Here is a 72089-nt window from a genome sequence, read left to right on the forward strand (position 1 = left end):
GAGCGCTCGTACAGTGGAAGGGGAGCTCGTACAGTGGTGGGGGTGCTCGTACAGTGGAAGGGGAGCTCGTACAGTGGTGGGGGTGTTCGTACAGTGGAAGGGCGCTTATGAGAAGTCTATTGCAGCCATAAGTGAGGGAAGGATGTACTGTAAGGTGGTATAGTGTTCGAGTGTAAGGTTATACATAAGGATGCAAGTTTAGAATGCAAGAAGTTTTGGAGTAAATGTTGTATATTGGCTAATTAAGATTGCTCTAAATTCAAAATCCTATTGCAGACGGCTAGTGTGCAAGATAGATGGACCAGACACGACAACAGGGCAGTCAAATGACCGCAGTGACTGTACTGTAAGAATAATGTAGTGTAAAAGCTTGTTTAATTATTATTGAAACATTTTTATAACACTTTATATATAATTTTAGCAAAATTTGATAAATTATTTAAAGTATTGCATTCAAGAATGAATAAGTAAACCTCAATGTTGTGTATTGGTTGTGATATATATAATGGGTTCAGATGTATCTACAATCCAAATTATGTTGTAGATGATTGTTGTATGTGGTTAATGGACCAGACATTACAACAAGGCAGCAAGATGACTGCAATGACTGTTTTCACTACTGTCCCACAGCCCACACCTTGATGACCACCACCTTACTAAGGAAGCACAGAATTGGTATAGTACTGTACTGTAAGAATGTGATGTTAAAGTTTATGGAGAACTCAAACATTTTTGAGATAATTTAGGGAAACTGGAAAAATTTAAAGTAAATCATTCAAGAACGTATAAGTAAACCTGAACGGGTTAAAAACAGCTAGGTACCTTGTACAGGTATAGCATTATTAAATATCACGGCAGCCACAGTATTGTAGTGGTTTAACAAAAACATTCTATAATGTGAGTTTTTGTCCACAGGTGAAGTATCAACAAGGTGTAGAACAAGAGATATGAGGTCTTCAATCAGACGGATCCAGTTCTAGTAGTGGTTTGTAAAATTAAGTGTAAAATATACTGTAATTGGGAGGCCTCTGGTGGTTTGTGCTGTGGGGAGGCACTTGTGCTGTGGGGAGGCGTTGTACTGTGGGGAGGCGCTTGTACTGTGGGGAGGCGCTTGTGTTGTGGGGAGGCGGTTGTACTGTTGGGTGGCATTTGTACTGTGGGGAGGCCGTTGTACTGTGGGGAGGCCGTTGTACTGTGGGGTGGCATTTGTACTGTGGGGAGGCATTTGTGCTGTGGGGAGGCATTTGTACTGTGGGGAGGCGGTTGTAATGGTTGGCGCTCTTACACAATATCTGTATATAATCAAACAAATAAACACTGAGTATACTTGATAAGTTTTATACTCCAAAGTTGAATGATAATGATCTTGAAAACCGTAAAGTTCATTACTACTGTAAATTGAAGTTATATTGTCAATGAATCTCAAGTGATGAACTGATCAACTTGGATACGCCCACATGATGGCTTGGACTGTATATCACTAATACAGTAGATGCCCACATGAATACTGTGTAACTTAATTAATGCCCATATGATCCCTGTATAATTATAACTATTGTACTGCAATTGATCTATATATTCTTATCACTAATTGACATCCAAGTGCCAGCCTATGTATAACTGTTACAAACTAATGCCCATGTGATGACCTATTGAGTATGTACAATTAAAACTAAAAGATACCTAAAGTTAGCATTGTAATAGTGTATCTCAATTTGGTGCAGTTATTACAAGGTGTACAATCAAAGACAAACGTCGTGTCTTGGTTTTGTTCAAAGATTATATATATATAACTCGTGAAACATTATGAGAGCCCCTGACCACAAGGCAGAGCGCACCAAAAGTTTAGACCTTCGACTTATGTTTTCACCAAATTTCACGACACGATTTTCGTCTTTCATTGTACACGCAATTAAAAAGAATTTTGTCGAGTGTAAATAAACGTAAAGTACAGAAGGGTTTGTACTTACTCGATGTTGTGACAATCTGGCCACTGCTCACCAGCTGCTGAATGTAAGTCAATTTTACCTAAAAATTTAGAAAAGAAATCCTTGTAAAATTATAGTAAACAAATTAAAAATTTTCTATGTACAATAAACAAAATTAAAATTGATTGTTATACAAAGCTTGAAACATTGAAAACCAATGGTCATGTTTACTGTAAATGGCCATGTTTAAAAGTAAGGTTTTGAAATAAAGGAATAGGAATTTGATACTTGACCTAAAGTAAAGGACCTAAAGTAAAGAGGGTGTTAGAGGTAACGTGTGTATCTCACAACACTGTCCTGGGACAGATGTGAGAAGGATGTTGAGTGTAAACCCAGCAAAGATCACAGATTTCCTCTGTACCAGCACTGGCCAATTAAGGTTGAGACCAACCATCTAAACACTGCCTGAATGGCTAGTAAGATGGCAAGTGGTGGAATAATAAATAAAAGAGTACAGTGTATTCTTGCCTAACACTTGTTTAAAAAACAATCGCCCCCTTAGACCCCTCGAGTATTCACTAAACAAAGGTGGTAACCCTGGACTGCCCAAAAGGTTAGTAAGCTGACAAGTGGTGGAAGTGATAAATGGACTTGCTCACTGGATAAAATTAGAAATACCCCTCCCCCCTCCCCTTATACCTGGCCAAAAGTATTCACAAAGGGTAAAATATCCTTCCATTATTAGATAAAACAATCATCTGTAGAACCAAGATCTGACGAAACATGCATACAAAATCATTAAGATTTCTACTGTATTACACACCCCACCTGTGGAGTCCACAATATAAACGTTTAATTGGGAAATACTTGATAGATGACAAACATTGATGACCCTCCATTGATGTATCGGCCAAGGAGACATGATAGCAGTGTTAATGTGCTCTCGGACATGTAAGAAAGGGGTTATCCAGTATGTCTTTACCAATCGATGCAAGTCCTGATTTCCTCTTGCACTAACGCTAGATAATGTAGGTGTTAATTGAGAACCTAAGACTACCCCAATGGCTGGTGAGAAGGACCTACAGTAGACTGCAGGTGTAACGAACAAAATCACAGTATAATGAGATTTTGTAATATTCATGTATCAAACTTCTAGACTTATTGTATAATGTAATAGATGTGTAGTGTATACAAATGAAAATAAATATATTTATATAATTCCTTATATTTTTCGATATTACTCTACAAAAATCCAATATACTGTACTACAAGGCCAGTGTTTGAGAAATCTAAACAGGGTCTGACAAACTGAAGGTGATATAAAGTGGTATTAGTGTACTTAGTAAATACTGGATCTTTTTCTTTAGTAGTTATCAATAAAAAACTGAAATACTACAATGTTGGTCTTGGGAAAATATAAACCTGGTCATGAAACAAAAATAAGTTACTGTACCTCGTATTATTATAAACACGTCTGAAAAAGAATTGTTTATGAAGAGGTTGATCATGCAACATGCAGCAGTCTCTCCTTTATCAGGCTGGGGACTGGCATGTTCAGTTGAACAAGGCGAGTTACTACTGTGAATCTACGTCTAACTACTGTGCTGTACTGTACTGTGTATAGCACAAGTAAAGCACAGTACAGTACAGTACAGTACAGGAGGCAGTAGCGCAGCGCAGTACAGCACAGGCAGTACAGTACAGCATTGTAATGTATAGATCATCAACGAGCGGTGGAATAAGAATAACAACTGCGAGATATAACCCACACCAAGTCCTTCCCTCACTCCACCCAAGTCCTTCCCCACCCCTACACCAAGTCCTTCCCCACCCCTCTACACCACCACACCAAGTCCTTCCCCCACTCCTACACCAAGTCCTTCCTTTACTCCTACACCACACACAAAGTCCTTCCCACTCCCACACCACACACCAAGTCCTTCCCTCCTTACACCAAGTCCTCCTCCCCACTCCCCACACCACACACCAAGTCCTTCCCTCACTCCCTACACCAAGTCACTTACACCACACTCCCCACACTCCTCACGTCCCTTCCCCCACCCTACACCAAGTCCTTCCTTCCTCACCCTCTACACTCACACACACCAAGTCCTTCCTCACTCCCCACACCAAGTCCTTCCCTCACCCCTACACCCCACACCAAGTCCTTCTCTCCAAGTCCTTCCCCACCCTACACCACACACCAAGTCCTTCCCTCACCCCTACACACACACACCAAGTCTTCCCCACTACACCACACAAATCCTTCCCTCATCCCAGCACACACCAAGTCATTCCCCACCCCACACCACACACCAAGTCCTTCCCTTCACCCCACACCAAGTCCTTCCTTCCCTCACCCTATACCAAGTCCTTCCTTCACTCAAGTCCTTCCCTCTACACCACACACCAAGTCCTCCTACACACACACCAAGTCATTCCTCACCCTACACCACACACCAAGTCCCTTCCCCTTAGTCCTTCCCTACACCACACACAAGTCCTTCCTCTACACCAAGTCCTTGCCTCCTACACCACAGACCAAGTCCTTCCTTACCTACACCACACACCGTCCTTCCCCACTCTACACCACACATCAAGTCCTTTCCCACTCCTACACCAAGTCATCTCCCCTACACCACAGACCAAGTCCTACACCCACACACCAAGTCCCACCACACCAACCGTCCTCCCCACCCCACACCACACACCAATCCTCCCTACACTACACCACACCAAGTCCTTCCCTTACACCCCACTCCTCTCACCACCTACACACCACACACCAAGTCCTCCCCTCAATCCTACACCCCACAATTTCCTTCCCTCACTCCTGTACAACTCAGCAAGATCTTCCCTCACTGTAAGCAACACAATAAGGCTTTCCCTCACTCCTACTCAATACAGAAAGACCTTCCTTCACTCCAACACTCTTCCTTCAGTAGTTCGTAGATAAACTTTTAATACACTGTTATAATCTGCTTCAGTAACAGTATGGATGTATCTAACCAACACTTACTTCTACACAATGCAACTTCTTCCTGCCACGTCTGGTAGGGTGACTTGTTTAGGTCAAATTCAACTTCTTCAGTAGTCTTGGTTGTTTGTCTTGTCCAGCTTGATGGTGCTTCGTTATCTGGTCACCAAGTTGTGGTTCTCATCCTTCCTGGGCAAGAATCTTTTCTTTCTCTCTGTAACTTGAATATTTAATTAGACAAAAATAATGATGTTTTTATCTGGTATATGGCAGAGGCAAGAATTAAAATCACCCATTCATTCACCACTAATAGACTGGGTCAAAAAGGGGCTTCACAAATCTAAGGAGAGATTTTAAATTTGCAATACAATAGTTCAGATAAGTTGTTCCTATATAAAGTTCAACAAACTCTAAAATATTAACTTCTATCACTTCAGTAAAATGTGGCACCTATTAGCAGCTCTGAGCTAACATAGGTGGCCTTCCCAGCCACCCTTCACTAATATGAGCAAGTCTTCCACTGCTTTAAAACTATTAATGGATTTTAATTGAGGCATAGTATTCCTGCAGTTAATGTGTCTTATATAGCCACCTCTGAGTCTGGTTCATTTAATACAACAACATTCTCCTCAGTTTTGTTTACTTGATCAACACACTTCACAGTTTTTATCCTGTATTTCCTCTACAACCAAAGTCTTATTCTTTTTTTTCATCAAACTACAACAAAATGAATTCTTCTTTACCTTTGTTTAGAAGCTGCTCATAGTAATAATCTTTAGCTGTGTTTACGGTGTTTTGTATTTTGAATAATTGGTGGAGGTCAACTCCACAATTCTCGTTAAGTGAACACAAGGATCTAATACAAGTGATCCAACAGAAACTTTATCAGTAACTTCTTTAAGACAACAAATACATCCTGGGTCAGTTCACTTCTTGTGTCATTGAGTAACTTTTAACATCTGTTCACCAGAAAACTTGGTTATATCAGCCATTTCCAGGATAAACTTAAATATTTTACAATAAACAAGCCTCACCATCCAGTACTCACACGTGGGGACTTGTGTACTGCTTGTGTACAGGAGAAAATTGACTGACCAGGCGTCACCTCTTAATTTAAATATCAGAAACAAAGGTAGAATAATTTGTGATAATAAACTATTCGTCGTTATTTAAGATCATGAGAAGTCAGATGTTCGTATATTAAACAGAAAGTACTTATTTTGATATTTGGTACCAATGAAAGCAACTTTGTTGAAGCGCTTTGGGTAATTTTACATTTTTAATGGACTTAAGAAAGACTATGCAAGAATGTTGAAAGGTAACGTAACCTCCATCTAAAGTGCAAACAACAAAATATTAACTCTTTCTATAGAAACTGCCGGGGACGTTAAAACCAATCTTAACTTACCCATTTACTACCTAGGTTATTAATTATATATAAACTTACTGAAATATTTAAATTTGACTCCATCACCAAGAGTAGGCCCAGAGTCTGGCAGGTACAGGTCCACCATCTTGTCCACATATGACCCCGAGTCTGGCAGGTACAGGTCCACCATCTTGTCCACATATGACCCCGAGTCTGGCAGGTACAGGTCCACCATCTTGTCCACATATGACCCCGAGTCTGGCAGGTACAGGTCCACCATCTTGTCCACATATGACCCCGAGTCTGGCGGTACGACTGTTAGATTAGCAATACCATAATCACTTCTCCAGCACCATTACCACCGCAATCACTTCCCCAGCACCACTACCACATAATCACTTCCGCTTCAGCGTTGTCAGGTGTATTTAACTGCGACGGACAGTTAGTAGGCCCCAGGAGCGAGGTGGTTCAGCCCGGCAGGACGTCAAGTATGTTGTGAACTGGCGGGACCGCTCCTACCAACACCGCTCTCAGTCTCAAGTTTACTGAAGCTTCGAAGCCCCTCACTATCTCACTCACAATAAACTGAAGCACTTCCATTTGAATTATCACTCGCAAAATACGATCATTTACGTCAGGGAAGAAATATTACAACTTGCAGATCACGAACTAGACAATAACACTGAGTTGTATTGACTAAAGCAAATATATACAAGTTTCTTACACATATAAGGATTGTCAAAAACTGGATTCACAGCTGCATGACTCATGCTTCGGAGCCTCGTTCAAGCTGGGTGTCTAATCTTTACGTGATACAAATCGTTTACCATGTTGCGCCACCCCTGCTAGAGGAGGAAGGTAGTGTCAACATCACCGTGATATACGCCAGTTACGTCTCACTCCCTAACATCAACTTGGCGGTAACATCTGTATTTTTAGACGCCGTTTTTCTGCTTTGTTTACTTTGGCTGAACTTAAAACGCCAATGGAAAACGGAAACTACATTAATATGGATCATTTTAAAATTATATGGCGATTTTACCCTGAATAAAAGAGACGAGAATATGAGTGTGTACTTATGTGGTGAATATGTTGAGATGTTTTATTTTGACCAAGAGGAACACCTGTGATGTGGATGTAAACACAGTGGTCATGTTTGTCTTGAAGTCTTAGGGACTAGCGAGGGATAGCAACATATTTTGACGATAAGAAGTGTCTTCAATGCATTAGGCTGGTAACATTGTTCACTTTTTACGAGAGACAGATGGAGAAACGGAAGTATTAGCTTTCTTAAGCAAGGCGGATGAAAGGATTAACCTTCTGAAGAGAATGAACGAACGTGTGTGTGTGTGTGTGGTGGAGAGGGTGGGTGTGGTTCTGTGTGTGACTGGCAGGACGGCTGCTCCCATTTGCCCTTTACCCCCTCGCTCTCCACCTCCTTCCCTCCATCACATCCACTCTCACTCACCTACCTCTTACGAACCGGCGAGGAAAGGTGAGGGAGTCTACGGGTATATAACAAAATGTAGAGCTTAGTCACGTGCTGAACCCTTCTGCCTGCCGCCCTTACCTCCGCTACCTTCCCCAGGCAGGTCTTCCCCTCTGCCAGTCTTCCTGACCTTTTCTTCATCACCAATCTCCCCATCTCTCCCCCCAGGTGAATCCTCACCACTAACATTCGCCCAAGCGTAATCCCCTTATCACGTTCCAAGGATTATCTTTAGACATCAGCGTTCTCCTGTTCGAGTGACGCTCAAGGCAACACAGTGTTTACCAGTGCTCAGAATATGGAGAACTGTCACGTATCAGTCCAGGTAGCTGTGGTATTTCCTATACCCGGGGGAGAGAGGTCATGGGACGCAGAGTAACCCAGTCCGTCGCGGCTAACTCACACTCCGATAACTACGATTTATTTTATATTTTTTTCAGGACAGGCGGTGACTTAACACAATAATAACTAATTCCAACAGTGTTTAGCCTCCACGATGAAGGGTCAGGGTGTTGCACATTGCGTTATACCTGGTTACCAGCGTTTATAACAGTGTTAGATAATAACACATATCCATCAGAAGTTTGTGGCCAGATGAAGAAAGATTCATTCTGGAGCTAACACAGTGACCTTCAAGAAGACAATATCATAACAGTAACACAATATCTGCACAGTACAGTAGTCCTTAGTATTAATATTATACAATGTAACAATTTCCTACACCAATCTGTCCACATGACGTGGCGATGTGTATACAGTAACATCACCTGTGCCGTTAATGGCCGAACATACTGACCTAAGGTTCACTATTCTTATCGGAAGATTGTCTATTTTCAGTTTGTCTATATGACCACAAGCAGAGGAAGAGGAAGAACTATTATATTTCACTATGCTCAAGTCACTTCTTACACAACTATGACTAGAGAAACGTAAGGTTTTTAATCGTTTTTACCATCCATGCGATGGGTCAGAAGTCCTGCAGGTGTGGGCGAGGTGTCTTGACCCTTGATAAGGGAGACAAGGGTGGGCACAGCCCTTTTTGGCCAGCTGGGGTAGCTGCAGTACGTGCAGATGAAGACCAAACAAGGTGAGGCAGCAGTTGCAACAGGTGCAGCTCGTCCTGCCTTGGGGCTTTGCTTTGTTTGGTGGATCCAGCTGGTGGTGTGGCGTCAATTCCTCGTCTGGCCTCCACCACCTGCTGTATGTGTCAGGGCCCGGATGTGTGGCGGCCAAGTGGATACAGCGCTCGTCTCCTGTCCTTAGGGTTCGATCACGGGGCGCTCCAAGTCCACCCAGCTGTAATTGGGTACCTCACTGTGCAGGTTGGAGGAAGTGAAGGCGATTGAGTACAGTGACATGAGCCACGTTGCTTCCTTGAGTTGTGTGTTGTATCCACACTGACCCTGACAGGCCGTCATGCCAACTACGTATCTCTAACATGGCTGTTATAAGTATTAGTATCTCTAAATCTCAAAAAGAAGTAGCTGCTGTATCCCTCATGGCTGAATTAAGAAATTAATTATTGTCACTTTAACTCAGCTCACTACTCTGACTCCCAACTAGAGACAAAAAGGTAAGCGTGAGACTTTAGCATCATCTTGCGATAATAATAAATAAATTAATATCTAATAATAAAAAACACATCACTGCCACCACCACAACAACAACGACAACAACAACTACTACTAAAGATAATAATAAGTATCAACAATCATTTCAGGACACCATAAATTTGTACAAACATGTTCCTTCAAATTCCTGTCCCCTGACTCGTAAAGCTGTGATAACGTTACATCACTTGGCGGAACAGGTGGCTAGTGTTCTCACCGCGTCACAATGAAGAGAAACATTTCGGCCAAAACAACTTAGACAGAATCACCCCAAAACATCCTACACCAATTAATAAGAAAGCACATGAACGTTGAAATATACGATAAATGCCACAGTAAATGACAAACTAGAACACTATTTTTTTTTTTACAATTTAGCTAAATGGGGATAAACAAACGCCATTTATGTGTGTGTGTGTGTGTGTGTGTGTGTGTGTGTGTGTGTGTGCGTGTGTGTGTGTGTCTATGTGTGTGTGTGTGTGTTTGGTGGCGGGGGGTCGCAGGAGAGACAGCTTGCTATATCTGGACACGAAGTCAATACCTCGCCAACGCTTCAAGGAATTCCCGACGCCAGTAAAAAGAAATTGAGGATAAGAATCTCTTTTATTGATGCTCTGTTTTTGGAGCCATTTTTCTTGTTGTTAAGGAATGGGGTTGAGACTTAAGTGCTAATGGTGTCTGGTTATTACGTCTGATTTATTTATTTATTTATTTATTTATTTATTTATTTATAATCTTAACAGCAAATATTTATACTGTCAGGGGAGGGTTCATCAGTGTGTGTGTGTGTGTGTGTGTGTGTGTGTGTGTGTGTGTGTGTGTGTGTGTAAAGTGACGCCCCGGACGATGATAAATTTACACTCACACACAATGGACTCATAACAACAACAAGACCATATTTCAAAGCAAGAATAAACATGATGAAGATTCACCTCCATTACCTTATCACACGTGTTGTCTTGGACACCTAGAGGCTCTGTTACGCCCTCGGGACATCATAGGTTCAGCACAAACATATCTGTAAGCCAAAATATAATAATCAGATAAAGACGTATTTTTCTGAATACTTTTTACGGCTTTATACACAAATTCGGACCATCCACATTTAATGCGACACTCGGAGACGGAATGGGAATGTGGTGTACAATACGAGTAGAAAGTGTTATATGCACTTTCCTCGGTGCCTGGAGACCAAGAGAACGTCTTCAACTCTATCATGAGGTGCGACATTGATATCAGGAAGGACCTGTTCGCCAACAAAGTTCTTTCTGGTGGTACCACCATGTTCCTTGGTATTGCTGACCGCCTGCAGAAAGAAATCACTGCTCTGGCTCCCTCCACCACCAAGATCAAGATCATTGCTCCTCCCGAGCGCAAGTACTCCGTCTGGATCGGTGGCTCCATCCTGGCCTCTTTGTCCACTTTCCAGACCATGTGGATCACCAAGGAGGGGTAGGACGAGTCCGGCCCCGGCAATGTCCACCGCAAGTGCTTCTAAATTAATGTGTGAAAGTAATTGTTACTCTTAATTTCAGGTTTTTGAAAAATGCCGTAACTTCCAAATTAGTCTATGAATTTGCATTCATACAATACATCAAAGATTAATTCATATTCACTGGCTTTTAAGTTTGTATTTTTTTTATTTGTAACCCAATATCCATACAGTAAACAAGATGAATCATCATCAGTCGTAATTACTCAACTACTCATTAAGTTCAATGCTTATCCTCCATAGTGATTCTTTGATGGCGACGATCAATGATTTGACTTTGATCTCAAAAACTATTTACTGGATGCAAACTTTTACACCTGTAATGGACTATGGGACATTTCTACAAGTGCTGTCAGGTCCTGAAAGCTTAATTTTGAAACGTTTATCTTTAACCAGAGTTGAGTATATACAAGACAGACAGATGTGATCACCAGAAATCTAAACCTAAACGTATTGGTCCAAATTTTATGACATTCGACAGTTTGAAGAATGGCAAGTGGTAAACATAACATCAGAACATGAAGGATAAACATATTAAAAAAAAATAGAAAAAAAAAACATACATATTATAAAAAAGCGGAATGAAAAAAAGGTAAACTACTGTGTCTGTTGAGAAAGTATTCATAAACACTGAAGATGACTTAACAGGTGGAGGTACCAGAGCGTGTAGAAAATTCACGGCTCGACGTACTGTACATAGCAAAGGAAGAAATCAGAGGTATTCATGTGTGCGACAATGGTGGGGAGCGTAATGCTGAAACCTCGACACAATCTGGCAAGGGTTAAAGCACTACCGCGTCCCAGTACCAGCTCTCCCTCCTCCTCCTCACCTACCTTCCCTCCCAGCAACCAACCAGCGCAGCATCACCATGTAAGGGCACTTGAGAGAGAGAGAGAGAGAGAGAGAGAGAGAGAGAGAGAGAGAGAGAGAGTATTAATTATCAATCATCTAACACTCACTACCAGCGTCACTATAACATGGGGTGACAAATTGGCGTCAGGTACAGGTATCGTATATAACAACCGGTACGGGTGTATATACTACCACTGATGACCCCTGGATGATCCTAGCTACAGATGTGTGAATATAGTGACACACACACACACACACGAACGATTACAGTACCCTCGCCCTCTCCCCCTCGCCAAAAGTTCAGAGACTGTTTACGTGTGATGCAAGGCGGTGAATGCGGAGACACTGAGCAAGGTCACCAAAGGGATGGTTGCTTGAGTAAATGTTAGGTCACTCCACCGCCTGTTTCCTGTGCCCTCCTGTAAGGTGTAATTGTTTATGTGTTGAGTTTTTTTTGGTTTTCTAAACACGGTTAGGAAAGGACAAAGTTTCTACTAGTTTTCTTAGTGTTAAAATTATGTAAGAAATGAAGAATGTTGGTTGGACAGTGTTAACACGTATGCTCTTCACTAATGCGGCCAGGGGTGGATGTGAGAACGGTGTTTTTCTGTGTGACTTCGACTAATTATCTCAGATTTTCTCGGGGACTCTGTACTACCACGAGATTATGAAAGACAAACTCACTAGGAACAATGGCGAGGGAAAGGGGAGGGGAGGGGGGGACAAGCCACCGACTTCCTCCCCGCCGACAACACAACAAACTTAGAAAACCAAATTTAATGAGCAAGTGTGGGTTTAGCTTGTTTTCCTTCCCGTGTTTGCCACCCACGAACACAGTTGCCAGCTACCAGTATTAACTACGACCTGGGGTGGGGTGGCGGGGGCTGGCAGAGAAGCCGCGGTATCATTTTACATGACTCTAGGATTCTGAGATGCACAACATGCGCATTACCAGATGGCTGACTGTCAACAGATGCATAAGATACACCAAGTAAATATTTAATAAGCACACGAAATTATTTGGAAGATAATGCTATGAATCACGAAAAAAGTAAGTAGCTCAAAGTCCACTTGGAAACTACGCAGAATCCCTCATAATGACAACAAGGACCAACTGGGGTCACGAGTGCGCCCAGCAGTGGGGGAATCTTGGCCCCAAAGCGTGTCTGACGAAATCCTTAAAAGACCAATAAAATTCTATTTCACTCACTGCTCCTTTGTTGCCTACATCACGTCCCTGGCCACGTAATCCTTGAGAAATTTTTATATTTCTCTGGCAAGTTTTCACCAACAAGGTATTTGGATACACCCACCCAAGGGCTGTTTCGGGAATATATATAAATGAGCGAACTAAGTCCAACGACCAGTGTGTTTACGACGCACCTCTGGGCCAGGAGCTGTAAGTGTGGGTGTGGGTGACCGCTGTTTAAGACGCTGTGTGAACTAGTGAACCACGTTGAGGCTCATGTCGTACGTGATTGTATTAATTACTTTCGTTATTGTACAATACACGAGAACAATTATACCACTCTGATAATGTACGTGGTGGATGGGTAGTGTGCTCGTTAGTGAGTTGTGTGCTGTCATAAGTTGTTAAACAGATGTATTCCCCAGCAAAGTATAGTGAGTAAACAGTATTATACTACCACGCTATAGACATCTTGGACGAGGACTGATAAGAGTTGTCGGTAATTTAATTTACTGTAGGTCGAGTGGGCCTAAGTCGGGATATGCCTCTATTTGAAGATGGGTCCTATAGGCCTGACGGCTCTTTTGGGGCACTGTGGTCTGCATGAAGGCAGTGTGTCCGGCACCGCAGTCGACCGCCTTCACTTTTTCAACTGGGTGAACTGTGGGTCCCTTATCAGCGCCACACTTACGCTCTACGAAGTCATATGAATATAACTTTTCACTTTTAGTAGCAGATGCAGTAAAGTTATCTCGTCGTTGAGAGGAGGAAAGAATAACTGATTTAGATAAGTTAGAAATCACTGCGAAATTTAATGAAATCATGCGACCAAATTTCTGTGAAGAAGTAAGGGAATGAACGACCAATATTTTGTTGTCGTAGATGTACAGTTGTGGACTAAAAGAATTCTCGGTCAAGGAAAGAAGTGATGTAGGGTAAGGGTGTAAGTGGAGGCATGGCACTTTTAATTGCCACCTCTATGGTACGTGCCAAGTCTCCACCTACCCCTACCCTCCTATAAACCACCTACCCCTACCCTCCCATGCACCACCCTACCCCTACCCTTCCATAAACCACCTACCCCTACCCTCCATAAACCACCTACCCCTACCCTCCCACCACCTACCCTCTACCCTACCCCTACCCTCCTCCATAAACCACCTACCCCTACCCTCCCATGCACCACCCTACCCCTACCCTTCCATAAACCACCTACCCCTACCCTCCCATAAACCACCTACCCCTACCCTCCCATATTCCTCCTCCCCCCTCCCTCCCTGACGAATTCTTTTTGTTCACGAGTGCACATTACCACATGTAAGGAGGAGATGCCTCTTCTATTCATCTGTTATCAAAAAAATTAATCTCAGAAGAAAATTACGCAGCCAATGAAACAAAAACAAGCGCTGTAATGGTCCTGTGTAGACTGTAAGAAATTCAAGCTTTATTAAATGAAATGGGTAATATTTATAAATTAATTAAATAATTGCATATAAGTATCTCTACGTACACTAAAAAATGTTTGAAGAGGCATGGGAGTATCTTATGAAGCTTGTAGAACATTTAATTGATAATAAGAATTATGAGTCTGATAGCCAACGGGTAGTACGGGTAGTATCTGGACAGCAGAACTAAATCTGGGCAAATCTACTCAGCGCAGAGCGACCATATTGTCCTTTGATTCATCATTATCTGACAGAATAAATAATCACTCAAATAATCCAGGATTTGGGTAAAGATTTTGAATTTTTCATCTGTACTGTATAAGAAGTAAATCCACACTGACAGTTAATTACTTTAGTAACTAGTAGCTAAGTTGTGACAGCTCGACCGTTCACCCTGAGCGGCGCCAGCAGCCTGGTGCTTGTTACTGAGCGAGGACTGGGCTACACCGCGGGATCACCAGAACACGGCGAGGGTGCAGGTGGACGTGTACAATGCTACTTAGATATCATTAACTCTCGTGAAGTTAAGAACCTGACTCGAATATTGTCATGGTTTAGGCGGCTACTACACTGTAAGAGTAATTAACTACTTTACGTGAATGAAAGTAACTTTATATAATTTTTAAGACTTTGATTTAATATATATATATATATATATATATATATATATATATATATATATATATATATATATATATATATATATATATATATATATATATATATAGTTCAAGTATTGCTTACACCAGGAGTCATATTCAACAGATAAAAGGTAGACAGGAAATCCCTAATGTTTTCTAAATAATGACTGATTTATAAAAAAAAATATTCTTAAGTTCGTAGTAGTTGTTATCTAGTATTGAAGTCACGTATATTGTGTTCACTTCAAGCTTGCAACTGGGTTAGATAAATGGAAGCTCGTGGCTGGGAGTCCTGCAGTTGAATTTGTGCGTAGGTGGTGTAATATCAGCAATCGCCACTGATCGTTTGTAACATTTTCTTTTTCGCTTTAAGGTTTCTATTTTTCAGTGAGTTTCCCATGCTAATTTTCTTACTTCTCTAGCTTCAGGTATCATTCTAGGTCAAATCTTCATTATTATTAATCTTACAATTGCAGAATATAAAGAAAATAGATTAAATTGTAGAGAGCTCTAGATTAACCGAACGCACCTCATACCGTCAGGCAATCAGTTGCAGTGATAAACTCTGCCCTAAATTGTAATGACAAAATATACACAAAAACTTACGTAAATTTTGTATCGAGAAACTTACACATTTTCTTTGCAGTGATTCGTCTAGGAGACACCATACACCACAACAATGTGTGACGAAGAGGAATTAGCTGCCCTTGTTGTGGACAATGGCTCCGGCATGGTCAAGGCTGGCTTCGCCGGTGACGACGCTCCTCGCAGTGTATTCCCCTCCATCGTCGGCCGCGCCCGTCACCAGGGTGTGATGGTCGGTATGGGTCAGAAGGACGCCTACATCGGTGACGAGGCCCAGAGCAAGCGAGGTATCCTCACTCTCAAGTACCCTGTAGAACACGGCATCATCACCAACTGGGACGACATGGAAAAGATCTGGTACCACACCTTCTACAATGAGCTCCGCATTGCCCCTGAGGAGTCCCCCACAATGTTGACTGAGGCTCCCCTCAACCCTAAGGCCAACCGCGAGAAGATGGCACAGATCATGTTTGAAAATTTTAACTGCCCAGCCACTTATGTTGCCATCCAGGCCGTGCTGTCCCTGTACGCCTCTGGTCGTACCACTGGTCTAGTGTGTGACTCTGGTGATGGTGTAACTCACACTGTGCCCGTTTACGAAGGCTTTGCTCTCCCTCATGCCATCCTTCGTCTTGACCTGGCTGGTCGTGACTTGACTAACTACCTGATGAAGATCATGACTGAGCGTGGCTACTCTTTCACCACCACCGCTGAGCGTGAGATCGTCCGTGACATCAAAGAGAAACTTGGGTATGTAGCTCTGGATTACGACAGTGAGATGAATGTTGCTGCTGCTTCCTCCTCCCTAGACAAGTCCTACGAACTTCCCGACGGTCAGGTCATCACCATCGGCAATGAACGTTTCCGTGCTCCCGAGGCTCTCTTCCAGCCTTCCTTCCTGGGTATGGAGTCACATGGTATTCACGAGACTGTTTATCAATCCATCATGAGGTGCGACATTGATATCAGGAAGGACCTGTTCGCCAACAACGTCATGTCTGGTGGTACCACCATGTACCCTGGTATTGCTGACCGCATGCAGAAGGAAATCACTGCATTGGCTCCTTCTTCCATCAAGATCAAGATCATTGCTCCTCCCGAGCGTAAGTACTCCGTCTGGATCGGTGGCTCCATCTTGGGCTCTCTGTCCACCTTCCAGACCATGTGGATCACCAAGGAGGAGTACGACGAGTCCGGCCCCGGCATTGTCCACCGCAAGTGCTTCTAATGGCTATTTACTTTATTTGCTCAATTATATGATGTATGCTCATGTGTTCATTAGAATATTGTAATCTGGATTAAATAAAGATATATTTTATATTACTGTATAATATAATGTTTCACCCTAAGAGTGACATAACTTAAAAAGGAAATGAAAAACTACAGTATACTGCAATTCATTTTACTCAGACTCATTATAAATATTCACTGAGTAGAATAATGGGATACTTCAATATAATATTATCTACAGGTAATATTAGTCATATTCAAGAGGGCTTGTAATAATATCTCTCGAAACTTTAGAGAGAAGGCATGGCCATATATATTATGTATATATAAGTATAAATAATAACCCTTCGGAAATAAGAAGACAATTAAGCACCAGATCCCCACTTACAGCAGCATAGATTGGCAGTTCCCTGGGATCATGTCAGAAACTTTTTGGATGGAAGGAGAGCGCTGTATCCACTTGACCTTGACGTCCCCCGAGAATTTCAGTGCTCTTTCTGTACTTAATGTGGTTCTTCCATGATTTTGGTCAGATTTATTACAGATATGGTCGAGATATACTTCATTATATTATTGGCGATGGTTTGGAAACACACAGACACACAGACACACACACACCAATCATGTGTCTGGAATGCCATATCATACCGGAGTTATCGTCTAAGTATACTGATAATTTGTAAATAAACATTACACCCAATCCTCCTTATACGGTAGTTACAGCACCTTCATCACAAATACTTATACTTCTATCTTCTAATAACACGAAGCGGTATGTCTCTTCGCAGTACAGTATGCTCGAGGCTTCAATTACACCCTAACACACCGTGAGGCAGCCTTAAATGTCTGATCCCAAGGTTTCGAGTGTTTCTATTCTTGTTATGTTATAAACTCATGTGTGAGAAAAACCTGTCCGCGGTGCCCTCTTTGGCTTAATCCCAGTTGTTGAGTTCACACACACTACCAAACACTCACTGTTATTTGAAATGTCATGAGGAATGTGTCTTTTTAAAATGGGTAAAATCAATACTACCATGGCTTTGTTTTTCCTGTCACTGTTTTGTTTTCCGTCTGGGGTGGTCGGGAATGGGATATATCTCGAGCAATAAACAGCTGGACATAACGCTCTGGTAAGTGGAAGTTTCTTGAAGGGAATATTTGGCTCAAGTTCTATATTGTGTTGCCACGGGTTAGTGTATATAAAGAACGGCTTCCCACTACTTCTCTTAGTCTTCCTGTAGATTCAGGACGGGGCAGTGGTCTTGTAAGCTTTATCATAATTTTATCAAAACCTCATAAAACATTTACAAGCTTTATGGAACATTCGTGGTGTGTTAGTACAAAAACAAAGTCTTAACGCTTTTGTTTTTCGCTCTGTTGAAATTGAGGTTGAGAACTAGTGTTACTGACTTTGATCAATGTGAGGATTACGTATTTTTCTCTGTATTCAAAGCATTTGTATTCTTTCATTTCGGATGATGTACAAATTTCAAAGGAATTTTCATGTGGATACCAATCGTAAGCAACCGTGAGATGCTGAAACACTAATTTGTAGTTTAAAAGAAGTGCAGAATGAGAAAATTGCAAATAACGATAATTAATCTCTTTTACGTCATTCTAGCTTCTTTAAAGATTGTAATCTGTTTACATCAGGGGGTAATCTGCCTAAAGTGATCTAACAAACATAATTCCGGGTGCTGGCAAGTTCACAGCAAGTATAAACAGACGCGGTCAAGGTTAAAAAAAAGCTCGAGCAATGCGAGTACTTTTAGTTTACTTACAGAAGAACCATTCCAAGACGAAACACTGAGAAATGAGAAAATGTGAATTATAAATTACTACACAGTTATTGTCGCAACCATACGTAAAAATAAAACCAGAACGTAACCCGAGTTTAAGATGTCACTAACAAAGAGACTGTGCAGAGCTGAAACTGTCAGTAAGGATCTTCAAGTATGGCGATAGGGGTTTTAACAGATGCGTAGTAAATGTCAGAGACCCGACATTTTTTTAACATTATGATTTTTAATATATAGTGAAAATAGAACAATTTCTTAATATATATATATATATATACGTATACTGTATGTAATATATAGCCTTTTATATCGTTAGAAGACACAATTTAAAGCAAATAATATTATCCTACCGTGTTACCGCTTTGTGATGATTTAAAGATTTTAGTTACCGGAGGAAATTTAATTAGACTCGTGTAAAATTATTAGCTAATATAAATGGGTGATTGTTTAGTGGATGAAATTGCACGATTGATCTTGGTGTAATTTACGTTACATGTTAACAGTGTGCTTCTTTATAAAAAAATATCAATCCACAAATATATATGGAGGTCAGGTATCATTTAAAAATGTTTTCTTCCATGTTGGTGACTGAACTATCATAATTCTAAATAATAAACATTTGATATGTAACTGGTGTCATGAGGACAGAGCTTCAGGGTATATCACCTACAGCTACTGGTTGAGGGAAAATGGCTTATATATGTATTCTATTTCAAGATCATATGTCTTATAGTGGAACATTTCTTTCAGAACACAGGTCGGTTGGCTGTAAACCACCATCATGTGTGACGACGAGGATCAGACAGCTCTGGTTGTGGACAATGGCTCCGGCATGGTCAAGGCTGGCTTCGCCGGCGACGATGCTCCTCGATCTGTCTTCCCCTCCATCGTCGGCCGCGCCCGTCACCAGGGTGTGATGGTTGGTATGGGTCAGAAGGACGCCTACGTTGGCGATGAGGCCCAGAGCAAGCGAGGTATCCTGACTCTCAAGTATCCTGTAGAACACGGCATCATCACCAACTGGGACGACATGGAGAAGATCTGGCATCACACCTTCTACAATGAGCTCCGAGTTGCCCCTGAGGAGTCTCCCACAATGTTGACTGAGGCTCCCCTCAACCCCAAGGCCAACCGTGAGAAGATGACCCAGATCATGTTTGAGACCTTCGCAATGCCTGCCATGTACGTTGCCATCCAGGCCGTGCTGTCCCTGTACGCCTCTGGTCGTACCACTGGTCTGGTGTGTGACTCTGGTGATGGTGTCTCTCACATGGTCCCCGTCTATGAAGGTTTCGCTCTCCCTCATGCCATCCTTCGTCTTGACCTGGCTGGTCGTGACCTGACCAACTACCTCATGAAGATCATGACTGAGCGTGGCTACTCCTTCACCACCACCGCTGAGCGTGAGATCGTTCGTGATATCAAGGAGAAGCTTTGCTACATCGCCCTCGAGTTTGAAAATGAGATGAATGTGGCTGCTGCTTCCTCCTCCCTGGACAAGTCCTATGAACTTCCCGACGGTCAGGTCATCACCATCGGTAACGAGCGTTTCCGTGCTCCTGAGGCTCTCTTCCAGCCTTCCTTCCTGGGTATGGAATCTGCTGGTTTGCACGAGACTGTTTATCAATCTATCATGAGATGCGACATTGACATCAGAAAGGATCTATTTGCCAACACTGTCATGTCTGGTGGTACCACCATGTACCCTGGTATTGCTGACCGCATGCAGAAGGAAATCACTGCTCTGGCTCCCTCCACCATCAAGATCAAGATCATTGCTCCTCCCGAGCGTAAGTACTCCGTCTGGATCGGTGGCTCCATCTTGGGCTCTTTATCCACCTTCCAGACCATGTGGGTAACCAAGGAGGAGTACGACGAGTCCGGCCCTGGCATTGTCCACCGCAAGTGCTTCTAAAGATGAGGTTCATTATTATTATAATAATTACAATGTAAGAATATAAGTAAGTGTATATGTTTTCAAGGAGTTGTTCCACAAAGTACCATCTGAAATTTTGTTTGATATATTTTTTTATTTAAAACCTGAGACAACACATGCGTTGATGATTGTGATAACTAAACAAACCACTTGACTTAAGAAAAATAGGACATCATTATTCCATAAATGAAACAGTATTAGAAGCTAACTATAAAATCTCTTGATAAATTATTGGAACCACCGTGAAAATATCCAACAGAAGCAAATTAAAACGGTAGTTTTATTATTGATATATTTCAATAAATTGTGCAAGAGATCACAAATCGAAAACGGGCTTTTTCGTTTCTCTTACCGAATTTTTTTACAATATAGTACACAAATAATTAAGTATCTAAGTATGTGTGTGTGTGTGTGTTTATAGGTGTGAATGTTTATGTAGTGTGTGGCCACTGGTCGACGGGTGTTTGAGTGTTCTGTAAGTTTAGAAGGCCAACATCTTATACTAATTGCACAACAGTGTACACTGATTACTTTAAAAAAAAAAAACATAAGTTTTGACGTTTTTCAGTAAATTTCATGAATATAGAAGGTGTGGTGGCTGATACCACGAAGGTCTGGACAGGATTTATTTCTGATAATAACCCGGCTACTGGCCAAGGTTCACTAATATAATTCCCAAATTAACCTTCTCTTGAATATATGACGAAGAGTGCGGGATGTGAAGAACGCCCCTTACTCTTAGTTATAGTGTCAGCAATGAGGACACGCTCACAGTCTGCCAAGACAATTGAGATAATTTTAGGAATATTTAGCTGTGCCAAAAGGAAATTAATATTTTCATCATTTAAATTATCGGTTTGAAGTCTGAGCTGGGTTTTTAGATAAAATTCAATAAACTAAAAGAACTTTTAAATGTGTCGAAATAAAATTCAAGCGTAACGTCATTGACATGTTATGGTAATTTAGAAAAAACAAACATACACATTTTTATTCCCATATAAAAAAGAAAAACATTAATATATCGCATTGTTATTTTCCGTAAGGCATCGTACAAAGAAAAAAACAAATGTCAAGGTGTGAGATGCGCCACATTCTCTACAAAGCCGTGGACACCATGGGCTGTCAGGCGGGGCGGGTCGTGTTAGCTGAGTGCTTCCTGGCCTTTGAAATATTTATAGCGAAAGTAACGACAAGAAAAGTAACCTTAGACAGTAGTTAATCCAGGTATCTACCCGTGGCCATTCTTATCTCAGTCATGTCTTAACCTTTTTACATGTTGTGTTGTTAAGAATATTACGACTATGATAATCGCAAAATGAAAAAAGCTTCTAAAAAAATAGTGTAAATAATGATTTAGATTTAAAGAAAAGTTACGATAATTCCTATGTAGTGTATTAACTCAAATGTTAATAGAACACACACACACACACACACACACACACACACACACACACACACACACAAAGTAATATAATCCGCATAAAGTAATATTTTGCTCTTATCCTCCACAGTATAGTGAGGTTAGTGGTAAGACACTACTGCAAGAAGAAAAACAACTAAAACAAAAAACAAACAGTGAGTCTTAGTGTTGCAGGGTAGGTAGTGATCGCTGGTCTTATTGTTGCCAAGTACAGTAGGTAGTGGTCGCTGGAGTCTTAGTGTTGCCGGGTAGGTAGTGGTCGCTAGAGTCTTAGTGTTGCCAAGTACAGTAGGTAGTGGTCGCTGGTCTTATTGTTGCCAAGTACAGTAGGTAGTGGTCGCTAGAGTCTTAGTGTTGCCGGGTAGGTAGTGATTAACCCTTTATTGAATGAACATGGCAGCCAGAAGGCTGAAAATATATAATAAACAGAGAACATAAAAGTTGCATACGGTCAAATTGGGGAGCGGCTCAATTGATTAACAAAAGTTTTCAGTACAAAAAGAGAAGTTCATGGAGTGAACATACAAATTATCTATAGGTATGGAAGTAATCTCGGTGGCCGTAGGGGAGGCGGTCTTGTAGACTATCTGGTGAGTTGAGAGTAGCGCCTTCCCACGGTACAGGAGGTTTCACATCTATAAGTGCTGTCCTGGTTTCCGGCTGGTGAAAATCTGCAAATGTTTACAAACCCATCACTTGGTCCTGGTAGCCCAGGTCTCTCAGTTCACAGGGTGCTTGAGAGGGTAATTGTTTCTCATCTGATGTTGGGAATTCCTTCTCTCCTGGTGTAGCTGCAAATCTTGATGTCACATTTGGTGTTAGTGTGGTGGTGGGTGGTGAAGGTATTATATGGGCCATGACCGCTGACTGCAGGGCATCGACTTGTCACGAACACTTGTTTCCATTCCTTTTGAGTTGAAATTGTCACATTTGTGTATCAGTTGTGGGTTGATCGTCAATCTTTACAGTGTTTTGTTGCTGGGAGGATGTTGATAAATCCTGTTTGGGAGGAGGAGGTGGGGGGGGAGCCGACAGTCTAGCCCTGACACCTGTGGCTGCATCAGCGGAACAGGACCTAGTATGTCCTTATTATTATTATAAAAAAAAGTACGTCCTTATCCTATAAGGGCTGAAACCAAAGTGTATGTGAGAGTGTGTGCGACATCTGTGAACGACCCCGCCGGTCCCGTATCAGCCTCGTTAGTCACCTTAGAACTCGTCAACGTAGATGACATCCCTCATAACTCATTTCATTGTATCACAGCTGGATGATCGTTATACTCGATTCCGAGTGACAGCAAAGTAGTAGTAGTAGTAGTAGTAGTAGTAATTTATTCTCATTCCTTACGGCATAAATTGTAAATATTCCGTGTGTTCACCGGCGATCACCAAGCGAGTGGTGACCTGGCTGTGCTGGGTCGGTGGTGGGATAATGAGGAGGCTCGGAGCCAAGGTCAGTGTCGATAGGCCTAATTTGACAGGGGTGGTCTCGAGACTTTCGCCCCTATGGGGCCGAGAGTGCTGCCCATGCGGTCGCCTCCCCACCATAGTAACGGTCACTTCATGTAGGGTCTCGACGAACCAAGTGAGTATATATAACTGATATTACACCAGTGAGACCATATAAATAGTGGTTATTTGTGCCAAGGATATATAAACAAGTGCCTGGTGTGACAAACTCTTGTCCATAGTGTATCATTCTGATGTATGGATGGTCGCCATTAGGGGGGGGTAGCCTACACACCCACGCGCGCACGTATGCCCTTACTACCTGGACACAGCAGTCCAGCCTGTCACCTCTCCGCCCTTCCCTCATAAGAACCAGTATTATCTTGTGCCTGGGACCAAATCATATGATCCGGAGGCGGACGTAACTGCCGCCCAAGGTGCAGATCATTATGCCGGGTGACAGACATTGTTGTGTCTGTTCTAACCACTACCAAAAATGCACTAGCTGTGTCTGTGTGAGAAACAACCGACCATGTGTGTCTTGCATAAAGGGAAACAATTGCCGCAACCCTTAAAACTCATGGCAGGGAGCTGTCACAGGAGGCCACATTGGATATCGCCGGGACCCAGCAGCCCGCTGATATCCTAAACGATAGCAGTGAGTCTACTCAACCTGAAAATGTAGTACCAATAAACGCTGCTCCAATAATAGCTGATGTCCACGAGGTGAATGAGAGACAGCCACCACAGTGGAATGGCATGTCGATGGAAAATGCAGACATATGGGTTAAAAAAACATACTCAGAAATTGTCAGGTGGTCGCCAGCAAACCTGTTTGAACCACCCAAGTGTGCGGCCACCAAAGAAATGATTCGGGAGATGATTAGTCTGATAACTGAGTACACTCAAGACCGCCTCCTTGCCCCGTTAGCTCTTCATATACTGGCAATAATACCACATCTATTCTGTCAGAGGACACACACAAAGACTAAGCACAAAGAAAATGCGGCAGCAATGAAGAGAAGACTGACACTGTGGCAGAAGGGGGCCCTTGATGATCTCCTATGTGAAGCAAGAACACTGCAGGAGAGACTAAAATCTGCAGGAAACGGAAAGCAAAACACCGATGATGCTGCAAGGAAGTTTGGAAACAAAATGCGTGTGGGAAAAGTGTCTTTGGCGGTAAGATCTCTCACTGAGGAATCCACCGGTGGGGTCCTGCCAATAAACAGAGAGACATTAAAACAACTGAAAGAAAAACATCCCTCTGCAAGTGATGACGAAGGCATCAGGTTTCAGGGTGCCTATATCCCACCAAATGCTGTCCTGTTCGAGAAAATAATAGGAGGGATGGTGTGGAAAAAGGCACTGAAGACTCAGGGAGGTGCCGGCCCTTCAGATCTGGATGCAAACGGATGGAGAGTCATCCTCAGCACTAACAAGTTTGGTCTCGCAGCAAGTGATCTCTGCACCGCCATTGCCGTCCTTGCAAGAAAGCTGGCATCCTCATGCTGCCATCACCTTCATGCTCTGACGGCCTGCCGCCTCATTCCCCTGGATAAGAATCCAGGATGTAGGCCAATAGGAGTGGGGGAAGTGCTGAGGCGAATCATCGGAAAATGTATAATGGAGGTGGTAAAGGACGATGTCAGGGCAGCAGCAGGGAACCTGCAAGTTTGTGCAGGCCAACAAGCTGGAGGGGAAGCTGCCATTCACGCCATGAGAACGATATTTGAGCAACGTGATTGTGAGGCCGTTCTCCTGGTCGACGCTTCAAATGCATTCAACATACTTAACTGCAAGGCCGCACTGCACAACATCAAGATCAAGTGTCCAAGCTTTGCAATGTACGTTGAAAACTCCTATAGGAATCCATCAGACCTTTATATAGTAACAACAAGGCCCTAAGAGGTGATACCATCTTACAGTCAACCGAGGGAACAACATAGGGGGACCCTGTTGCAATGGCAATGTATGCAATAGGCCTATCAGTGCTCCAACAAGAAATAAAATTTGAAACAACTGGGGTCAAACAAGTGGCATATGCTGATGACCTTACAGGAGCAGGAAAAGTGGAGGGCATCAAAAAGTGGTGGGACCTGGTAACATCGCGAGGTCCACAAATAGGGTACCACCCAAACGCCAGCAAGTCCTTCCTCATCGTGAAGTCAGAACATTATGAACGGGCAAAGGAGGTTTTTGGCGGAAGTGAGGTCAAAATAACTAAGGACGGCCAAAGACATCTAGGCGCAGTAATTGGCACTACGGACTTCAAGACCGAGTACGTAGCGGGAAAGGTGAATGAGTGGGTTAGTGAAATCCAAGCTCTGTCTGAAATTGTTAACACAGAGCCACATGCGGCTTTTGCTGCATTCACCCGTGGAGTCAAGCATCGTTGGAACTACCTGATGCGTACTATCCCTGATATCGGACCCCTCCTCCACCCTCTGGAAGAAGCTATCAGTGTCAAGTTCATTCCCAAATTAGTGAAACACACTCACTTAACCCCAGCAGAAAGAGCACTTCTTGCACTTCCATCAAGACTAGGAGGGATGGAACTAACCAATCCAGAGGAGATTGTAGCCACCGAACATCAAAATTCACTTAAGCTCACGGCAGCCCTCATGGACCACATAATAGCCCAGAATGCAACAGGGGAGGTCGAGACCATTGAAGTAAACGAGATTCGTAGGTCCATTACGACAGATCGACAGCACTGCCAAAATGATAAGTTGCAGCAACTGTTGCTGCAGGTTCCAGAAAATTAAAAAAAAAAAAGTAGCTATAGCGCAGGAGGTGGGCGCCTCGAACTGGTTAACTACGTTACCGATAAGGGCAAATGGTTTCAGTCTTAACAAACAAGAATTTACAGATGCCAGTAGAAGGTTTGCCCTCTCAATGCGTGTGTGGCTCTTCCTATGTCGGCGATCACGCCATGGTGTGCAAGAAAGGGGGCTTCATATGCATGAGGCATGACGAAGTAAGGGATCTTACAGCAAATATGTTGAAGGAAATCTGCCGGGATGTCATGGTAGAACCGACCCTCCTTCCATTGGATGGTGAGATCTTCCAACATAGGACTTCAAACACATCTAACGAAGCCCGTGTTGACGTCAGTGCTCGAGGATTCTGGACGCGGAGACAGCGAGCTTTCTTCGACATCAGGATTTTTGATCCCATGGCCGCATGTCACCGTAACCTAGCTCTCGATGCTGCACATAGGAGGAACGAGAACGACAAGATAAGGGCATATGGGGAGAGAATCCAAAACGTTGATCAAGGCAGCTTCACTCCTCTAGTGTTCACAACCTCTGGTGGGATGGGACCAAGTGCAAGATGTTTCTAAACCAGACTCGCGGAGATGATCTCCGAACAGAAGCAGCAGCCCAGAAGTTTCGTTACAGCCTGGATGAGTTGTCGACTGTCTTTCTCTCTCCTTCGGTCGGCTTTGCTCTGCCTCAGGGGAACGAGAGCTTCTGCCCCAACTCCGACAACTGCTGCAGATACCGACTATGAGGCTACTGTCACTGAATGCAGCATAGATCTGCGGCTCAACTAATTTAACACAGATAGGATAGCTACTTATGTATTAGGATATTTAATATTAAGGTAATTAAATGGTGGCGAAGGTGTGGCTATTGGGGGAGGCTGGAGGCCATGTTTATATAAAAAAAAAAGTAGTAGTAGTAGTGTGTAAAAGAAATAATACGTTTTATATCAGGAGAATGTAGAGATAACACTGCGAGTGATGATGGCCTGAGAAACAAAGGCCAGTACACCACCAGCTGCTCACGTTCTCTCACGAGTCTTGCTTACATAACTTCTCACAGTAATAACTAGAACGTTTTCTGTCTCTTCAAAAATCTGTGAGCACATTGTAACAACTAACCACAAGGTGGGAGCAAGTTTAATTATTGGTATTATTATTACTGTTAGTAGAGTTGTTTTTCAAAAGCTAATGACCATTGCGTGACATGACTGTCATCAGGTAAGCAAAGCACACGCAGTATGATATTCACCCAAATACATATATATTGTGCACACACACACACACACACACACACATATATATATATATATATATATATATATATATATATATATATATATATATATATATATATATATATATATATATATATATATATATATATATATATATATATATATATATATATATATATATATATATATATATATATATATATATATATATATATATATATATATATATATATATATGTAGGTCAGACAGGAAAAACACTGCAGCTCAGAATCAAACAACATAAGTATAATATCAGAACTGCATCTGAAAGCAGTGCCTTGTTCGTTCATGTTAGGAATAATAATCACCCCATTGCTTGGGAAAAAAGCTTAGAAGTATTCAAATCATCTTGTATCACAGAAAGACTTCTGGTTGAAGCTAGTTTGATTAAGGAATTAAAATCAATAAACCTTAGTGATGGTCAGTTCAAAACTGATAATATGTTACATAAATTTATTTGTCAGTGGCCCAAGGTTAAAAATGCTTTGAAAACCTTTGATCTAGATGTATGATAGTTATTTTGTGGGTCCCTTTTTTCTGACCTGACTTGGCTAGTCACGTCACCACCCTTCTCTTAAGCTCCTCTACGTGTGTGTTGGTGTGGGGATTAGTGGATGTCATCATTTTGACCTGACCTCATGTTTTTAGGTCACCCTGTATATTTAAGCCTCTCTCTGTCCATGTAATCCAGTTGCCTCTGAAGATGTCTTGAATAAAGACGAAAGCTAAGGTACTCCGTTGTTTCCATTTTCCCGTGTGATTTTATCAAGATATATATATATATATATATATATATATATATATATATATATATATATATATATATATATATATATATATATATATATATATACAAAACAGTTGAAATTCAAATTTTCATTTATATGGTGTACTGTACAATACATAAAGACTAGTATTAACCTGCGGCAAGTTTAGTAAAAGTAGCACTAAGCACAGACGAAATTCCAATGTCTTCTATCTCAGTCTATATCTTGCCGCCGTCACACACATTACACTGAGTAGCGAACATAAAAATGGAATTCGCCCACCGCCACACTTGGCTCCTGCCCAGTTCCTCGAGTAGCCCTTGTAAGGATTTTGGCGATGTGACTCATGTACTAATACAAATAACCTTTCGGTGGCTTTTTCAGATGAAATTATACTAAAGCAGAGAGTTAAAATTAGTTTAAGCAATTACGAGCCTATGATCTTTTAAACTTTTAAAGGAATACAACGAAGGGTATATGTATACTGCATGATCACAAAGTAGATTTAAATACCCTTTCTTTTCACATTTGGCTTGAAACAACACAATATTTTTACCCTTGTCTGAGTACTTTATATAAAGGGAACGCCCCACCTGATGATCTTAGTCACCCGCCACCAGACTCAGGGACAGCACACAGTAAGTTCTCTCATCATGACTTCTCACTTAAACTGAAACACTGTATACTAAACGAACGCTAAGAAACTCGCGTTGATGAGAATTGTGGGAAGATCAGTGATAAATGCGCTCATAGTACACGTTAATGTTTGGGATCTGAATACAAAGGCTGTGTTGAGGGGACTGTGAAAATTAGCCTGAACATTTCGTTTCAGAGTGGCAGTACCTGTTTTGTTTAGGTTTAGTGTAGCTTTTAATTATTCAACAGTTTATAAATGATCAAGATTTACTCCAGTACGTTGATATATAATATAAACTGCACAAAATGAAACGTAATTCAATTTCTAACATGAGATGTGATATAAGCTGAAGGTTTCCAAAAACGAAGAAAACCAATCACACACAAAAAAAAATCATCAATGAACAAATTATACCCCCTCCCCTTATCAATTTATCTCAACACACGTTTCTTCATTCAAGTTTAGTTATGGTGTAGACTCCACTAGCTTTTTCGTATCTACTTTCATATATTATTAACTACTGCTTTTATTTCAGGTGATCCTGAAAAACTACAACCATGTGGGATGACGAGGAGCAGACAGGAATTGTATGAGACAACGGCTCCGGCCTCTGTAAGGCTGGCTTCGCCGGTGATGACGCTCCCCGCGCCGTATTTCCCTCCATCGTCGGCCGTCCTCGTCACCAGGGTGTGATGGTCGGTATGGGTCAGAAGGACGCCTACGTCGGTGACGAGGCCCAGAGCAAGAGAGGTATCCTGACTCTCAAGTACCCCATCGAGCACGGCATCATCACCAACTGGGACGACATGGAGAAGATCTGGCATCACTCCTTCTACAACGAACTGCGAGTTGCTCCTGAGGAGTCCCCACCACTGCTGACTGAGGCTCCACTTAACCCAAAGGCCAACCGTGAGAAGATGACTCAAATTATGTTTGAAACCTTCGCCATGCCCGCTATGTACAGTATGTGGCTATACAAGCTGTGCTGTCTTTGTACGCCTCTGGTCGTACCACTAGTCTGGTGTGTGACTCTGGTGATGGTGTCTCTCACACTGTCCCCATCTACGAAGGTTATGCTCTCCCTCATGCTACCCTTCGTCTGGACCTGGCTGGTCGTGATTTGACTGCTTATCTGATGAAAATCATGACTGAGCGTGGCTACCCCTTCACCACAGCCGCTGAGCGTGAGATCGTTCGTGACATCAAGGAGAAGCTTTGCTACATCGCCCTCGACCTTGAGAATGAGATGAATGTTGATGCTGCTTCCTCATCCCTGGACAAGTCCTACGAACTTCCTAACGGTCAGGTCATCGCCATTGGCAAACGAATGTTTCCGTGCTCCTGAGTCACTTTTCCAGCCTTCCTTCCTGGGTATGGAATCTATAAGCGTCCACGAGACCGTCTACAATTCTATCATGAGGTGCGACCTTGACATCAGGAAGGACCTGTTCGCCAACATTGTCATGTCTGGTGGTACCACCATGTACCCCGGTATTGCTGACCGCATGCAGAAGGAAATCATTGCTCTGGCTCCTGCTACCATCAAGATCAAGATCATTGCTCCTCCCGAGCGTAAGTACTCCGTCTGGATCGGTGGCTCCATCCTGGCCTCTCTGTCCACCTTCCAGTCCATGTGGATCACCAAGGAGGAGTACGACGAGTCCGGCCCCGGCATTGTCCACCGGAAATGTTTCTAAATCTTGTACTGGTACCATTATAACTGTGATATATATGATATTTATATGAATATAAAATATATTTTCATTCAAATTCTTAGAATAATATGTATGATTTATCCTTGTGATGCTGGATATACTTTTTTAACAACACTGTAATACAAACACTGAAATATGTCTTGGGTGTATAGTACACAAATATATACGAATGAGTATTTCCAATTTACCCTTCTATTGTATTCACGTATTTGAAGAAACACACTACTGTATATATTTCTTAAACTAAATATTGAAATATTGGTTTTAATATTACATTACAAGTAACACCTTGAAGAGAAGAAACATAATACCACCATCAATGTTTAACCTTCAGAAGTAAAACTTGATACATATAGAATTACTAAACTTAATGTATATAACAGTAATGCTTAAATATCTTGTGTCTACTTGAACTTCGAAATGTGGTCGTAGATATGGTCTCTTTTGTTGAATTTTCTTCATTAACCGGTAAAGTGAAAACACCTGTAAGTTACGACACACAAAGAAAGAGGCTTAAATAGCGTTGAAGTGAGTAAAAGAGTTCTACCATCTCAGAGAAAGAGGAAAATAACACTATTGAAGTAATAATCACCTGGCCTATCATAGAATATATTAACAACATGATAAAAAAACAAAACAAAGCACATGAAAAAGTTTTGATTAGTAATGAATTATCTGTATATGTGAGGACAGCAGTACAGTGTATAACTCCGCATGGAACAACAAAACATAAACTCTGTAAAACTGGACAAAATGGCAAAGTGTATACACGAGTTATGAAATTGACCATATAAAATAATGTGGTGTTAATGACTAATTCTCTTTGTGTATAAATGTTTAGTTGATGTTTGCAGAGAAATGTGTGAGATGAACTATAGCCCAAGGAAAGGAACTCCCTCACATCCGGACCTTAAAGTTAATGAATCATAACTTAACCTAACCTAATTTAAAATGTTCCTAAAGTAACCTATCTTATCCCAAGTCTTATTCTTCTACCATACTTCGTTCCAGAGTTATAACAATAAAAGTATTTTTTTTTAAATTTCAATGACTATTACTTTTACCTTTGACCTTTGACCTATCGAGAAAATTACGTGCTTCCTGTACACCCAACATAGAACATCTTCATTACATTACAGACACACAGACAAATACATGAATAAAGCTATTCCCATACCTCGTAAAACCTTTCTGGGGCGAGGGAATAAAGCGAATGTCTCTGTTTGTGGTTTTCTTCCCTTCACAACGTTAAGTGATCGATAAAATCACTAGTAACAAATCAAGTGTATTATATCAAGGTTTATATGGTAGTAAAATAAAATAATAAGAATACCAGCTTGGTGTTAATTAGGATTGTCTTTCAGAGAGAGAGAGAGAGAGAGAGAGAGAGAGAGAGAGAGAGAGAGAGAGAGAGAGAGACTTACGACACTGTGACCGTAAACATCGTTATTCTCTCAGATCGACGTAAATGTTGGCATCGTAAAGAAAAGAAGTGTACCTCGAGTGTCTGGCGGAGACTAACTATTGCCTGGTCTTAAGATAATACAGACGTAAATTGCTTCTTTTATTTTCTTTTTTTTTTCTGCAAGGAGTTAGGGGGAGAGGGATGAGTGGAGGAGGACAGGGTGGGGGTGAGTGGAAAAGGAGAAGGGGGGGAAGGGGTGAGTAGGGGTGGGTGGGAGAGGAGGGGGTGGGGGTGGGTGGGAGAGGAGGGGGTGGGGGTGAGTGAAGGAGGGGATCACACATACTAGGGAGAAAGTTACATGTTCTTACAAGGAGATGTGTAATGACACTCATGGTAATTCAACAGTTATGGAGAAATAAAAGACATATTAGTGTTTTGATACTGCATGTGTGGAAGTAAACAAATGACTTAAACTTAAAACAATAAGGGAAAAACATTTGAAAAGTCGTATGTTTAAACTTAACTAACAATTAAAACTACAAATATTAAAAAAAAAATTCTTCAGAAAAAGTTAATAGTTTTGTCATTGAAATTCGTATAATAGCTAAATAATATCTATGTTCAGTAAAATCTATTCCTCTGAGATCAAAATATCATCGTAGTATGATGAAGTAGACTAATATAATTTAAAATATCATGAGCTGTACAACGGCCATTTGATATTTCGTGTTATTGGGATTTTACAGGAAATAAGTTTGCGGTTCGATCGTCATAAGAGTACCGGCAAGTCCTTTATACGTGTATGAAAGAGTTATAGTTGATAAATTCGTCGTTCAAGCTCATTAACACCTTGAGGATGGTGCCAGTGTATTGAAGAAGTTAAGAAACTCGGTGTTAAATTATCTTACTCAGGAGGTTAATGTAGTTAACGTGTTGTTATACTCAAGGGGTTAAGTCATCGTACTCAAGGGGTTTAGTCATCATACTCAAGGTGTTAAACCAAGTGACAAGTGGACCAAACGTTGAGAAATACAAACTGAGGAACCAACAAAAATAAAAGAATTAATGAACTCAACATTATCATTATACAATATTCAGTGTGGTTAAATGTGAATCAAGCACGAACATCATACAATGAATAGGAGGATAATTTGAAAAGTACAAAGATTTTAGTGTTTTTAATCTGAAAAAACCCCGAGAAGAAAGTGACCTCGGGTACTACACCTTCTAGCACAGGGTTTACTAATTGATGTTCATGTAGACAGTGGTAAATCTGGCTCTTATCCATCTTACCTGTCCACTGCCTTGTACACGGGAGCTCTAACTTTGCATGAGTAAGCCAAGAAGAATTTAGTCACTGGGAAGCCAACCTTATTTTTCCTGCATAAACATTCCCACGTCCACCCCTGCCCCCCAGAACTGTATAAAAGAAAAAGTCGGGCCAGCGGTCTCTCAGTCAGCTCGAGACTCCTGTGTTGGCTTGTGCTCGGTAAGTCACATACTGCGTGAAGTAAATGCTGAAGAAAAAAGCGGGAGTGGAACTGTACCTTACGTTGGATTATTATTCTTATTGATCGTTACTAACAGAGAAGATTTCTGTGTGCCGCAGAAAGTGATATTTTCTGTATCATTATTAAGCTTTAGTGACGATTCAACATTATTGGTGGTCTTGACTTATCATAAATAAATGAAATCACATTTTTCAGTTTTATAAAGCAGATTAAATCAGAGTGTTCTCAGAAGCCCCAATACCTAAATTTCGTTGTCTGAGTATACGATATCATTTTTTTTAAAACTTTCTTTCTTTTTATACCTGAAAGCAACTACTGGCAATGCAATATATAATGAAAGAACAATATCATTTATTTAGAATATCAGGCTTTCTATAGTGACGATTAAACATTATTGGTGGTCTTGACGAAACTCATTATTTCATTCACTGTAACTTCTCTTAATAAATGAAATCACATTCAAAGTTCTTAACCATGGTGTACGAACCACCACTAGAATAGCTACTGTCACTAATATTTCCCTTGTGAGAAAAACAGTGACACGTGCACCTTCTCAAGTCAAAAACAGTGCCACGTGCACCTTCTCAAGTCAAAAACAGTGCCACGTGCACCTTCTCAAGTCAAAAACAGTGCCACAAAATGTATTCTGCTATAAATGATGACCATACATCGAAATATCTGTATTTACAGGTGGGGTTTAACTCTGATCATCAACCATGTGTGACGACGAGGATGCGACCGCTCTGGTGTGCGACAATGGCTCCGGCATGGTCAAGGCTGGCTTCGCCGGCGACGACGCTCCCCGCGCCGTATTCCCTTCCATCGTTGGCCGCGCCCGTCACCAGGGTGTGATGGTCGGTATGGGTCAGAAGGACGCCTACGTCGGTGATGAAGCCCAGAGCAAGCGAGGTATCCTCACTCTCAAGTACCCCATCGAGCACGGCATCATCACCAACTGGGACGACATGGAGAAGATCTGGTACCACACCTTCTATAATGAGCTTCGTATTGCCCCAGAAGAGTGCCCCACAATGTTGACTGAGGCTCCCCTCAACCCCAAGGCCAACCGTGAGAAGATGACACAGATCATGTTTGAGTCCTTCGCCATGCCCGCCATGTACGTGACCATCCAGGCCGTGCTGTCCCTGTACGCCTCTGGTCGTACCACTGGTCTGGTGTGTGACTCTGGTGATGGTGTCTCTCACATGGTCCCCGTCTATGAAGGTTTCGCTCTCCCTCATGCCATCCTTCGTCTTGACCTGGCTGGTCGTGATCTCACTGCGTACATGATGAAAATCATGACTGAACGTGGCTATTCCTTCACCACCACGGCTGAGCGTGAAATTGTTCGTGACATCAAGGAGAAACTTTGCTACATCGCCCTTGACTTTGAGAATGAGATGAATGTTGCTGCCGCTTCCACTTCCTTGGACAAGTCTTACGAACTTCCCGACGGTCAGGTCATCACCATCGGCAACGAGCGTTTCCGCTGCCCTGAGGCTATTTTCCAGCCTTCCTTCCTGGGTATGGAATCTGCTGGTGTTCACGAGACTGTACACAGCTCCATCATGAGGTGCGACATTGACATCAGAAAGGACCTGTTCGCCAACATTGTTATGTCTGGTGGTACCACCATGTACCCTGGTATTGCTGACCGCATGCAGAAGGAAATTACTAATCTGGCTCCCTCCACCATCAAGATCAAGATCATTGCTCCTCCCGAGCGTAAGTACTCCGTCTGGATCGGTGGCTCCATCCTGGCCTCTCTGTCCACCTTCCAGACTATGTGGATCACCAAGGAGGAGTACGAAGAGTCCGGCCCCGGCATTGTCCACCGCAAGTGCTTCTAAATTATGCTTACACTAGTTATACATACACATTTATATATCATTGTAGTTACTACGACTTAATTTCTTTCTTACAATAAAGATGTAGTAACTGATCCCGTTGATTTATCCTACAATTGAAATAGCAAAAATGTATCTAAAACTGAAAACAAATATGCACAGATATTTAATTGCTCCTTTGACCAAGACAAATGTAAAGGAATGGCAATAATAAGTTCGGAAAAAATGGATAATTTACTGAACTGAAATTATGACTATCACTAATACTTTGGTGGGTCGTAAGCTGTAGAGTTTAGACAAACTTTTTTTGTTGATCTTATCTTCACAGTTCTCGTTAATCATGGTGTTAATTTTCCAGTGTGTCCCGCGACACGACTCAAGTTACAAGAGGAGATAACAAAATGTATATAATATATTATTATGAATGGGTACAAAGGGGATGGATAAGATATACGTTTTTTGGTGCAATGAATCATTATAAGTGTCTAATAAACTTTTCGACATGAATTCGAGTTTTATTTTCTGTCATGAACCATCATCACATGCTGACTCACCAATATCAGAACTTTTGGTGGAATATAGTGTTTTTTTTAGCGTGGTGAACCTTCATTGAACAGGTAAGTAAATAAGAGAAAAACGAGGAATGCAGAAGTTATTGCCCAACAACAGTCTTCCAATCCATGCTTGTTAAAGGAAGGTAATCATTTGGTATAACAGTTATCAGTATCTTTGTCAATTTATATTTTCTTACAGTCTGACCAAGTCTGGATCTACAGCTCATGGTGTGCTGGACACTGAATACAAATTCCTTAATGTTGGTGAACAAAAATTCCAGACCAGATTGACAGCAACAAGGGGACGCCTCGGTAAATACATTTGATAATGAAGCTTTCCAAAGAAATCCTTGATCCAGATGTGGAAAAAAAATTACCACAAATATCCCTAGCATTACTACGATGTCTAGTACTGGCTGACTGGCTACTCGTTCTCTCAGTTGTACAGTATGCACATTGTGAGAAATTCGTCCCTATGTTACAGTGTGCAGTGTGTACCGATTTCGTGGTTTCTTACCTATTGTATTACTTAAATTGTGTAGGCATTGTTACTGGATTCCCTTATGTTTCTCATTTCTTTTGGTAACACTACATGTATTACAAGTCATGGTCAAGTTTGTTATTTCGCGGACGCCAAACCGGAGGTGTATGTTGGACACTTGAAATCTCTAACCTTTTGAGTACGATAACTAAATCCCTTGGGTACGATATTTTAACCCTTTGAATTAGATAACTGAAGCCCCCGTATGTCATATCCTCATGGTAAATATGTCATCGTACTCAAAGGGTTAAGGCTACATGTACTTAATAGTATATCTGTCCAGGTATTAATGAAGGTGCTTTATAATACCTTCACAGCACGTTATTTGTTTTATAAAGCAGATTAAATCAGAGTGTTCTCAGAAGCCCCAATACCCAAATTTCGTTGTCTGATTACACGATATCTTTTTTTTTTAATATATATATATATTTCTTTTATACCTGAAAGCAACTACCGTACTGGCAATCCAATATATAATGAAAGAACAGTATCAATCCTTAAGCATATTAGGCTTTCTAAGGAGTTTTCAGAAACAAATGCATATGCACATTTGTCACACTCCTACAAACCGCATACACACAAAGCATATGCACACTTGCTCAAACCAAATATATACAAATCAAATACATACACACACTACTACTACTACTACTTTACTGTCACTCGGAATCGAGTGTGACGATCATCCAGCTAGGATACAATGATATGAGTTTTTAACGATGTCACCTACGTTGGTGAGTTCTGAGGTGAATAAAGAGGCCGATATGGGACTGGCAGGGTCATTCACAGATGTTGCACATGTGGAGGGCTACATCTAGTACGGGAGGGGCGGCGGCAGCGTCTTTCCGGCGTTGCCGCTTGTCTGCCTCGGTATGCAGTCGGACTACCTAGATAGTATTGACACCTTGTGTGGAGCTCCTCCAAGCGTTATGGTGTGGAGTAATCGTTTCCCAGGTGAGGGGGTCGATTTGGCACTTTTCAGGTTTGTCTTAAGACTATCCTTATACCTTTTCCGTTGCCCGCCAGCGTTACGTTTACTATTCGTAAGGTGACTGTAAAGTAGCTGCTTTGGCAGTCTACTGTCGTCCATGCGGGTAACATGGCCAGTCCAGCGTAGTTGTTCATGGATAATGGTAGCCTCAATGCTTCTACAGTTGGTGTCAGCGAGAATACTGACATTTGTTCTCTTGTCTTCCAAGTGAACTCGGAGGATGGAACGTAGACTACGTTGGTGAAAATTTCAAGTGCCTTAAGGTGCCTCCTGTATGTGACCCATGTCTCGCTGTCATATAGCAGGGTGGCGAGGACCACTGCTCGATATACGTGCAACTTTGTACATAATTTCAGCTCCCTACAGCTGAAGACACGGGTATGGAGTCTGCCAAAGGCTTGAGATACATATCTGATCCGATGTTGAATCTCTTCACCGATGTCCGCAGTGGTGGACAGGTGGGAGCCGAGTTACCGAACACACACACACTTGGTCGGCAAGACAACAGCTGGGAATGCCACGCTAGCCTGACTTTTACTACTGTGGTGTAATTAAGGGATCTCCCGGGTTTTTTTTCTTATGTGGTAAATGGAAGTGTTTTTTTACGTTGCTCAGACACTTTGGAGAAGGTGTAGATAAACACTCGACTATTTATGTGATTAATCTAGATAAAACAAATAGGAGAGAGAGTTACACTTTAGTACAAGTATAGATACAAGTACAGGTACAGATACAAGTACAGATACAAGTACATACAAGTACAGGCACAGATACAAGTACCTACAAGTACAGGTGCAGATACAAGGACAGGTACAGATACAAGTACATACAAGTACAGGTACAGATACAAGTACATACAAGTACAGATGCAGATAGAATTACAGGTACAGTACAGATAGGAGTACAGATACAGTACACAAGTACAGGCACAGATACAAGTACCTACAAGTACAGGTGCAGATACAAGGACAGGTGCAGATAAGTACAGATGCACATACAAGTACGAGGTACAAGTACCTACAAGTACAGGTGCAGATACAAGGACAGGTACAGATGCAAAGTACATACAAGTACAGGGCACAGATACAAGTACCTACAAGTACAGTGCAGATACAAGGACAGGTACAGATGCAAGTACAGATACAAGTACATACAAGTACAGGCACAGATACAAGTATCTACAAGTACAGAGTGCAGATGCACAAGGACAGGTACAGATACAAGTACATACAAGTACATACAAGTACATACAAGTACAGGTACAGATACAAGTACAGTACAGGTACAGATACAAGTACAGGTACAGATACAAGTACAGGCACAGATACAAGTACAAGTACAGGTGCAGATACAAGTACAGGCACAGATACAAGTACCTACAGATACAAGAACAAGTACAGGTACAGATACAAGTACATACACAGATACAAGTACAGGCACAGATACAAGTACAGGTACCTACAAGTACAGATACTACAAGTACGCCACACACATACAAGTACACAGATACAAGTACCTAGAGTACAAGTATAGATACAAGTACAGGTACAGATACAAGTACAGATACAAGTACATACAAGTACAGGCACAGATACAAGTACCTACAAGTACAGGTGCAGATACAAGGACAGGTACAGATACAAGTACATACAAGTACAGGTACAGATACAAGTACATACAAGTACAGATGCAGATAGAATTACAGGTACCAATACAAGTACAGGTACATTCCACCAAAGAAGCACTGACCTCACCCTGAATGTCGTGCTCGCAATTTTACCTGGCAATACTTGGTAAAGTAATGGTGATTGTGACTGGTGGATATATTTTCGGCTGTATCACTGTCAAGATAAATATCAAACACACCATTTTTATAATACTAAGGTATTCACCGTTATCTTGGATCATGATAATTTACAAATGTTCGTATATTTGCTTTAATAATAAGGGAATTTTGATGTGAGAATCTTGTGGCAGCTGTGGTTGTAGTTGAGTTACCAATTCATTTATATAAACTTCCTCATTATTTAAGCAAATATACGGAAATTTGTAAATTCTCATGATCTTAAATAACGAAGAATACAAACATACATATGCGTAAAGAGGTCATAGAGTAAAGTGATCAGACACTATTCAAGACCAATGTAAACTTTTAGTTCACATCATCCTATCCACTACGATTTAATTTACTAATTCCTACTTATTGATTGTTATACCTGACCACAGAGTTACTAGACGCCATGTGCACATCATGGGAAATACAGATCCCCGAACTGTGGCCCACTAAATCAAAGGAACTTAAGAACCTTAATAAACAATGCGGCGATGCTCAACCCCAGCCACCTCCTTATCATGGGGGACTTTAACTATGGCGACATCGACTGGAGAAACGAGTCAACCCCGAATGACTTGAATAATCCTGCTACTCTTTTTGTAGAAACTCTGAGAGATAATTTTCTGTTCCAACATGTGAGAGACCCGACACATTACAGAGGGGAACAAACACCCAAGCCACTTGACCTCATCATAACAAACGAGGAGGGTATGGTGGCCAAACTGGAACACCTTGCCCCAGTTGGCACCAGTCACCATACAGTGTTGTCATTCAGATTTAACTGTTACCTAGTTCAAGATAAGGCCAGGCCAAGGTGCAAATATTACAAGGGAAATTACAATGGGATGAGGGAAGAGATGAGGGGTATCAACTGGCCTGACTTATTAAGGTACAAGAACGCAGACACTACGCTGAATATCATAACTAGTAAAATGACCCATTTGATCGATAAATATATACCCAAGACCAAACCCAGTGCTTCTAGGAATACGAGGGGATCCCTACACATGAACCATGCGGCGGTCGACAAAATTAAGAAGAAAACCCAGAAATTCAAGACGTGGGTTGGGTCAAACGATGAGCAAGACAGGAGGATGTATGCAAGAGCCAGAAACCAAGCAAAGATAGAGTGTAGGAGGGCTGAAAAGGAGTTCCAAAGGCTGGTTGCACGCGAGGTCAAGTCAAACCCAAAGGCGTTTTACCGCTATGCAAAGTCGAAATTGAAAACGCGAGTAGGAGTATCAGACCTGAGGCTTGAAGATGGTAGTTACGCAGATTCTGACCAGGATAAAGCTGAGGCATTGAACAGCTTCTTTTCCTCAGTGTTCACAAGAGAGGATGCAACTAACCTTCCTGCGTTTGAGGACAGACGGTTCGACACAGCACTGACCCACATTGTGTTCACAGAAGAGGGTATTAGAAATAAACTGTCCAGGCTAAAGGTCCATAAGAGTCCTGGACCTGACATGGTGCATCCTAGAGTGCTAAGGGAGCTGTGCAACGAGCTTGCAGAGCCCCTGAAGATTCTGTTTTGTAAATGCCTGGATGAACAAATGGTCCCCAGTGAATGGAAAGTGGCTTATGTGAGTCCTATCTTCAAGAAGGGCGATAGGCACTCCACGAACAACTATAGACCGGTGAGCCTGACCAGCATAATATGTAAAGTACTTGAGAGTATTATCAGAGATGCAGCGATGGAACATCTACTACGAAACAACCTTGTAAAAGATTGCCAACACGGTTTTATGCCGGGGCGCTCTTGCTTGACACAATTGCTCAAGGTATTGGATATTTGGACCCATATTCTAGAACGGGGTGGTAATATCGACAATATTTACCTAGATTTTGCCAAGGCTTTCGACAGTGTACCCCACGAAAGGCTGAAAATCAAACTGGAAGGGTACGGAATTCGGGGAAATGTCCTAGCGTGGATAGAAGACTTTCTACATGACCGCAAGCAATGTGTGGTGATTAATGGCACGAAATCGTCATCTGTACCTGTAACAAGTGGGGTACCGCAGGGTAGTGTATTGGGCCCGCTGTTGTTTGTTTGTTTCATAAATGATATGCCTGACGTTGTACACTCCTCCATACAAATGTTTGCCGATGACGCCAAGTTATTTCGGGAAATTAAGAACCAAGCGGACTGTGAAGAGCTGCAGAAGGACCTCTGTGGGCTCCAGGAATGGTCGAAGGAATGGCTGCTGAGATTCAATGTCACGAAGTGTAAGAGGATGCACCTGGGGCGTACCAACGGTAAGGAGGCGTACCATATGTCCCAACGGGATGAAGAAAATGTACTAGTTGAGACTGTGTGTGAGAAGGACCTAGGTGTGTATGTTGACAATGAGCTGAAGTTCTCGGGCCATTGTGAGAAGAAGGTAAATCAGGCAAATAAATTATTGGGTCTTATAAGAAGGTCGTTCAGATATCTAGACGGTCCGTCCCTCGTGACGATCTTCAGGAGTGAAGTGCTTCCCCATCTGGAGTACTGTCACCCCATCTGGTCCCCGAGATATGCTAGGGACTGTCAGTTGGTTGAAAATGTTCAAAGGAGGGCCACCAAGCTGGTGCCTGCACTTCGGCATCTCAGCTACCCTGCGAGATTGGAGCGCCTGAACTTGCCTAGCTTATACTACAGACGGGCAAGGGGGGACCTAGTTGAGGTTTATAAGCATCTCAGGGGGCACTACTCAGTTGAGTGTCCTTACTTGGAGCTGGCGGACGCTCGCCCCACAAGGGGTCACAGCTCAAGATTGAAGAAGCCGCAAGTCCGGAAAACCGTGAGGGCAAACTTTTCGGAGTGAGGGTTGTAAACTCTTGGAACAATCTACCAGAGAGTGTTGTGACGGCACCGAGTGTGAGCTCTTTCAAGAGAAGACTTGACCAACACTGGAGCGGGTTCAGGTACATTCAGGAGCCGGTGCATGCCCAGTATTTGCCAACAGTGCGTGACAGAGACGTGACTGATCGCCCGGGCGGCTAGCGAGCCGACCTTTTGGTGAAGAATATAAAGGAAAAGAGTCGTGACCGATCGCCCAAGCGGCTAACAAGCCGATCAGTGGCAAGAGGATAAAAGTAAGTAAAAAGAAAGACAAGAAGATAAATATCACAGATACTCCTTAACTGCGTAAACTAGTAGAAGAAAACGGAAGAGGTTTCGTCTGGCCTCAACACACCATTGATTTTACCTTGACTATATTTAATTCTTCTTTACCGACCAATACATCAGTGGAAATTAGTAAAGGTATATAACAGAGAGATTTATATGTTAATTAACACTGTAGTAACGCGATTTAAGACTTTAGGTGTTGAAGTTCAGTAATAAAATAATGACGTTAACGCCTGCATCAGCGATAGTATACCTGTATGTTGACAATTTCCATGTGTCTAAGAAATACATTAACACTATGTACTGACGTTCTCTTATTTATTTCACCCTAACGGTAACCTAACTTAACATAACCTAACCTAACCAGAGTGTTTAATTTTCAGCTGATCCGTTTATTATTAATGCATTGTTTGGAGCTGCAACAGATCAATTTAGAAATCACTCGTGAAGCAACAAATAGACCGCTGCCTTCACGCGCTTTAGTGAACGTAAACAAACATCACTGAACTATTTCCGAGTTACGAAGCGGATTTTGGCAATGCGATGTAATTCAGTGATGGTTTATTATTATTAGCCAGAGTGCAGGAACACAGTGGCCTCCTCATACGTCATTTCTAAGTTTGTTGTGCCTTTCTCGGGCTAGATCTGCCTGCTGTGTATTGAAACATACTACTACTACTACTACTACTACTACTACTACTACTAATAATAATAATAATAATAATAATAATAAGGAACTAAGAACATTTTTTATCAGCTATATTTCCATGTTTTTAATGCGTAATTTATATATATATTTATCCACACAGTATAATTCAGTATAGCAGATGGCACAAAATACTGAGGCTTTAATTAGGACAAGATTAACTGATGTGGCCAATGGTGAAATTATAGTTGAAGTTATATCTGTTTTATGTACTGTACCACCAATACCTTCTGATAATTGTCCCGTGATGCATTTGGTTCAAGGGTTATGAGAGATGGTATATCAAAACAGTTTATTATTGGACAAATGGAGGAGATTGAAGAACTTTATATCAGTATTCCATTGACAAAATATAAGCATTTTATAGGTAACGATATCCATTATCTAGTTCCATTTAGTTTAATGTTTCTAAACACAAAAGATAAGAACAATAGCAAGAATTCCTATACCAATATTTATCCCCAGCTATTTCAACACCCTGCGCTTTACCACCTACGACCACGGAATATATGACTAATTATATAGCACAGCATAAATATATACTTACAACATGTTATCTATATACTGCAGAGAACTGATAATTTACAGAAAAGAATAAGATTATGTATTAGCACGTAACCATATCTGACACACTGCTTATTAAAATGTATATCTCAACAGTATTTACATCCCATATCAAGCATCCTAAACGCTGTATCATACTGTACTGACTTTACTACAAGGAATGCGCATTGTGTGGTATAAATCTGTATATTTGCGACAGCTAGATGACTGTGGCTACATGGCATTGAGAGCGTCACGTGGACCTAGAGCAAGGGTAAACATGTAAACAAGACTCACGCGACACTCCTGGCCACACGCCAGCCAAGTACTCCCTACCCTGTGTGTGTTTTTTTTACGCCGTTTTGTGTTTCGTTGCGTTTTGCCTCACTTCTCTACGTTTACAAGAACATGTTTGTTTTTCTAGTAAAGCTGAATGACATGTATATATTTTGTATTCGGAAAGCAATTAGGAAGTTAGTTGATTCATTTGTTACGTATATATATAACAAGATCAAGAATGTTTTACGTTCTGTACATTTTCTAGTCATATCAATAGGCACCGTCTGTATTATATGATACTGGTCTAAGATTACTAATGAACTAATGTCATACGAGTTAATTATCTAGAATGTTCAAGTTTCCTGTTTAAATTTAACTGTTATGATATTATTACAAAAGGAGAGCAAGTAGACGACTGATAGTTGAGATGAGTTGGTCTTATCCATCATTGTGATGGTGGGAGGCGGGACATGTGAAGTACCGGGAGGTCGAGAAAAACTAACTTTAAACCTTTATCACTTTATTACTGTTCGGGTTATTAATTCTTCCATTCATTTTCGTCTCTAGGTTTAGCTGACCTCCCCAAATATCTTTTCTCAAGACCATAGTCACTGCAGAAGAAGCCCACATTACACATCCCTGCCTTAAATGGCTCGATACATGAATGGCTAATTAAAGAAAACCTCTCACGTCGATGTATTTTTTTTCTTCACGTTTTCTTTGTTTCTCTGAAGACCTCTCCTAATATACACCTGAAGCAGGTGAGGTGGACGACGATGGCCGAGGGTTAAAGATAGTCAAGGGGCCAGCGGGCAGCTCAGGCCACCCAGTAAACACAGAAAACGAGAGTGGTTAGCTTTGTGTGTGTGTGTGTGTGTGTGTGTGTGTGTGTGTGTGTGTGTGTGTGTGTGTGTATTCCCGCCCAGTACACCACAGCCCCCGGGACCTCCTCCTACAGGCTATTCTCAGTGTAACTTTACCAGGGGTCTCCGCCAACGTAAATATATCCTGTGGCTCGTGTGAGGAGGTGGAGCTATCAACCTTTCCCCCCCCCCCTGTATAGTACAATACGACGCCTTGATGTTCAGGTAGATACTAATTACAGAAAAGGACGTGCAGGGACATTACGTTGAATCTAATGTTATTATAAGAACTTTTAATAAAGGCTGTCGAAAACCACGTGTGAAGCTCTGGTGTTATATTCTGAGTATCATTCTGCGAGATCCTGTCACCTAAATACCATTATGCCAAGGAGGACAACTTGTGTGTGTGTGTGTGTGTGTGTGTGTGTGTGTGTGTGTGTGTGTGAAGTAGGTCACACATAAATATCACAAACAAATTTCTTTCCATTTACATATTCTCACATGTATACACCACATTAACAAATTAATTAAAAAGTTCTTATCCCTGGTGCAATAAACACAAATTGATTTGCTTATTAAGGTTTACTAAGATAAGTAATATTACATCCGAGTTTTGGGTGTCTAATCACATCTTCCGTCCGGACATTAAGTTTCTATGGGTTAATCTTTTTAATTTTTGCTCTTAAAAACAAACGCCAATAATAAAACTCGTTCGCTCAAAATATTCGCTCACTTGGAGAGAAAAATCAAACTTGATGTAATGTAATTTCACCCGTGTTTATGACCTTCCTTATGAGCTCTGACATTCACACCCACGTCGTTTACAATATCTGAACTGTGCGTAATAATGGCCCACACAGATGTACTTATGAATTACTACGTTAACTGTATCATATTAGTTAACGTGATGGATGACTTATGGAAAAAGAGTATATCACTTTACTCTTCAACTCCCCAGCTTGTTCGCGCCACGTAAGAGTTATTTTAGGCTTTTAAACTTTCACCAGTACGCAAAAACGTCTCCACACGTTTGGGTTTGTCATCACTATACTTCCCTGTGTTGAAAAATTATCACCAACACTTCTAGAAATTTGTTTAATAATTATGTATGTTGTCTTAGCCGTGAGACTTGCCTAACTGTTACCATTGTTTTACACCAAAATAGGATAATTCCGAAAAACAATATTTCCTCAGTGAACTTAAACAAGAAGAATGGTTTTGTAGTTAATTATGAAGACAATGTTTACTTATAGAAAACTGAGTATTAACATCTTTTGATAGAATTTGTGATTATGCCACGAACTCTCCAGTGTTAATGAATATGAGAAGGATATAGAAGCAGATTAAACTTATTTTATACTAATATATGCTTAAGATGCTACCCACCTTCATAACTGTGTGTGTATATGACTTGGGTTTAGCTGCATTTCTGATTATATCTAGACGCCATGGTCACGACACCACCACCAGAGTTAGTATAGAAGGCAACCGGAATAACCTATGAAGAACACCCATCTCACATCCGACCCGAAGATTGAACCAGGAACACCTTGAGCTAACCAAACCCAACCGATTTATTATAATAGAGACACACATAATAAACCAAACACTCAAGGACAATATACTGTAATGGGTTGTCCTGGAAACGAAAGACAAATCATTTATACTATTAATCTAACAGGGAGTTGCCAAGCACATTGTTATTTCTCGATAAGACACAGACGAATGGCAGGTGAGTATTGAGCAGGAGCCAAGAGGAGGGTAGTAGCTGGACCTTATGTGGCCAGAATCACTCTACTAGCTCCTGGTCACCGAGGACTTCCCAGAACTCACCGCACCTCGCTCGACCTTGTGTTCATGGAGCTTCCGTTCTTAGCCGCCCATTTCACCGCCCGAGTGTTTGTCTACTTTTATGGTCATCTTGTGTGACCAGAGATTATCGGTGCGCGGGAGACTGACTGAGTTAGTGTGATGAAATTCAAGGTTCAGTGTTTATTTTTTCTGATGTTTATAGACACATAAGCTATTTTACAGATTGTTTATTTATACATTAGCTTAGTTTTATGGAATGTTTATATTAACATAAGCTTAGTTTTATGATATGTTTATATTAACATAAGCTTAGTTTTATAGAACGTTTAATTACATATAAAATATCTTTAAAGAATGTGTCTAGACAAAAAAAAAACTTATTTAATAAATTTTCAATGATTTCCTCCAGCAATTTATACGCGCATACTGTAACTGAGCTTTACTATCATAAAATAAGGTTGTATCTTAATGGAGCATAATCTCTCCCTCACAAAAAGTCTCGTAAAACATATACTATGAAGTGTTTATGAGACGAGCGGACAAACAACTCACACATTGGGTGACATCTTAATAATGGTCCCTGTCACAGCCACTAAGCAGCGTGAGGGCGGGTTTAATTTAGCGAAGCCTGAGTCTGTGAACACCCATTTGTTTTCACTCCTCACAGCGGGCCCAGAGATTAACCCGTTACATCATATCTTAGTAAAAGGTGCGGTATATAACCTTTGTTTTGTTTTACACATGATTTACAAGACTTTACATCAAACAATGAATTAGCAGAACATTGTATCTTGTCAGTCTTCTGGTGGGTGTTAGTACTGCACTCAGATCCTGGTACACTGAATTTTTTTTTTTTTCAAGTTTGGGGAAAATATTGGCTATACCACAGGATGTCGTACATAAACGTTGGCAGTTTTCCCAAGAAAGATTTATTGAGGTAACACTAGAATTTTCAGTTTGCTACCACGTGTGAAGAGAAGAACGGGTACAAGTCTGTGTACTATAATGGAGTATGCAACAGATTACATTTTGTTCCCCCAAATTTTTACTCTTCAAGAAGTATACTATATATTTATGCAATGAATGACAATATAGTTTACGCTGTTTTACACCTTAACATCTTTACGTTCCATTTTAATAAAATTGTTATTCATTTATCATTTATTCCTGTAGTAGAAAAATATTTACCTTGCATTTTGATGTGAATTCAAGACTAACGTAAGTGAATACAACACACGTTCTTCTATGAAACTATATCATTACAAACTCACACTGAACCCTCGGTGTTGTGGCCAAGAGAAAGACTCACACGGAATTGTCCTGTTGTTACTAAGTGCCCGTGGGTGTGGAGACCAGTGAGTGGCGTCGATATTTAAACAGCCACTATCTATTGTATGTGTTAATATCCACGTTAATATGTCGTTTTCTGATGATCTAGGTAGCATTGGAAAGAAGAAAAATACAATGTGATTTTTTTGTCAATTGTAAGGTGACACTTAGTATCTCCGCGTTACTGAGGTTGCCGAACTCACGACCGAGTTCCTTGGCTGAACTCCAGTATCGTCATGACTATAAGGAACTGAAACGAGTCCTCTTTTGTGTATTATTGCATGCTGGATCGTAACCTATAGTAAGGACATCGTAGAGTGATTACGATTCTCCTCGATACGATCTAATCACGGAATACAATTAGAGTGTTACCTATCCATTTAATTAAGAAATTGAAGTTTATGCTGAAGGCCCAAGAAGGACTACACTTGGCTCGAACCCACCTCTTCTACACGACGGACATGAGGATCCGTATAAAAGGGCAGCTTGTATCTGTGGCACCTTAGTCGTCCACTGCCTCAGCCCCGCCAGCAGGTGAGTCTTGTCTCACACGGTGTGCTGTGATACGTGATGTTAATGTTCTGTTAATTATTAGGAGACTTGATGAATACTGACACTTGTATTATAGTCAGCTGTAAAGATTTACTGGTTAATATCTCAAAATTACACTATTATGTATTGGGAGATATATGCTATATTAAACGAACTTTTCACAGGTAATACATTAAATTTTTATAAACTTCAAAAAGTAGCAATTTAGCCTGTCATGAATTGGGTTTCTTATACTTATATTAAAAAAATTAATAAATTAATCATTATTTACATAATGTATGTAAATATCTATATATAGGTATGAATTTCTTTTTAGATTTTTCAAAACTGCTATATCATGTGCGACGATGAGGACACTTGCGCCATTGTGTGCGACAATGGCTCCGGCATGGTCAAGGCTGGCTTCGCCGGTGATGACGCTCCCCGGTCTGTCTTCCCCTCCATCGTCGGCCGCGCCCGTCACCAGGGTGTGATGGTCGGTATGGGTCAGAAGGACGCCTACGTCGGTGATGAGGCCCAGAGCAAGCGAGGTATCCTCACTTTAAAGTATCCTGTAGAACACGGCATCATCACCAACTGGGACGACATGGAGAAGATCTGGCATCACACCTTCTACAATGAGCTCCGTGTTGCCCCTGAAGAATCGCCAACATTACTAACTGAGGCTCCTCTCAACCCAAAGGCCAACCGTGAAAAGATGACGCAGATTATGTTCGAAACTTTTGGTATGCCCGCCATGTATGTCGCCATCCAGGCCGTCATGTCTCTTTATGCTTCAGGTCGCACCACTGGCATGGTCAGTGATTCTGGTGATGGCGTGAGTCACAACGTCCCGGTGTTCGAGGGTTATGCTCTCCCACATGCTATGCTTCGACTTGATTTGGCCGGTCGTGACCTTACCATGTACCTCATGAAGATTATGACTGAGCGTGGATATTCCTTCACTACCAGTGCAGAGCGTGAGATCGTCCGTGACATCAAGGAGAAGCTTTGCTACATCGCCCTCGACTTCGAGAATGAGATGAACGTTGCTGCTGCTTCATCTTCTTTAGACAAATCTTATGAACTTCCTGACGGTCAGATCATTACAATCGGCAACGAGCGTTTCCGAGCACCAGAAGCTCTATTCCAGCCTTCACTTTTGGGTATGGAGTGTTCAGGTCTCCATGAAACTGTCTACCAAGGCATCATGAGGTGCGACATTGATATCAGGAAGGATTTGTTCAGCAACATTGTCATGTCTGGTGGTACCACCATGTACCCTGGTATTGCTGACCGCATGCAGAAGGAAATCACTGCCCTGGCTCCCTCCAGCATCAAGATCAAGATCATTGCTCCTCCCGAGCGTAAGTACTCCGTCTGGATCGGTGGCTCCATCCTGGCCTCTCTGTCCACCTTCCAGTCCATGTGGGTGTCCAAAGAAGAGTACGATGATTCTGGCCCCGGCATCGTTCACCGCAAATGTTTCTAAATAATACAGATATTTTAATTGTATAGTATTATTTTTGTATCACAATGAAAAAAATATATGCTTTTAATTTTTGAATCAGTCTTTTTCTTTCCTTCTCTATAATTCCCAGGTATATCATGTCTATATGATTTACCTTTACATTTCCCAAGAGGTATACGAGAGACGTGATGTTATTTTCTACACTTAATTCACATCAAATAATTAAATCTATTTTAATCTAAAGAATATTTGATCAACTAATTTATGTATAATAGACTCATTATTTATATGAATACGACAATACGAAATATCAAATTTCAGAAACAATACTGCAGTGTTATTGGTACAGGTCCCAGTACAAACTGGATACATTTACCATAGCAACAGTTTGAAAAGGTCAAGAACATGACAGAGGACTGACAGATGCCCTATATGCCGAGGAAACTGAAGCTAATATCTTTTGTACACCGCCAAGCTATTTTATCGAATTATTATAAAATATGGCAACTGAACCATAGACTATAATACAGTATAGCACAGGACCTGCCATTACTTTACTTAGAATGTACATCTATTGTACATACATTTTATATATATATATGCTGATAACCACAAGGAAAGAAGAAAACACGAAGCCCAAGCGCTTTCGTGTAATTCACATCTTCAGGGGTGAGTACAGACTGTACTCACCCCTGAAGATGAATTACTGCTTTAATCATATACTCACGCGTACAGTGATTTACTTGCATATATATATATATATATATATATATATATATATATATATATATATATATATATATATATATATATATATATATATATATATATATATATATATATATATATATATATATATATATATATATATATATATATATATATATACAATCGCAATTATGTCATTGTGACATAATAACTGCAGGTATCTATATAATTTTGTCGTTTAGTTGTCACTTCACGAATAAGAGAGGGTAAATTACCATAGTCTTAAAGATAAAACTGAGCCATTATGTCTCATTTTTTGCATCGAAGTAAATTGCAAGTAATTACATTTACCTGCGTTTAGCAGCACAAAGTTCGTCTTCCCTAATCAGACTGATGACGGAGAAATTTCTTCAAGTGTATCTTAAAGCAGCCAGTGACTGAATTTTTATTCACCTTGTTCAAACTTGGCAAATAAACCAAATGTTAAAGATAAGAGGCGCGTCATTTTCGGTGAATGTGTGTAAACAATTACACACTGATGCCTTATATGGTGACGACCTTAGTTAAGTGTTGTTTGAGAGTAACTAATAGGCTTGAGTACTGATATTATCATTTAATGAGACAGCCAGGTGATTAATAATAATCAGTTAGATAGTATTTTCTGATCACGTGAAGATCAGACACTCCAGTATATTTCACCTGAATATTAAGTACCCTAATCTTGGGGTGTTAGGTTACGTTACGTTAAGTGAGGTTAGGCCAAGTCAGGTCAGGTGAAAGTTAAGATGGTCAATCTTCAGGTGGAATAAGCTGGGGTGCCTGACCTTGACGTGATCCATTTTATTTTTCCTTTACAGAATAACTAATGCTTTATCCAATGTTTATATATACATATGATTTTTTTCATTTACTGGTACAGCTGTTTTATTGGAGAAGGTCCAGGGGTAATGACTAGAATAATTAAGATTAACGCACAACTATAGTATGGATCACGACCTAACTTTCTGTCAGGAGCTTGTGGTGGTGTTTGGACGTAAATTGCATCGTGGTACTTTTCTTCGTCACAAGACATATACACTATATGAAAGAAAATATCTACGAACACACGCTTCGACGATGAACACTGAACTGATAGTAACTGTTGTTAGAATTAAAGATCAACCTAAATAATTTGAATGCAAGTTGAAAATATGAGAAAGTGTGAATGTTGCTTTTATTTCAAACCTTTCCCGTTGCTTTTTGTACTTTTCTTGCACTTTTTTCATCATTAGTATTTCCTCCTTTCATCGGGATTCTCTAACCGTTAAATCACTTTACGTAACAAGTTGGAGTGGGAAGAAAGATAATAGATAGATAAATTGATAGATAGACAGGATTATGTATTATTTTGTAGAAGGGAGGTGGCGACATGCTCTACAACACATGTACAAAAAAAAAAAAAATAAGTTATATGTGCAAGAACAGGAGTGTGGCAGGAAGGTGAGTCCATTGTGGCGATCGAAACGGCTCTAGTAAATGGTCGAGCGGGCACCTTCGCACAATAAAGCCTGCTCGAAATAACCACCGCAGAAGCCGCAAGAGCTCCCAAATCCTTAACCCAAGGACCCGGGGGTGGGGCTACACTCTGCCAACGCCTCACCGGACCGTAGTCAACATTACTGGGCACATTTGGTGAGGAGCCGTTTTCGCTTGGGTTCTTGGCTCTTGGCACCTCACCCTCTTACTTTGGTACTGCGTCGGAAATAACATGGCTCTGTCTCTAACTAAATAAGGAAAATGCTAAAAAAAAAATTCTCTTGTGGTTCGATATTACGCTATATAAAGAAAACTGGGTGGGAATTAGATTTTGAAAAGTATTTGGGTTGTAAACAGATTAAGTTGAATAAATAAAATTCTATACCCATGTACTCAAATATGGCGTTTATCTCCAGCTATCTCACAAAGAGTCCCTCCAGGGGCGTGGCTTCATAAAAGTGTGGCAGATCTCTTGAAACTGAATGTCCCAATCACCCCAGACGAACCTATTAATGCCATTCCTCTTTGGTTGGATAAATCAATTCCTATTAATTACACTCCTGTTGGTAGTAAGCAAATGTTAAACACCGATGTGGTGAGATGTGTCACACTAGAAACTATTAACAGACACATAGAGAGTATTAAATCAAGTGAATGTTATGCTTTTACTGATGGTTCTGTGTAGACAAACACAGGTAGAACAGGCTGTGCAATTGTAATATATAAAGAAAAAGAGATGATAGTGTCAAACAAATAAAGGCTGAACAACTGGGCCAGCACAACACAAACTGAACTAACTGGAATCTACTTAGCCACAGACTACCTCAAAGAAAATGGAGGTGGGGTGATATTCTGTGACTCTCAAAGTGCTTTGAAATCAATGAACAGCCCGTCAGGCTCTATGTCTAAAGTTGTATGTGATATTAAAAGGAATGTGATAACTGCCAATGAGAACAACTTTCGTATCGAATTTGTGTGGATTCCGTCCCATGTTGGAATCAGGTATCATGACCATGCTGATAGACTGGCCAATGAGGCATGTAAGAAAGAAAATGTTGACCGTGACCTTGGCCTGTCCAATGCTGTAATTAAAAACATTCAAGTCAGAATCATGAACTCTGATCTAGAAGAAGTGAGAAATGCAGAGAGACCTGACAGTTGTAGCATTAGTAAATATGACAAATTTTGTGACAAGAGGTACCGGTATGGCCAGCATAAGGACAGAACCAGACAATGTGATGTAGTCGTGGCCAGAATTAGGCTAGGATACAGACACATCTGGCAAGTTAGTAACGCTGTACCCATACCGGAACACTCAGCATGTAAACTTTGTGATAAACCTTTAAAGCATACACTTGAACACTATATTATTGAATGTGACACTGTCAAAGACTTCAGGCCACCTGACTTATTGTATCTTGAACTATGTAATTACTTCATTGAATCAGGTGTGCTTGAGGACATTCTTGCTGTTTATCCCAAATTTGCTAGCCCACACTAATTAGTCTTCAATTAGAATATGACTCCAATGTATGTGATCCACTGACCTATATATACTGCTAATGAATATGATGTATTTCCTTCTTTGTGTACGAACCTCTGTCCTGCGTGGCAGTGAACAGTGGCATTACCCACATGAATCTGACCTATATATAGTGTCAATGAATATGATGCATTCTTTGTATACGAACCTCTGTCCTGTATGGCAGTGAAAAGTGACATTACCCACATGAATCTGACCGACGTATATGTATGTGTGCGTGTGTGTATATATATGTACATGTATATGTGTATGTATATATGTATATATATGTATATGTGTGTGTGTGTGTGTACATATATGTATATGTACTGTCAATGAATATGATGCATCTCTTTGTGTACGAACCTCTGTCCTGCATGGCAGTGAACAGTGACATTACCCATATGAATCTGACCTCTATACATTTATAGCTGTTAATGAATATGATGTATTTCTTTGTGTATGAACCTTTGTCCTGCGTGGCAGTGAGAAGTGATACCACCCTCAGTGTCAAGACCTGACTGAATTACTCAGAATAGGCAAACTGTACTACAAGCTCTGCCAATAAATTTGTTAAACTAAAAACCTCCAGCGAACCTTAAATTAAACAACTTTCTCACCTCCCAACACTTCCATCCCACCTTCCAACACCACCATCCCACCTTCCAACACTACCATCCCATACCTTCCAACACCACCATCCCATACCTTCCAGCACCACCATCCCATACCTTCCAACACTACCATCCCATACCTTCCAACACTACCATCTCATACCTTCCAACACTACCATCCCATACCTTCCAACACCACATAAATTGTACATAAACGATCGATTTATTTAGGTAAGATTTATTTTTTTGCATTTAAAAACCGACCCATGACCTAATTGAACTATTGTAAAACGAGTCATAGGTCAATAATGTGCCAAACGAGTCATAGATCAATAATGTGCCAAACGAGTCATAGATCAATAATGTGCCAAACGAGTCATAGATCAATAATGTGCCAAACGAGTCATAGATCAATAGTGTGCCAAGCGAGTCATAGATCAATAGTGTGCCAAACGAGTCATAGATCAATAGTGTGCCAAACGAGTCATAGGCCAATAGTGTGCCAACTGGTAGTGATATACAGTACAGGGCGTCTGGAGGCACGTGGCGCTCCCTCAGTCGTTGCTCTACATTACCTTGGTTCAGCTCTTATGTAACTGTATAGGAAGAAATGAACACCGCTCTGCACAGTATACAGATGGTATCTTTTTTTTTACACAGGTGGGTGGAACCTTTTAGTATTAGATAATCCTGCTGGGAAAATTCACAGGAAGAGACGTGCGTTTCTCAGTACGTACACAGACAGTATGAGTGAGTATCGCCATGTGCACAGGTCATATGAGTGAGTATCGTTATGTGCACAGGTTATATGAGTGAGTATCGTCATGTGCACAGGTCATATGAGTGAGTATCGTTATGTGCACAGGTCATATGAGTGAGTATCGTTATGTGCACAGGTCATATGAGTAAGTATCGTTATGTGCACAGGTCATATGATTGAGTATCGTTATGTGCACAGGAAGAATGAGTGAGTATCGTCCCTTGGCAGCTCAGTTGGAAAAGAGGTATAGTGTAATTATAAAGAAAGTTCATATTACACACCAATTAATTAACAAGTAATACTCTCGGCAACATAACTAAAATATGAAGGGGAAAATATGACCCAAATGACTTAATATTCAAAACCTTAGGACGAAACAATTAAGAAATAATAACTATGGTGTTCTCCTTTACTTCTCTTGATCTTGTTTGCCTTCGTTCACTTGTTCTCGATCCACCTAAAGACAGCTCTCAACATTTCAACGATAAGAAAAAGAGGATAACTGTTGCTGAGAAATTAATCTTTTATGTGTTTTTTGTTATTTCAGTAAAAAATGACATCTTGCGTGAGTACAAACAACAACAGCCACTGACAAGAGGTTTTAGTGTATCTGAATAAAAAAAAAATGTGGTACAAATTACAATAAACATCAAGTGTTAATCCAGTAAAGGTTGACAAACGGGAGACTGTGCTTTAGAGACTGCTGTTGTTTTATGTATACATGCAGTCAACCAAAGAAGCATCGACCTCACCCTGGCTCTTGTACTCGCAGTTTTACCTGGTAATACGTGGTGAAGTAAAGCTGTATGTAATGGGGATTGTTGTCGGTGGATATATTTTCGGCTGTATCACTGTCAAGATAACTATTAAACACACCAAAGGAAGAATAATTTGTAATAATGTTAAGTTTCCAAATGTTCGTATATTTGTTTAAATAATTGAAATTATATTAATGAATTGACAACTACGACCAGAGCTGCCACAATATTCTTACATCAAAATTTCTTCATTATTTAAGAAAATATAGGAACATTTGGAAACTTAACATGATCTTAGATAACGATGAAGGGCTTATTATTATAAAAAAAATGTTACCTTTGGTGTGTTTAATATTTGGTGGTGGTATGGTGGTGTTGAGAATTGGGAAGGTGGTGTAGGAGGAGGTGGTGATGGAAGGTGGTGTAGGGGGAAGTGGTGATGGAAGGTGGTGTAAGGAGAGGTGGTGTTGGAAGGTGGTGTTGAGAATTGGGAAGGCGGTGGAGGGACAGATGGTGTTGGAAGATGGAATGGGTCTGGGTGGTGTTACAATACGCAATTTAAGGAAATGAGCTTTGGTGTGCATTTTCACTGTAAGATACAGATTTAAACAGTAATATTGCATCTTTTCCAAGTGGGAGAAGAAAACTGCACGGATATAATTAAAAAAAAAATTATGAATTTTGTCGCAATGTTTGCAAAGTGAGGTTCATCTGTGAAGTTCATTATTAAATTACCTTTTAATATGAGATGAAAGGAAAATGCTTACGTTTTCGAAATAATACTGAGAGTAAACCACAGCAGAAGAGCGGTAATGTTTTTGTTCATATGAGTTTATTTTTGGAACAAGTGCCAGGATTCCACCACCCAGTTTTCCGTCAGTAACGTGTCTAATGCCACGGAATGCAGACAATGGTAGGGAGGCCTTGTTTGGGCTAAACGCACATTCCTGTCCCTTCCGAGCTCGAGGGTGCGTATAAAAGGAAAGCGTCCCCCTTGACGCAGCTAGTACACAGTCGACTCGAGGAGGACCTCGCACTGGTAAGTCTTCTCTCTTATCTTTAATTTGCGATACAAAGAGTTTTACTGAGATTTTTGTGTGTGATAAGAAAATCCCTTAACTATAGAAGGAAAACTATGGGCTCCTTGACTGTGTTGTAGAAAATTAAAAAGGTATGAAAATCATTAAAATCACCTTATTAATTAAACTTGGAACATTAAATGAGTTTTCAATGTTATACAGTATGTTAATGTTCTTAAGCAGGGGTGACCACAGTTCTTAGTGTAAAGCATTAAACCATGTGAAATGCACTTGTGTGAATGGAAGTGATACTTAGAAAGTTGGAGCATAAATCTAACAAATACTATCTTTACAGGTTATTACTTCAAGCAACAATGTGCGACGAAGAGGAATGTGCCTTGGTGTGCGACAATGGCTCCGGCATGGTCAAGGCTGGCTTCGCCGGCGACGACGCTCCCCGCGCTGTATTCCCCTCCATCGTTGGCCGCGCCCGTCACCAGGGTGTGATGGTCGGTATGGGTCAGAAGGACGCCTACGTCGGTGACGAGGCCCAAGCCAAGCGAGGTATCCTCACTCTCAAGTACCCCATCGAGCACGGAATCATTACCAACTGGGACGACATGGAGAAGATCTGGCATCACACCTTCTACAATGAGCTCCGTGTTGCACCCGAAGAATCTGCAACTCTACTGACGGAGGCTCCCCTTAACCCCAAGGCCAACCGTGAGAAGATGACACAAATCATGTTCGAAACATTTGCTATGCCCGCCATGTACGTGGCCATCCAGGCCGTGCTGTCTCTGTACGCCTCTGGTCGTACTACTGGTCTAGTGTGTGACTCTGGTGATGGCGTCACTCATAATGTTCCCGTGTATGAAGGTTATGCTCTACCGCACGCAATTCTTCGTCTTGACCTGGCTGGTCGTGATCTCACTATGTACCTGATGAAGATCATGACTGAGCGTGGTTATTCCTTCACCACCACGGCTGAGCGTGAAATTGTTCGTGACATCAAGGAAAAGCTTTGCTATATCGCTCTTGATTTTGAGAGTGAGATGAATGTGGCCTCTGCCTCCTCTTCCCTGGACAAGTCTTATGAACTTCCCGACGGTCAGGTCATCACCATTGGTAATGAACGTTTCCGTGCTCCTGAGGCTCTGTTCCAGCCTTCCTTCCTGGGTATGGAATCTGTTGGCATTCATGAGTCAGTATACAACTCCATCATGAGGTGCGACATTGACATCAGGAAGGACCTGTTCGCCAACACCGTCATGTCTGGAGGTACCACCATGTACCCTGGTATTGCTGACCGCATGCAGAAGGAAATAACTAATCTGGCTCCTACTACCATCAAGATCAAGATCATTGCTCCTCCCGAGCGTAAGTACTCCGTCTGGATCGGTGGCTCCATCCTGGCCTCTCTGTCTACTTTTCAGTCCATGTGGGTATCAAAGGAAGAATATGATGAGTCCGGCCCCGGAATTGTCCACCGCAAGTGCTTCTAAAATTTTTATTCAATATTATTTTTATACATAATCACCCAACTTTCAATTTCGAAACAATAGTTTTAAGATTTTTTATATATTTTTCGATACAGCCTTTGTATGTTACAACATCAAACAAGCTTCATATATCTGTACTTCATAAAAAAGTATATTTTATATGAATATTACTCCATGTGTTTTATATATCCTACCTGTAATAAAATACTCATATATATATATATATATAGAAGAGATAACACTGCAGGATAAAATAAGGCACATAAAAAGTAAGAGCTCTGTACAAGTATATATCGACCGTAGCTCACGGTCCTCTTCAGTAGTGAGGGATACCGTACGTACGTTACGATCGAAATATACAGTGTTCTTGTTTTTCTGTGACTTATTTTGTCCGTGAATGGGATTTGGTTGTTCAAATACTTATGTCATTATATATTTTCTCCATATATCTAATGTTTTATGCACACGGTTATTGGTGTAAACATTATGAGGAGAAAAATATTGCACCAATCAGTTCAAATCATCGTCTCAGGCTAAGAGATGCCTCGTTAACAGGCCCTGACAAGGGTACGCAAATTATCTGGAGGTCAAAAAGGACAGAACGCGGTGTGGGTCTGCCATCATGCTATGATATAATGTGTTGTGTTGTTACTACAAATAGAATGAAACTGTGTTCTTGTCTTACAAAAACACTGTTTTTACTGAGCCATCCTCAGCTAGGACTATGACTGCCATTGTTTTCCTCAGTTTTAACGCATTTACAGGCATGTTTTTGTTTATTTTTCTCTTATAGTGTACTGTACATGTGAAACCAATAACAAAGAAACAAAGTACACTGTGTCTGACTGTCAACATACTCACATAATAATGAATGACGCCAAAAAGACTGAGCGTGATGAACACTTATAATGACAATGTTTATTGATACAAAGGTTACAGTATAAAGTCTTGCGGTGAGTGAGACAGCGAGGATCGTAGAGCGAGTGTTATTACACGTTTATAGCCATAACTCCTTTGTAATGAGAGATGTATATAATAATCGCTAAGTCAAGTTTCTCTATTAATAGGACGACTAAGACTTGAGAGTAGTTATATGTTTGTGGTATTAATTCTTTTATTTCTAAACAGATAAATTCCTATAATTCCTCAGTTTTTTTTTGTCATCGTCTATTAACATTCTGACAACTATGAGGAGAAGCTGCTTACATGTGCAGTGTGTTATTAATATTAAGATGGAAGGTTAATGTAAAAGTTCTCCTCTAACACATGCTACTTAATTAACCTTACACGTTCATTCCAAAGTCTAACACGCGATATATGCCCGAACGCCTGACACACACGGACCCCACGATGCTACAATAACCTAAACTTATTCGGGTATGCAGTAAGGTTTGAGTATAGACTTTAATTATTATATACAAATAACTAGTTGTACGCTATTTCCAATTTAATTACTCTTCTTCTTTATCACTTTAGACCTTATGTCATCATTTAACATCAATTAATATATAATCTATATGAGTGGATACAGTGCTCGCCTTCTGTTCCGGGGGTACCTAAGTTAACAATTTGGGGAAGTGAATGTGGTCGATAGCACTACTGGTCATGCTGCCTCCTTGTGTACCAAAGGCTTCGTATACAATATCCCCGTATCCACTCTGTCGCTAACGGGCAGTCAGGACTATGAGACCTTAGAAAATATTATGATCTGGATAATTCTAAGATGTTTACCCTTTTCTAACACATACCAGAGACATAGAAGGTTAAATATATCATACCATAATCACTAATTGATATTTATTTTAAAATTGCAAAAGGAAATTGATGGCTGGGACACTAACCCATTCATTTCCGGTATCAACAATGACTTACCAGTTTGTAATACATTAAAGGTACTAAAAGAGTCGTATATAAAACAGATCAAGAGACAAATATTAAAAATCTTGGAATTTCTTTACGATTACGTTAATAGGTTTTATACAGGTGAGGTTGTAGAAGTGTTACAGGTGTTATACAGGTGAAGTTGTAGAAGTGTTACAGGTGTTATACAGGTGAAGTTGTAGAAGTGTTACAGGTGTTATACAGGTGAAGTTGTAGAAGTGTTACAGGTGTTATACAGGTGAGGTTGTAGAAATGTTACAGGTGTTATACAGGTGAAGTTGTAGAAGTGTTACAGGTGTTATACAGGTGAAGTTGTAGAAGTGTTACAGGTGTTATACAGGTGAAGTAGAAGTGTTACAGGTGTTATACAGGTGAAGTTGTAGAAGTGTTACAGGTGTTATACAGGTGAAGTTGTAGAAGTGTTACAGGTGTTATACAGGTGAGGTTGTAGAAGTGTTACAGGTGTTATACAGGTGAAGTTGTAGAAGTGTTACAGGTGTTATACAGGTGAAGTTGTAGAAGTGTTACAATACAAATGAGGCTATTATAGATTAATGAAGTGAGAGGAAAGAGAGAAAAAAGACACAGTATTTAGTCATCCTAGAGATCCGTGAGCAACAAGGGGAGAGGAAAACTTATATCTCCATCATAAACTCTGTCAACAAGGTCTTAGTGACACGTTTAAAAGACGAGAAACAAAAGAGCTTTACATTATGTGTCACTGATGGCAGCCTACAAGATGGGCCAAATGGTTCGCCAAGTGAGATGTGTATCACCAAGTTAAGTGGGAGTGTCGGTGAGCGTCATCAAAGAGTGAAACTGACAATGACATGGAAGGCTGACGTAAGTATCTGAGAATGTTGGTGAAAGTCAAGGAAATACTCAAACTATGGAATAAATTCTCGTGAATGTTAGGGAATAATGATGGTTTGGTTAGGCTGTACACTACTGAGAATCGTGAGGGAAGAGAGTGCCTACACGTGTCTTCTATGACAACGTGGGACACAACACCTACGGTCTCAATTTAGCACAGAGGGGTAACCAAAGCCTCAGATAGTGGGGTGTAAGGCGAAGAGGAGCCCTATTGTTACACCTCCCTCAAACACCGCCAGTAGGACGCCTCACTTAGACCCTAACACACACAGTCTATTTCAGTGACCCTAGCCTCAACACTCCTCATAAGGCAACACACCGAGGGTTCTTCCCCCACCTGTAGATGTAAAAGAATTTAGCCTAAGGTGCACAGACTAATTATGGCGTACCTTTGTCTCGTATTGTACCAGAGGTCTGAGTAAACCACATCCTTTCTGGTGATCGAATGCGACGACAAATTACAGGACATGTGGACAGTTTTTATTTACTGATTTATTGACTCGTATATCTTTACAACTCGGTTAAAACCTAATGAAGTTATTTAGTACTAATTCTATTTTATTGATCCTTCGGCAAAGATGATTCTAGTTAATTATGTTTTATATCAAAATGTTAGAGTATTTCTTTTACTGTGATAACTAGATTTTAAATAACTATTGAGCGTGTATGTCCGGCTATGCATATACATCCGTTCTTGTGTATGTGTGTGTGGTATGTTCATGTGTTTGTTTGTATCAAGTGTGGATATGTGTAGTGGTCAGGCATCCACATATTTCTAAGAGTGGACGTGAATGGTAACTGTGTACGAGTGAAAAAACTTAGGTGTGTGCTGTACTCCAAAGACATGTATGTGTGTGTGTGTGTGTGTGTGTGTGTGTGTGTGTGTGTGTGTGTGTGTGTGTGTTTATCATGAGGAACTGCATGTTATAGTTCAAGGACGACACCACATCATTACTCCGAAGATATTCATCACGCAATTAGGTCGAGAACAACACCATATCACGAGACCGAGAGCAACATAACACCAGCAAGTCGAGGACATCCGTTAATCACAACATCGAGATAAGCATTACATCGAGACTAGATACCTCCTATGATAACATTGATGGAGAGGACATGATATTAGTCTGACAAACATAACACGAAGCAATGTTTTGAAGGGTGGAGACTCAACCTTGTTCTGAGGAAGGTGAGGAATGATGTTTGGGTGAAAAGGGCATGATGTTTCACTGATAAGAACAAACGTGATTAAGTTAAGGAGAAAACTTAATCCATTCTTTACGTTCTGTAATTATAGAATGAGATGTTTTGAGAGTAACAAGTCCTCAAGATAGACAGATAGATAGATGTTCAAGCAAGTTTACGATTGATTCAGTACAGTACAGGTATACTATGTAAATGGAGAGTGAGGCTAAGCAGAATGGTTTAGTTTTCCCCACATGTTGTCTCCTGTGGGCTGACGAATAAAATTGTCTTTTCTCTATGTGTTGAGGGTTGTGTGTGTTTTTGTCTGGTGATGGCATCTGTGACAACGACTGTGTGCGTACTCGTATGGCGGTGCGTGCTGTTGCCAGATACCGTAAAAACAAAGGTGATATACTATACTACGTGCTTCCTTTTGTATCTGATATACCACCGTTCTCATGCATCTTTTTCTCCTTAAGGAACGGAAAAAAAAAAATTGCGCTATTTTGATACAGTTATCTTGAGGTTGAAAACAATAATCAATATACAGGATTCTGTTTACAGGATGATCGAATTTGTCTCTCTTGTGTTTACATAATTTCTTACTAGTCTGAACGGCATATCACAGTATATATTGACATCCTTCACAACTCCCAAAATCTGCAGGTGACTTTACCTTCCAGGAGGATATTTGCTTTCCGGTGACATCAACGCCGCCATCAAGTAAGAATTATATCATCAAGTTAAATGGAAAACTTCTGAGACGCGTTAGATAATATCATCCGTTTTATACAGTCAATTGAATAAAGAAATATTCACTTGCCACATTTCAGTCACCTACAATTTGCATATAATCCTTCATTCAACTCACACTAAATCTTCACAACGTTTTCCTTATCATTTAAGATAAGATAATCATTTAGAAAATCCTTATTAACAGTATCTACAGTAAGTGAGAGTCCTTTTTGGAATATTTGATTTACACAATGTTGCATTATCTCGTCAAATACTTCTGCTCCCACGTAAGTTTGTCTAAAGATTTGTTGAAGGCAATATAGTATTTTATAAAACAGACTTAATACTTATATATACGAAACATTTTATCTTAATTCTTAAATATGAAAACAAAAAATACAATACAAAAAAGTAATAATTTAGATCCACAAGTAAAAAAAAAAAGAAGAGAACAAAGAAATACGAACTGTATTTCACAACAGATAAAACGACACAGACAGCAGGGATACACTCTGTCTATTAAAGAAAAAATAAAGAAATCTCGCTTTACTATTCGTATTACATTCCGAGGACCTCTACTGTCACTCATCTATACAAAGGAGGACAACAGGTGCCCGAATGAACTGCTTGTCTGAAAGAAATCTTGGCAGGAACCCCACATTCTTCATTCTAGTCGAAGTATATATAAAGGAGGCAAAGGCCCCTCCCTTCTAGTCATCCTTGTTCTCAGGACTGTAAAGGTACAGGTATGTAGTCTGGGTGTGGCTCTCCGGCCCTGCCCTTTATTCCATCAGTATAATATGAAACGTAAGTGAGAGTTCGATTTCATTTTCACTGGATCTTCAAGTGATTTTAATGTTACCTTATCATCTACGTTGTATGGGCGTGAGGGGGGGGAGGGGGAAGGGTAGGGAAACTGATTTTAGGCAATTTCTCAACATAAACGGGATTGACTAAATTACTTGAGTCGACTCTAGTGTATTGGGTAATAACCATATGTGTCCATTTCGGTTTGTATTGATAACGACGCATTAGAACCATCAGTAATAAAATGTGTAAAAAAGACACTTTCCACTGATACATAATCTTGATTATTTATTGTGTTTTAGGCCACACATACATAGTCACATTAATAAACACACATACTCAAACACACAACTGTGAGGAGAGAAAGGTACGAAGCTAGTAAGGAGAAACATGAATACATGCTATGACTATATTAACATCAGCAGCAAATGAAAGAATAAGATAATTGACTGATCAGTTACGTCTTTATTATAAATAACAGGAAATGAATATGGGGATTGAGTCTATCTGTTGATAAATAAATGCTACAGTGAGCAAATAGATATATAATCTCCTGTCTACATTACAGGTTGTCCTGACCCTACACTGACCTAGCACCATGTGTGACGAGGAAGAATGTGCGCTGGTGTGCGACAATGGCTCCGGCATGGTCAAGGCTGGCTTCGCCGGTGACGACGCTCCCCGCGCCGTCTTTCCCTCCATCGTTGGCCGCGCCCGTCACCAGGGTGTGATGGTCGGTATGGGTCAGAAGGACGCCTACGTCGGTGACGAGGCCCAAGCCAAGCGAGGTATCCTCACTCTCAAGTACCCCATCGAGCACGGAATCATTACCAACTGGGACGACATGGAGAAGATCTGGTACCACACCTTCTACAATGAGCTCCGTGTTGCCCCTGAGGAGTCCCCCACAATGTTGACTGAGGCTCCCCTCAACCCCAAGGCCAACCGTGAGAAGATGACACAGATCATGTTTGAGTCCTTCAACATGCCTGCCATGTACGTAACCATCCAGGCCGTGCTGTCCCTGTACGCCTCTGGTCGTACCACTGGTCTGGTGTGTGACTCTGGTGATGGTGTCTCTCACATGGTCCCCGTCTATGAAGGTTTCGCTCTCCCTCATGCCATCCTTCGTCTTGACCTTGCTGGTCGTGACCTGACCAACTACCTCATGAAGATCATGACTGAGCGTGGCTACTCCTTCACCACCACCGCTGAGCGTGAGATCGTTCGTGATATCAAGGAGAAGCTTTGCTACATTGCCCTTGACTTCGAGAATGAGATGAATGTAGCTGCTGCTTCCTCTTCTATAGATAAATCTTACGAACTTCCCGACGGTCAGGTCATCACCATCGGCAACGAACGTTTCCGTGCTCCTGAGGCTCTGTTCCAGCCTTCCTTCCTGGGTATGGAATCGGCTGGTGTTCACGAGACTGTTCATAATTCAATCATGAGGTGCGACATCGACATTAGGAAAGATCTATTCGCTAACACAGTCATGTCTGGTGGTACCACCATGTATCCTGGTATTGCTGACCGCATGCAGAAGGAAATTACTTGCCTGGCTCCATCCACCATCAAGATCAAGATCATTGCTCCTCCCGAGCGTAAGTACTCCGTATGGATCGGTGGCTCCATCCTGGCCTCCCTGTCCACCTTCCAGACCATGTGGATCACCAAGGAGGAGTACGACGAGTCCGGCCCCGGCATTGTCCACCGCAAGTGCTTCTAATTTTTGTTTCTCTTTATGAATGTTCAACAGCAAAGCCAGTGCTAATTTTGTTATAAAAAAAATGTTATTTTACGTGTAATGCTGTTGAAGATCCTTTTATAACTGATGCAAAACGAGACTTGTTATATTTTGTTGTTGTTAATGTAAAGTTGTTAATAAAACAAATTGAATGATTTTTTCCTGAATTCTTTTCATTTGCTTAAATGTTAACTGCTCACCAAAAAGTATACAGTTTTTGTATAATTTTGATAGATCCTTGTGATAAGGACAGTATCTTATTATGTCTTCCTTGGGTTGAATGATGTTGCTGGAGTAATGAAAAAGTCAATGTGATTTTGCTAACAAAGAAAAAGCTTAGAATTTTGATCTATACATGAGTGAAAGAGAAAGGGGCACTCAACCGTCCTTGGCGTAAATCAGCGAAATATAGGAGAGGAGGCGGGCACTGTATCCACTCATCTGCAGCACTCCTATACATATACAGTAACTGAATGCTCACTACTGATCGGAGAGGCGTATATTAAACGATAACTGTTTCAACAGATGAACATACAAAAGCCATTCCTAGTTATACGGTAAAATACATTTTGAGGGGTTAGTAATAAACATTGTTCCTTGATCATTTTTCGCGCTTCATCAACGCTCATGTGCTGCACCATGACGTATGTTTGATATTAATAAACCGTTTATTATTATTATTATTATCATACATGGACGTTAAATTCACTCACAGAAATGGCACATTTTAGTTTCACAAGACTAGTGACAAGGTGTAGGACCTTATAGGAACTTTGTGGTCAACACGCTGTGACTACAGTATTTCTATCATTTGCCTACCGACGCAGTGCAGTTCCAACCTTAACATAGTTACCGTACACGATTTTTTTTTCCTTAAAAAATCAGAACAGTGTAATTTGAATGTAGTTTGTATTGATCTTACCGAGGTCTTTGAAGTGGTCATAAAAGAGGGGTTATAGAAAAACCTCGAGAATTTTTTAGTCCCCTCCTCCCTTCCGAAGAAAATCTGCATTATTAAGCAACGACAACATATTTAGTCGTGCTCTTCAAAGTACTACTTAGTCCAAATCCTTCATCAATATCCGAGTCTAGCAAGGATATGCTGTGCAGGACAGTGTTCTCCAGGTTCCTGAAATTTTGTTTCCTTTCGCTACTAACAGCCTAACCTAAAGAATGGACTATACCTACAGAGAAGAATCATCGTTACCCTCTTGGAAAAATGCCTTTAGTGTGTTTAACGAATTTATGTAACTCACAGTTAGTGCAACCAATGTGATGCCACAGTGACAAGAGTACGAATGCAAAAAAAAAAAAAATACAATTACAAAATGCTGCTCTATCCACCACAGTGGACGGAATCCATCATGATACCATCGCTTTATTTTGCCTCACTCTGTAATCATTTGTCTAAAGACAATAATTGACATGTTGATTCATCATGCCATCACATGGAGATGCTGCGATGTTGACGTAAAATGTTTTAAAATTGTAACCCAGTCAGACATTATCCCTATTTTTTTCTGTATTGCTGCGAGAGCTGCGTAAAATACAACTAACTTCGAATCTTTCATTAACTTACCCTTCGCACCATCCCCTACATTTTCTAATAAAGACACAGTAGCCTTTCTGAAGCGAAGCACAACAAAAAGGAGGCCATAATTATTGTTAAGGATGAACTACCCTTATACATGAAGAAATGTAGCAGGGAAGTAAGAATCGGGACAGAGTGAGAAGTTCAAGTGTGTCATTATGAGAAGTACTTAAGGAAGCAGATAACTACCAATTATGGGATATAAAAGATCAACTGCTTATAGGGAGTTCGAGATTTAGAAAAAAATCTAATTCTACAAGAGCCTGAGAAATGCCAAGCATGAAAGTAAAGTCTTACTGGAATCCCCTTCCTACATGTTTTGTAGACACTGCTGTCCTTTCATGATTGGGCTTTCAATTCATCTAGTTTCTAGAAGTTCTCCAGCAAGGAAGTAAGGCGTATTTGTCCTGCCAATCACAGGCAAGCATCTTGCCAGAGTGAAGATCACAATCAAAAAAGATACAAGGAATTGTCTAACCATTAGCGCATACACACACGCACACACATTTTATATATATATATATATATATATATATATATATATATATATATATATATATATATATATATATATATATATATATATATATATATATATACACAGGGGGTATATATTACGTTAAATCTTCTCTCAAACTAAACTTAAAGTGCATCGTTATGATTAAATACAATACTAATCAGATTTAAGGATATTAGGACACTTCAGTTAACACGCAGGGGTGTATTCACTCAGAGCGAAAACTTTTGTCGCATGACGATAACTAACACCTACACAGAGGAACCTGTTAAGCTCGTCTCACACTTTACGGTGAACTCAGAAAAAAAAATAGTAAAGCATCTACGGTGGTATTTGGTGACACATTCTTCTTTACAAGATTTTTCTAACAGGATATATATAGGAGGCTAACTAGGGTCTACCTTAGTCGCCCCTCGACTCACAACGGGTAGGTGCCAGGTCTCGCGTCCTGTTAAACACCCACGTGTACAAAAAGAGTTCGTCAACGTTTTTCTGGTTGAAGTTATAGTGTCAATATTGCGTGTTCATTGGTGCAACAGATGTGTGGTTTAGTGAGGCAGTTCTCTTTGTTGCAAACGTGTTTCTCGAGGGCTTAAAATTTCCCTGGTAAATATACACTTTTAAAGAACGAAGTTGTGTACAATTCCCTAAAAGGGCTTTTCAAGAATACGAGTAGTGTTTGCATTGTGATGCCGTCTCGAGCTTCTTGATTTGAGCACAAGTTGAAGAAAAACTGTCCAGATACTGTCACAGCATTATACTGCATTATATTTACAAGAGTTTGAAAGCCTCTCTGTGACTTTCATTCAAACAGTTGAAGTATTGATGGGAACCAGCAGCAATCATTTGTTACTGGATAAAGTGTAAACATTTTCAACTCAATTTCCGAGTGACTCTCACCCAACTGCACTGCAAGACACAAGTTCTGATTAACTTCTCTTCAAAATATATGCAATAGCTTCTTTGCGCAAGATGCGAGGCCATGAACTAGGATATTTTCTTTTTCAGATCAAATGAGAAGCCTAAGTTTGAATATATTTGTCCACAAATATGTTGAAATGGCCAAATTTCGATTTATTTCTTTGTAACAAACAAAGTTTTTTATACCTTTGTATCCCGAGTAACATCACCGTCAGATTTTAGTCATAGTAACTTGTGTGAACTTTCCTTCACATGAAGTAATAAAGGACAATTCTTATTTAGTTCACGAATTTCAGTGTTATTATAGTCATTATTATTGAAAGCTTATTCAAAAGTAGGTGTGTTTTGCATTCTGCCTAAACATTTATTTACTTATTAAGATGAATTCGGGCAAATCAATGTTGAATACAGTTCTGTCGAAATATACATATATATATATATATATATATATATATATATATATATATATATATATATATATATATATATATATATATATATATATATATATATATATATATATATATATATATATATATATATATATATATATATATATATATATATATATATATATATATATATATATATATGTGTGTGTGTGTGTGTGTGTGTGTGTGTGTGTGTGTGTGTGTGTGTGTGTGTGTGTGTGTGTGAAGTGCCAATATAATAATATAAAAGTAAAAATACATTACAAATAAGGTTGCCTTAAAATAACCATAATACCCATAATTCTCATCCACATATTGAACACAGATTTAAGTTTGCTTGTCTTAAAAAACAGCATAAAAAGAAACCAACATTCGTGGCGTAAATTAAATTACTTTCTTTGTTCTTATGAAAATGAAATCTATTTTTTTAAATACGTCGAACACAACATTTACTCGGCACCACATAAATCATAAATGGGCCTTAAAAAAATCTCTTTACATTGCAGGACTCTTAACGTAGTGAAAAATCACCATCATGTGTGACGACGAAGAAGTGGCAGCTCTAGTCTGCGACAATGGCTCCGGCATGGTCAAGGCTGGCTTCGCCGGCGACGACGCTCCCCGCGCCGTATTCCCCTCCATCGTCGGCCGCGCCCGTCACCAGGGTGTGATGGTCGGTATGGGTCAGAAGGACGCCTACGTCGGTGACGAGGCCCAGGCCAAGAGAGGTATCTTGACCCTCAAGTACCCCATCGAGCACGGCATCATCACCAACTGGGACGACATGGAGAAGATCTGGTACCACACCTTCTACAATGAGCTCCGTGTTGCCCCTGAGGAGTCCCCCACAATGTTGACTGAGGCTCCCCTCAACCCCAAGGCCAATCGTGAAAAGATGACACAGATTATGTTTGAGTCTTTCAGCTTACCTGCCATGTACGTGACCATCCAGGCCGTGCTGTCCCTGTACGCCTCTGGTCGTACCACTGGCCAGGTGTGTGACTCTGGTGATGGTGTCTCTCACATGGTCCCCGTCTATGAAGGTTTCGCTCTCCCTCATGCCATCCTTCGTCTTGACCTGGCTGGTCGTGACCTGACCAACTACCTCATGAAGATCATGACTGAGCGTGGCTACTCCTTCACTACTACTGCTGAGCGTGAGATCGTCCGTGACATCAAGGAGAAGCTTTGCTACATCGCTCTGGACTTCGATAATGAAATGAACGTGGCTTCTGCTTCCTCCTCCTTGGATAAGTCCTACGAACTTCCCGACGGTCAGGTCATCACCATAGGCAACGAGCGTTTCCGTGCTCCTGAGGCTCTCTTCCAGCCTTCCTTCCTGGGTATGGAATCTGCAGGTCTCCACGAGACAGTCTACAACTCCATCATGAGGTGCGACATTGATATCAGGAAGGACCTGTTCGCCAACATTGTCATGTCTGGTGGTACCACCATGTACCCTGGTATTGCTGACCGCATGCAGAAAGAGATTACGTCCCTGGCTCCTTCCACCCTGAAAATCAAGATCATTGCTCCTCCCGAGCGTAAGTACTCCGTCTGGATCGGTGGCTCCATCCTGGCCTCTCTGTCCACCTTCCAGGCCATGTGGATCACTAAGGAGGAGTACGACGAGTCCGGCCCCGGCATTGTCCACCGCAAGTGCTTCTAAATGAAGTACCAATTATATGCCGTCTATTGTTATGCTGTTTTAAGGCATCGTTGAATAGACTTGCTAATACATCATGTCGTTTTAATAAATAATATATAAACTCTTGGCTTTTCTTTTACAACGGAAAGTTAATATTCAAATGATGATTGCATTAAGTAAATGTAACACATGTGCACAGATATATTACCCTCACAGCAGCAATACAACACACACACAAACACACACACACACATATACACACACACAAAATATAATCAGTGGTTATAAAGAGAAACAACAGTTACTCACGAGAACAAAATCTACACTACAATTATTAAACGCATACACCTACACCAAAACCAAACATAAGAGCACTATTCACACAACATATCAGTCTATGCTCAATTATATCCTGAGTGAGAGGTTCATTCACAAATATTGAATTATCACTTCACTATACAGTACATTACCTCGTCTCAGCTCAGCACTAAACACTGTCAATCCTCAGGTAAGTTTCGCAGGTCACTGGATTATGTGATTGAATGAGCTCTGTCAGTTTGTGTTTATTTATAACGAATTTTTGGCGGGCTTTTTTTACCTTCATCACAAAAACTGTAGTATTTTTATGATTCAAGTTTCTTAGAAATCTCTTTTTTTTTTACATAAATTCAAGAAACATAAATATTTTTTTTAAATCATCCTGCTTTAATTTGCATTTGTTTATTTCTCACTATATAATTTTCTAAGGTTAAAACTGGACTTACATTACTTGAAGTCTGGTAAACCTTTAACGAGCACTTGGAAAACGTTTACCCATAACGTAATACTTTTGTGTCAACTAAGGGACCATTGCCAGGTCGTATCACGTTTTGAGAGTTTCGCTGTTGACGATGCCCACCACTAGATGTCCGTTACAGTCAATCTTGTTTTGGTATCAATATATACCATATCATGTTCTAGTCTTTTAGGTCTAAGGGCTTAGTTTATACAATGTTGAAATTCCTTTGTAGCTCTCGACTAAGTAAATTATTTGAGAGTAAAATGGTTGGTATAAGAATTTTAATGGAACACACTTAAAGAGTGATAAACAAAATCGGTTACTAGGTGTTGCGATAATCAAAATTCTTCTTAATCTGGGCAATTTTTAACATCAAGACACCCAAAAGTTGAATGCTTTATTATATGCCATTCAAAGATAAATATATATGTAACGTAAAAATTACATGTGTTGCCCTTGAGGAGTACCCAACAATGCTGACTCAGGCTTCCCTCAACCTCAAGGTCAACCGTGAGATGACCCAGATCATGTTCGAAGCCTTTAATTTACCATTGTTTGATCATTAATACGTACTTAGGTTTCCTTTGTCTGTACATAGTTCTTTCTTTTTTATAGATTGTTCTGATGGTGGTTGCTGTGACAATCAAATCGTTAGCAAACAAATATTATAAG

General features: G+C 40.7%; 5 protein-coding genes and 1 pseudogene across 10 annotated transcripts; all 6 read left to right on the forward strand.

The window, feature by feature from the left end:
- Positions 1–10582: 10582 nt before the first annotated feature.
- Positions 10583–10829, forward strand: LOC121853644 (actin, alpha skeletal muscle). Its single transcript, XM_042347923.1, has one exon. The coding sequence runs from the start codon at positions 10590–10592 to the stop codon at positions 10827–10829; it is 240 nt and encodes a 79-aa protein (XP_042203857.1). The 5' UTR covers positions 10583–10589.
- A 2252-nt stretch (positions 10830–13081) lies between these two features.
- On the forward strand, positions 13082–35434 carry LOC121853398 (actin-like). Of its 5 annotated transcripts, none has more exons than XM_042347470.1 (3): positions 15658–16032; positions 19749–20211; positions 35032–35434. In XM_042347470.1, the coding sequence occupies exons 1-3, from the start codon at positions 15673–15675 to the stop codon at positions 35340–35342; spliced, it is 1134 nt and encodes a 377-aa protein (XP_042203404.1). In that variant the 5' UTR covers positions 15658–15672; the 3' UTR covers positions 35343–35434. The 5 variants fall into 5 exon arrangements, with proteins under 5 accessions (XP_042203405.1, XP_042203404.1, XP_042203403.1 ...); XM_042347469.1 differs by having other exon boundaries at positions 15658–16017; positions 19734–20211; XM_042347468.1 differs by lacking the exon at positions 15658–16032 and adding an exon at positions 17999–18072 and having other exon boundaries at positions 19358–20211.
- On the forward strand, positions 29403–30640 carry LOC121853397 (annotated as a pseudogene).
- A 12897-nt stretch (positions 35435–48331) lies between the features above and the next one.
- On the forward strand, positions 48332–58474 carry LOC121853664 (actin-like). Of its 2 annotated transcripts, XM_042347992.1 has the most exons (3): positions 48332–48437; positions 48772–48985; positions 57366–58474. In XM_042347992.1, the coding sequence occupies exons 2-3, from the start codon at positions 48793–48795 to the stop codon at positions 58304–58306; spliced, it is 1134 nt and encodes a 377-aa protein (XP_042203926.1). In that variant the 5' UTR covers positions 48332–48437; positions 48772–48792; the 3' UTR covers positions 58307–58474. The 2 variants fall into 2 exon arrangements, with proteins under 2 accessions (XP_042203926.1, XP_042203927.1); XM_042347993.1 differs by lacking the exons at positions 48332–48437; positions 48772–48985 and adding an exon at positions 56802–56821 and having other exon boundaries at positions 57157–58474.
- Positions 58475–64352: 5878 nt separating this feature from the next.
- LOC121853667 (actin-like) lies at positions 64353–65687 on the forward strand. Its single transcript, XM_042347997.1, has one exon. It carries the CDS (start codon positions 64383–64385, stop codon positions 65511–65513), a length of 1131 nt encoding a protein of 376 aa, XP_042203931.1. The 5' UTR covers positions 64353–64382; the 3' UTR covers positions 65514–65687.
- A 3824-nt stretch (positions 65688–69511) lies between these two features.
- On the forward strand, positions 69512–70761 carry LOC121853665 (actin-like). Its single transcript, XM_042347994.1, has one exon. It carries the CDS (start codon positions 69527–69529, stop codon positions 70658–70660), a length of 1134 nt encoding a protein of 377 aa, XP_042203928.1. The 5' UTR covers positions 69512–69526; the 3' UTR covers positions 70661–70761.
- The last annotated feature ends 1328 nt before the right edge of the window (positions 70762–72089 follow it).

Source organism: Homarus americanus, unplaced genomic scaffold (assembly GCF_018991925.1).
Source record: "Homarus americanus isolate GMGI-L3 unplaced genomic scaffold, GMGI_Hamer_2.0 scaffold4896, whole genome shotgun sequence".
Classification (NCBI taxonomy): domain Eukaryota; kingdom Metazoa; phylum Arthropoda; class Malacostraca; order Decapoda; family Nephropidae; genus Homarus; species Homarus americanus.

Bases quoted from the DNA above. Each gene is read 5' to 3' on its own strand.
- LOC121853398 (XM_042347471.1), top strand. From the start codon at position 15,673: ATGTGTGACGAAGAGGAATTAGCTGCCCTTGTTGTGGACAATGGCTCC.
- LOC121853667 (XM_042347997.1), top strand. From the start codon at position 64,383: ATGTGTGACGAGGAAGAATGTGCGCTGGTGTGCGACAATGGCTCCGGC.
- LOC121853644 (XM_042347923.1), top strand. From the start codon at position 10,590: ATGAGGTGCGACATTGATATCAGGAAGGACCTGTTCGCCAACAAAGTT.
- LOC121853664 (XM_042347992.1), top strand. From the start codon at position 48,793: ATGTGCGACGATGAGGACACTTGCGCCATTGTGTGCGACAATGGCTCC. The intron at 48,986-57,365 runs GTATCCTCACTT...AAGCCAAGCGAG, and splicing joins TGAGGCCCAGAGCAAGCGAG to GTATCCTCACTCTCAAGTAC.
- LOC121853665 (XM_042347994.1), top strand. From the start codon at position 69,527: ATGTGTGACGACGAAGAAGTGGCAGCTCTAGTCTGCGACAATGGCTCC.